Source organism: Humulus lupulus, chromosome 9 (assembly GCF_963169125.1).
Source record: "Humulus lupulus chromosome 9, drHumLupu1.1, whole genome shotgun sequence".
NCBI lineage: Eukaryota > Viridiplantae > Streptophyta > Magnoliopsida > Rosales > Cannabaceae > Humulus > Humulus lupulus.
The window spans coordinates 103008251-103080339 of NC_084801.1; the positions used below are offsets into that span (position 1 = coordinate 103008251).

General features: G+C 42.4%; 1 protein-coding gene and 1 long non-coding RNA gene across 2 annotated transcripts; both read left to right on the forward strand.

Moving 5' to 3' along the window:
* Nucleotides 1–12993: 12993 nt before the first annotated feature.
* Nucleotides 12994–40451, forward strand: LOC133799905 (3-hydroxy-3-methylglutaryl-coenzyme A reductase 1-like). Its single transcript, XM_062237895.1, has 5 exons — nt 12994–13111; nt 37833–38412; nt 38745–38926; nt 39558–39904; nt 39988–40451. Exons 1-5 carry the CDS (start codon nt 12994–12996, stop codon nt 40228–40230), a joined length of 1470 nt encoding a protein of 489 aa, XP_062093879.1. The 3' UTR covers nt 40231–40451.
* Nucleotides 40452–41628: 1177 nt separating this feature from the next.
* On the forward strand, nt 41629–43783 carry LOC133800980 (uncharacterized). Its single transcript, XR_009876681.1, has 5 exons — nt 41629–42041; nt 42145–42262; nt 42485–42545; nt 43036–43096; nt 43279–43783. It is a non-coding gene; the product is annotated as an uncharacterized LOC133800980 (long non-coding RNA).
* Nucleotides 43784–72089: the final 28306 nt, after the last annotated feature.

The window sequence follows — 72089 nt, forward strand, 5'->3', positions numbered from 1 at the left end:
GCCATCAACGAAGATCTTCCACGATGAACCTGAGGAGGCGAGCTGATGTGAGTCTTCTGATGGGATCTCATGGAATCCCGCGCATTCTGCCACGAAGTCGGCCAAGGCTTGACTTTTTATGGTAGTTCGGGGAGTATAGAAAATCTCGAACTGACTGAGTTCGACCGCCCACTTTAGCAAGCGTCCTGAGGCTTCAGGCTTTTGGAAAACCTGCCTTAGAGGCTGATCGGTCATGACGTGTACAGAGTGGGAATGGAAGTATGGCCTGAGTTTTCGCGAGGCCGTGATTAGGCAGAACGCCAGTTTTTCCATCAATGAGTACCTTGACTCAGCTCCGAGGAGTCTCTTGCTGATCTAATAAACCGATTTCTGAGTCTGGTCCTCTTCTCGCACCAGAACGGCACTAGCTGCGTCCTCAGTTACGGCCATGTAGAGGAAAAGAGGTTCTCCTACCTTGGGCTTTGATAGCACAGGCGGTTCAGCCAGGTGCGCTTTTAGGTCGAGGAATGCGCCTTCGCATTCTACTATCCATTCGAACTTCTTGTTTCCCCGGAGCAGGTTGTAGAAGGGTAAGCACTTATCGGTCGATTTAGAAATGAACCGGTTCAGTGGGGCCACTCTTCCTGTGAGGCCTTGGACATCTTTCCGCGACTGGGGGGAAGGAAGCTCGAGCAGTGACTTGATCTTGTCGTGGTTTGCCTTGATTCCTCGGGTATTGACTATGAAACCCAAGAATTTCCCCGATGCGACACTGAAAGTGAACTTCTGAGGATTGAGCCTCATGCCATATTCTCGCAGTATGTTAAAGCATTCTTCCAGATCGGTGACGTGGTTGCTGGCAATCTTAGACTTGACAAGCATATCATCAATGTACACTTCCATGTTTTTCCCGATCTGGTCCGCGAACATTCTATTTACCAGCCTTTGGTAGGTAGCCCCGACATTCTTAAGACCGAACAGCATGACCTTATAGCAATAGACATTAGTCAGGGTCATGAAGCTGGTATGTTCCTGATCTGCTGGATTCATCGCGATCTGATTGTAGCCTGAGTACGCGTCCATGAAGGACATAAGCTCGTGCCCCGCCGTGGCATCCACCAGCTGATCGATCCTTGGTAATGGAAAGCAATCCTTGGGGCAGGCTTTATTCAGGTCAGAAAAGTCGATACAGGTCCGCCACTTCCCATTGGGCTTTGGAACTAACACGGGATTGGCAACCCAAATGGGAAATTTGGCTTCGCGGATAAAGCCACATTTTTTGAGCCGGGCCATTTCTTCTTCAAGGGCTTCGGCTCGGGTTGTCCCTAAACGCCTCTGCTTTTGAGACTTGGCAGGGACGCTTTTGTCTAAGTGGAGCGTGTGCATGATTACGCTTGGACTGATCCCTATCATGTCCTCGTGCGACCATGCGAATATGTCCAGGTTCTTCTTCAGAAACGTAGTTAGCTCCGCCTTTCTTCCGTCGCAGAGGTTCTTTCCGAGCTTAACCGTCCGTGACGGGTTTTGTTCATCGATGCTTACCTCCTCGAGTTCTTCAATAGCTTGGAGCTCGGACCTGTCCTCGCCTACTCGGGGGTCAATGTCCTCGCTTAGGGCGAGCTTTTCGCCTCCGGAAATCTGAGGTTTTTCAATCTCAGGAGCCACCTTGGGTCCCCGAGATTCCTCTTCGTCCTGAACGGCCATCGTCACCTGCCCGGGTTTAGATTTTCCCTTCATGGAAATGCTATAGCATTCCCTGGCAGCGAGCTGATCGCCCTTGATAGTGCAGATCCCTGTCGAAGTAGGAAATTTCATGGCGAGGTGCCTGACGGAAGTGATAGCCTCGAAAGCAATGAGCGTAGGTCGGCCCAAAATGGCGTTGTAAGCAGCGGAGCAGTCAATGACTACGAATTCGAGTAGTTTGTACACTGTTCGGAACTCGTCTCCTAGGGTGATCACCAGTTCAATCGTCCCTATCGCTGCTGATCCTTCTCCTGAAAAACCATACAGCATCATCGAGGTTGCCTTGAGCTTGGAGACGGTCAGACCCATTTTTTCTAAGGTGGACCGGAATAGGAGGTTCACCGAGCTCCCATTGTCCACTAACACTCTCCTTACTCTCCGGTTGGTGAGCTGGACTGCTACGACCAAGGGATCGTTATGAGGGAATTGGACATGGCTTGCGTCTTCCTCCGCGAAGATAATCGGTTGTTTCTCTAATCTTTGTTGTTTTGATTGACGCTGTTCCGGGACGAACTCCGCTCCATTGTGGGCCTTCAACTCATTCACATACCTCCTCTGGGCGCCTCTACTCGTGCCAGCCATGTGTGGTCCTCCAGAGATGGTGGAGATCTCCCCCTCGACCGCGGGGGGAAGGACGTCCTGATCTACCCGAGGTCCGGGCCGATTGACTGGGACATCCGGAGCGGGTCGACTTGCCGGGACCCTATTTCGCGAGTATTGCGCCAATGGACCTGCTCAGATTAGGGTCTCGATTTCATCTTTGAGGTGCCTGCAGTCGTCGGTATTGTGCCCGACGTCGTTATGAAAACGGCAGAATTTGGAAGCGTCTCTCTTTCCCTTGGGGTGTTTTAATGGCTCTAGCCTCTTCCAGGGGACTCGCGTAGCATTGGCCAGGAAAATATTCTCTCTGGTCTGGGTGAGCTCGGTATATGTTGTGAACACGGGCTTGAATTTATCCACGAACTTATTCTTCTTTTGACCGTGCTGGCTGTTTTCACCATTTCCTTTTCTTTTGCCGCCACCGGGCTGGTTACTCTGCGTGACGTCGGGAGTCGCCACTACGATCTCTGTTCCCATCCCAGCGGGCTTCTGGAGGACCTGGCTGGTCCCTGCGGCTGAAGCTTCAGCTTCTTCCAAGTTTATCCACTCTTGGGCTCTGTTAAGGAATTCACTAACCGAGCTGACCCCCCTCCTTTGAATATCCTTCCACAGGTCTCCGCCGACTAGGATCCCGGTCCTCATGGCCATGAGCTTGGAGCTATCGTCAGCATCCCTGGCTCGAGCAGCGACATTTGCAAATCTGCTCAAGTAGGCTTTTAGCGTCTCACCAGGTTGCTGTCTCACGTTAGCTAGGGAGTCGGCCTGGACCCTGGCGGCATGAGATGCGCGGAAGGCCCTCTTGAAGTCAGCCAAAAATGTCTTCCAGGAGCTGATTGACTGCCTTTTACTTTGCTTGAACCACTGCCTGGCAGGTCCAGTTAGGGTGGAAGGAAAGATCAAGCTACGAAGCTCCGGTCCGATGTTATGAGCCATCATTAGGGTGTTGAACATCCCTAAGTGGTCAGACGGGTCTCCATCCCCGTTGAACTTTGACAAATGGGGCATACGAAAGCCAGAAGGGTATGCCGTTGCTGCTATATTGGGGGCGAAGAGTTCCATCTCATCCCCTGAATCATATTCGTCTTTTTCCTTTTCCGATAGGAGCTTCTTCATCAGCTCCTCCATCTGAGTTAAGCGCTCTAGGGTTTTGTCCTGAGATCCTGGGTTATTCCGGGGCTGTTCAACAGCTCCGGACCCGTTGTACATATTAGGCGGGTTGTTGCCCCTCCTATCTTGAGATAGGTTATTTGGGGCATTCCCGCCGTTGCGTACTTCGGATCGGACCCCAACTGAGCGGGCCTGGCTACCATCCCTAACTCGATCCTCTCTGTGAGAGTTGAGGCGATCTTGAAGGTCACCTCCCTGGGTAGTATGGTGACTTTGTGCTGAACTTAGCCGCTGGCGCAGGTCTCCTCCCGAAATATCACTCCGTGCACTGCCGATCCAGTGACTCCTGCTGGACAGACTCGGAGTGCGTCTTTGGCGGCCATGACCTGATCCTTCCTCCGGCAACCTGCCGCGCCAGGAGGGTCCAGCTGACGGCGGGCCCCTCCTGCTATTCCCGTAGGTCGGGATGTCTCGGACGGGCTGAGGAGACAGATATCTGATGGGAGAAGGAGGATGCCTGACCGGAGAGGCTATCCTAGTGCCGTCAGGATGGACTAAATTTGGTGGGGGCCTCTCGGCCCTGCCAGCTTGCTGGTTTCGCGCTGAGCGAGCTGCACGAGGAGCTGGACGTTCTTCGGGGACGGGCTGACGTCTCCGGATCTCCTCGGCCCTTCTTTGGGAATTTCCTCGATCTCTTCTGGGCGTCCTCGAGGAAGGCTGAGAGCTAGGGGTTGACGTCCTAACCGAACGGCTGTACTGCTGCTGTTCGGTCCGAGGCATTTCCCTGAAGTTCGCCTCTTGATGGTGTGATGAAGGGGTGGAGTTGGCTGCAGGAAGTCTACCCGAACGGCTATGCCTGGATCGATTACTCCGGCGAGACTTAGGAGCCTCGCCTTGCCTCTCTCCAACGTTACCGTTGGTTGTGAGAGGGGGTAGTCGGCTCAAAATATCCTGGATTTGCTGACCAGCTGCTGCTAATTGGCTCCTCAGCTGAGCGTTCTCCATCTCCACCGCAGTGTAATAACATGGATTCGGATTAGGCGGCCGGGGCGCTGAACTACCAGTGTCGTCTTGGCCCGCCGGCTGCTTCCCTGGCCTCTGCTGGACTTCAGGAATTTTCTCATCAGGGAGGGCAACATGGCGGGCCTCCTGCCCATCATGCTGTTCTGTCTCGTTGCCATGTTTGGATCGAGTGGTCACCATAGTTGTATGTTTGTGGTAGTACTAATCGGACTTTCTCTCAATGAAAGCACCAAACTGTTGACGCGGTTCTTCGGCAACAGATAATTAAGAAAAGAAGAGAAAGAGATTAGTACAAAAAGTAGAACCGTCACAGATAGGAAATCTTTGGGGAAAGAACTAGGTGACTCAAGACACGTTTTTAAGTGGTTCGAAGGTTAAAATCCTTCTACTCCACTAGTCAATATTATTGATATTCTCTGGGTATTTGGTTTACAAAGTATATAGTTCTTCAAAGACTACTTTTTTCCAACCCCTATCAACTCCCAGGGTCTCCATATTTATAGGAGAAGGCACCTGGAAGTGGGTAGGGAGGTCATCCCGTGACCTTACCATTTGTCATATCAAATCTGTGATATTTAATTCCTAAACCTGACACACAAGTGTGGTCTAATCAGTATGGAAGGAGATAATGGGCCGCACGGCCCAACCCGTTCGTGGGTGTCTGAATACGCACGTTCCTGCTGCGTGTCCGAGAAGTCAGGGGGATATCGGACACGTGATGTCAGGAATATGCACGTTTATCTTGCGTGTTGACTTCCCACAGGGTTGGAGCTTCCTGAGAAGCTCGCGACCGGAGCAGTTCATAACCCGAGCTTCTCCGTCCGTGGCCTTCGGATGTCGTTCTCAGCTCCTGGGGCAACAAATGTGAGCTGGAAACAGGACCCCCTCGAGCTGACAAGGGCCCGTCCTGGAAATAGAGCCTCCGGCCTGTGGGAGCCTCGGACTAAACCATGTTTAGTCCGAGGCTCGTCCTGCTAAACAGCCCGTGGGAAAACCAGGGCGTACAAGAAGTATTCAAGTCTTCATGGATCGACTTCTTATGCTTCTGCTCGATTTAGAAAGGTAAAAAAAATATATAGATAATTTGAAATATTTTAAGTTGTCTTAATAATAATTCCAATATTTAACTAAGATTTTGTTAATTGTTTTTTTCTAAAGATGAATCTTCAGACTAAGGAATTACCCAGTATTATCGATAGGTTCCATGATATGCACAATCATCGGACACGTGGATGGGTGAACATGAATGCTAAGGATGCATATGTAAGTAACTTTCAAAGTTTTGTATATATGTATATTATTCAATTATATTATGTATTAATTTTCTTGTTTCTAAACTGCAAGATGCCTTGCAGCAAGAAGTCCAAACAGAATCCCAATCTCAATCTCAGTTTGAATCTGAAGCAGGAAGTGTCATCATCAATGAGACACAAGTTGTCTCAAAGATACTTGGTCAACTTCATGGCCACAACCGAGGTATTGGACGGAAGTTGAACGACACTAGTACCTTTGCCTCAAGCGCCACCAGATCCTCTTCACAATCAGAGGCATCGCCGTTTAGGTCCACCACAGTTGGCCCTCCAACGATACAACCTGAGGCTTTCCAGTCCATGATTTAACACTTCAGTCAAGCCTTTATGACCCAGAACAACAACTTCCAGCAAATGCAACAATTTTTGCAAGCAACAAATCTGAACATCCAAGCTCCACAATTTCAGCCTGTCAACATGGACATGAGTATGATACAGTCCATGATGGCAAGCTTTCAACCACAACAACCACATCAGCCACAACCACCACAGCCACCACAACAGCCCGACGATAATGACTTTCAAATTGATTATGATGACATTTAGTATTATTATATTACTATTTTTAAATTATTAATATTTTGTGTTTTATTTATTTATGTTGGAGACACTACTACATATGTTTTGTTATCTTACATTTTGGAGACTATGGATATCGTTAAATTGGTTTTGTTATTTAATTAAATAAGTTGGTTTTATTTGTTTATTTAATTAATATTTAATAGTTTATTAAATAAGTTGGATTAGTATGGTGTTCAGAGAAAGAAGGGAGAGTTCTGACTCTTGATTCAACATAAATTCTGAAGTTGTACCAAGGGTTAGGCCAGTGGGGCCTACCAATTGATCCCACCTAGTAGAGGTGATGACTTTTGGGTATCTCTGGAATTAGGAATTAGACAATGAATTGGTCATTGTAATCTAGGCAGACCCTGATGCTTCAGCAGGGTTGCGATGTAAACGAGAGACTAACGAGAGTATGGCTATTAGACAAGATCTTGTGGGGCAAGATTGTTACTCTTGTAAGAGTGTTGTGGAGAAGCAAAGTAAAGGCGGTGGACCTTGGAAATCATGGTCAGGGTTGTGGGTTTACTGACTGATGTGTTTGGGTAAATTTCGAGGACGAAATTTTTATGAGGAAGGGATAGTTGTAACGACCCAAATTCACTAATGAGGCTTAAGGGCCTTGATTAGTGTGCCTGGAGGGAATATTGGGATTTATGTGTGACTTTATTGAGTAAAATGCATGGTTATGATTTAAAGCATGTTATATGACTATTTGACTATTTGAGATGCATGACTATGTGTATTAGTATGCATGTAGGCCCTGATTGTGTTAGAAGGGCATAATTGTAATTTTGGGCATACCTGTATTGATATGTGCTGATTTTCGAGACCACATTGTGATGTGGATGTATATGTGATTTGTGACTCGAGACGATCCTAGAGAGCAGACTAGCGGAAAAGTCAAGGCGGGGATTTATACCCGGCTCGGGCGAGCCTGGGGGTATAAATAGGAACTTTATGAGTATATTGGGGTCTATTTTGATATCGAGGAATATTATTGGTGACTAATCAGGTATTGGAGAGCAACGGGAAAATATTAGAGACACTTGAGGAATTAGCGGGAATTGGGTAAAATGACTAAAATGGCCTTACATGGACAAAAGGGTTTAGAATTAATAGGGAGGGCATTTTGGTCAATTGGCTTCTTAGAGATAAGTTTATTGAGGCTTTATATACTTAGTGGGATTGTTAGAGAGAGTGAGAAGGCTGTGGAAAAGAAAGAAAAAGGAAGAAAAAGAAAAGAGAGAAAAACATAGGGGTTTTGTTTCAAAAGGAACGCTTTGTGGTTCTCCCACCATTTCTCTTCAAATTTCTTGGAGCAAAGCTCAGAGGAGAGCTAGGATAGGCTGAGCATCAAGGATCCTAAGCTAGACTTGAAGATTTGGCAAGGAATTAGCAAGAACACATCAACTTTTGAGGTAAGTTTTTAGGGTTTTCAGTTTTTGGGTTTGGCTGGTTTAAGTTGTGTAATTAAGCTGAATGATGGGAACTTTAGGGGAATTTCTTGGCAAGCTTTGAGGAGGAGCAAGCTAAGGAGGTCTAGGAATTGAATCAAGGTCGAAATCGCATCAACGGTATGAATTCTAAGCCTTTAACTTGGATGTTTGACTGGATTTCTGGGTTTAGGGTTAATCATGGTAAATTTTGTGATTTGGGATGAATGTGCTTGGGTTTTGAGGATTTGGGATGCTTGGGATGAGTGGAGAGTGTTTATAAGATTGATTTTGAGTTTGGTAAAGATTTGGGGAAGTTTGGGTTGAGATTGGCTCAAAGAAATCGCAGAAAAAGAAATTGAGGGTTGCCTGCCTGCAACTAGCGCTACAGCGCTAGGCCCTGTTTCTGGGTGGTGCGGTTCTGCTTGTAGCGCTATAGCTCCCTCTTTTGAGCGCTGTAGCGCTACCTTGTTCCCAGAAAGGGGTTTTTGCGTTAGTTTTGAGGGATTTTGACCTAGGGTTCGGGGTTCGATTCCCCCACCTCGTTTTGTGGAACTAGGACTTCCCGGGGGGCTCGGGATTGGTCCCAAGGCTAGGTTTTGGACTTGAGGTTTGGTGATGACTTTGACCTATGGTTGTGTTTAGGTGTGCGCAAGGGCTCATGTGGGATCGTGCTCAAGGAGTCAAGTGATGAAAGCTATCAAATTGATAGGTAAGAAAACTATAGCACCCGTAGGACAGGACATGGGCCCATAGTGTGATTGCAGGGCACAACCCTATATTGCATTACATGTTAGGGTGCAGACTTAATTGAATTGATATCAGGGCACAGCCCTATATTACATTACATGTTAGGGTGCAGACTTAATTGAATTGATATATGTTTGAATGTTATTTGAGTTATGCTATTTGTGATTATAGTAAGAATGAACGGCAACGGAGCCGGGAATGGCAAAAGAGCCGAAACGGCAAGGAGCCGAGAACGGCAAGGGAGCCGAGAAAGGCGAAAGACCGAGAACGGCAGTGGGGCCGGAGGTAACACTTAGCACGTGAAGTGCTTGTAGACAGGGTGGGACCCCAATGGATACAGGGGATATCCTTACGGTGAGGACCGAGACCCCAGGCTTAGGTAATGCCTCTGGGACGGCATGGCCGTGTTTGTTTAGTTTGATGGAATACTCATTTATCTGTGGATAATCTGATATGTTAACTATATAATCCGCATATGTTATATACTGTATGAGTTTTCTTGCTGGGATTCGGCTCACGGGTGCTCTGTGTTGCAGGTAAGGGCAAAGATTGAGTCAACCAGCCATGAGTACGGAGAGTGTGAAGCGACGCGTACATGTTTGGCCTGCCCGACTGCTTGGGTTGGGGGTTTATTCGAGAAATGGCTGTAATAATCTGTGATTTTAATCATTAATCGACTGTAAACTTATTTTAAGTTGTAAATAGTTTTCAAACCTTATTTTGGGATCCCAAATGTTAAATACTAGAAGTTTTCAATGAAACAACGAAATTTTAAAGATTACAGCCTTAACTTTTGCTTAGTCACACTTTTGTTTTAAAAACCTCGGTTAGCGAGTTCATTGCACATTTTTCGTTTTAAAACTCACTTAGTAACGGCTCTAAGGAAGTAGGGCGTTACAGCCTGGCAAGGGAGAAACCGTGGGCTGGTGGCTGCTCTGCCATTTTTTCCTTTCTTTCCTTGAAAATGCCATTTTTTTCCTTTATTTTTCTTTCTTTTCAAGAGCAAAAGTGCCATAAATTTCCCTACAAAATAAATATAAAATAAATCATAATAAAATATTTTCAACTATAAAATAAATCAATTTAATTCTTTGAAAATATTAATTATAACTTAATTTATATTTAACATTTAATTTCAATAATAAAACATTTTTTCCCTCAAACTAAACAACAATAATTCAAATAATTAACTATAACATTTTACAACAAAATAACTATAAAAACACACAAAAATATATAAAATCAAAATAAACCTAGTAAATTCAAAATTACTTAAAAACTTAATAAATCAATTAAAAACTCAAGAATTAAGCAAAAATTAGCACATAAAAAGTGGTAAAATAACTCTATTTTGTAGAGTTATCAACCTTCAACGAGGATTTCTTGATCTACAGTGACAACAAAAGTCGTCGCTGTAGACTCTTTTTCTTGTAGTGACTTTTATTGATTAAGAAAGTCTCAGACTCAAGATCAAGAAGAACAACGTTCAACTGAGTTTCCTAAGTCTGAGAGAGAATACAATTCGATAAAGAGTTTATATGTAAAGTGCGAACCTAGAACTTAAAAATAATGATTGTGAAGATCTTTATTTATAGAGTCTCTTAGTGGGTTATGGGCCCTACAATATGATCTAGGTCCTACACGTGTAGTGTGTGATTGTTACAACTGATTACAAATTCAAATATCAATTACATAAATATCTTGGGATATTTCATAATATCTCATGAAATCCGGATCATTTAGTTTAGTGACTTGTTCTTCGAGCAGGCCTCCACTCGAGCAGTTCCATGAGATGTTACCGGCTTCCTTCTCTCCGAGCAACAACCCTATCTCAACCATCTCTCAGAATTTGTTGTCTCGTCTCTTACTGTCATATGTCCTCTTCAAATGCCATGCATCATGTCCAATTTTGGGTTAAACATTTGCTCCCCAAGTTATCTAGGTGCGACCAACACTAGATAAGCTTGCATGCTTCGACCAGGCTGGTGCCTCTTAAAATTCGGACACACTAAAATTCATAACATCACCTTTATAGGCAATGATCACGCCTTCTCGATAAGTTAACTGATGGCCTGTGGGTTCCCTAAGCTTTCCGACACCACGTTTTGAGGCAGAAATGATGATACTTTTTCGAGAAAATGTGGCAACGTCGCAGTTTCTCATGCAGCTGACGTCATATCAACTCAAAAACTCATGATGACTTTTTTTTCATGAGGCCAACTGCTTGCATGTGAGCCATGGGCCTATAAATAGCCCATCATCCTCTTCTTATTCTTTACGTTTTCAAAAAATTTCAAGTTTTCTCCCTCAAAACCTCTCTCAAACCCGAAGCTTTGTTCTTCATTTTCTTGGTTCTTAGATCCCTCCATCTTCAGATTCCTCTTCAAAATCTCACATACAGTAAGTTTCTTGAACTCATACTCGCATTCGCTTTTTTTGTTTTGTAATTTCGTACTTTAATTTCACTGTATTCTTGATGATTTTGATATTTTTTACCTCTGTGTTCTTGATGTTCTTGAGAGATCCGTAGAAAGTTTTCATTTTTTCTTGAAAAACCACTGATTTTCTAGGAAAATGACTTTTAGGCTTCTGGTATACTTGGTCGTGTGTTAATGCTAAGAAAATCTGAAAAATCAAGGAGAATATAACTTGTTAATTTCTGCAAAAAATGGTAAGAATTTTCCCCTAAAAGGTAAGTGAAGTTTTGTGAAAAGACTTTTTAAGTAGCACACACTTTTTAGGCACACATATGATGGTCGAATCACTCACTATTCCTCTTCTTGTTATTATATGTATGCAAGCGATCACGGGGGAAGTGATTATTCCGTAGACCCCGATTTACTCCAAACACTGGTCAATGAAGTGGAACGGACTCGACCAGACATTGATCTCAATTGTGATATTCCAGAACTTTCTGATCAATGTGATGAGAATTCTCAATATGATTTTCAATTTGTTCCCGACCAGGAATATCGTCATACAGTTGAGGAATTACATCTAGGAGTAAGGAAATTCCTTTTAAATGATTGAACCTATGTTGTACACCCTGACTCGGTTGATTCATTCTCGGTCGGAATTCTGACCAGTTGGTGGGCAATGAGTAGGTCTTCATTTGTTGAAGAGGCTATAACTGTTGCTTTCTATTCCCCAGATACGGCTAGAGTAAAGAAAATGACATGGCAACGAACAACTGCAGATCCTCAAGTCGCAAGACATGCCACTAAGAGGAATGATGAGCAGCCACAACAAAAACAACAACAACAACAACAACATCAAGAACAATAGCAACACCAACCACAGAGGCCTTACGAGCAGCCTAAGACGGCTGCTCCGGCTATGGATGTGACTAATACCATAAGGCATTATGTAAAACCAAAAACTCATAAGAGGAAGAATGTGCCATGGCATCTTGTCCCAGCCAGCACCCTCTCGAGCAGCCTTCTCAAGGAATACCCTAAAAAATACAGAATTAAGGGAATAGATATGGTTACTCCTTAGGCCGACCAGTGCGCTAACCTTCTAGTGGAACCTTCAACACCTGGTCGCGCTTTTACATCCAAGTCAGCGCTACTCCCCCCCTCCACTACTATTTCAGGGGCATTGCCAGATCTTTTGGCATTGCTCCATTTCAAATAACACCTAATTGATATCTAATGCTTTATCATTTTCAAAAATGGGAGCCCCCCACTCCCCACGAGGTCCATTATCTCTTCGACCTCAAGTTGAATCCAGGCCTTTAGGGTATTGGAATCTTTTACTTTTTCCACCGGGACACGAGCAAAGACACAGGAGCAACACTATGGCTTATTTTAAAGAATACTTCTGACGACCGACCTGGTCGCAAATAATCTTGCCTTCCAGCAAGGAGGTAACAAGCCATTACTCATGTTTATTTTCTCCTTTTTTAAACTAGTACTTAGTTTATTTTGTTTTGCTATTTTCTAGGCCCATGGGAAAGGCCTCCTCCTACATATGGCATGCTCACCCGAGCATCTGCCTTGAACATCCTTCCTTCCAATGAGAAGAACTGTAGGGTGCTGCTCTTTCCTTTTTTAAACTAGTACTTAGTTTATTTAGTGCCAACCTTAGATTGGTTGGCCAGCTCGAAACCCTCCAGACCAATGAAAGTGCAATTGGTGAAAGAGCTACCGAGCAGGTAGTGGGTGAGGAGATGGGTCAATCCGAATGGCCCCAAGCGACCCCTGCTCCTACGAGGAGGAGGGCAACAGGGATTAGCATAAGAGAGCAGGAAGATGCTCTCGACCCCAAAGCTCCAGCACATTCAACTAATAAATGGAAGGAAAAACAGGTGCTGGAGGAGGATGAAGACCTCCTCAATATGTCTTTCTCTTCCTCTGACAATGATGAGGACCTCCCACGTAATACAAATGCCTTAACATAGACATAAATTTTTTGATTCATATTTCTCCTTTCTCTTTATATTATTTAAAGTATTCTAATCATGTTTTCTCATGACCACAACGATGTCGGAAGAAGATATTCTTGATCTATACGCCTCAACACCTACTTCAACGAAAAAGGCAGTTAAAAGGAAAGCTGATCCTGGTGCCAACTCGAGCAAAGAACCCGCAACCAAGCAGGGTAGGTGTAACGCCCTGGGTAGCCAAGACCGTTACACTGTGTATTTATAAAGGTGTAGGACTTGCTAATCAAGTCATTCAGTTAAAAACGTGTCACTGAAACAATTTATGAACTAGGGTTAAAAGGTTTTGGTCATAAAAGATACATTTCATATAATTAAATGTTTTGTACAAGGGATCCCAAAAGAAACAACATTTGAAAGTCAGTTAACAAAATTTCAAGGTATAAACAACCGCTAGCCACTCTAAGGGAAAAATAGACTTTATGGTCCTCCTGTTCCTATCTTATCGTCAACCGTGGCGGCCGAGCAGCTGATGATTTACATTCAGCCTTCAGAGCTCTCCGAATCAGGGCTGATCAAGCTTACCCTTGCCTTTACCTGCACCACGTAGCACCCGTGAGCCAAGGCGCAGCAAGAAAACACGACATCATATCACAAACAATGATAACGATTAAATAAATCTTTAAGCATGTTCATACACTTAGCAATCCACATTAATCACATGGTCCATAAACTTAACCAGAGAATCTACAAACCAATACTCAGCTATTTATCAGGAAAAGTTCATTAATCAATAATGTTAACCAAATCACATGATAATCAAGGTCAACGCCCTTAGGTCGCACCCTCTGTTTACCCCACTGATTCTGGTCCGCTTAAACCGAGCTCAGTGAATATTAAGATGTCCTCAGCTATAAGTGGCTGAGCCACGCCTTGTGCACCAATGTAAACTCCGACACTCTTAGGTCATTTTTTTATTATTCACATGGCATAATACCATCCTTCCTAATGCATACAAAACAGGGAACTCTTAGTCCCATTATAAATTCACAACCGGGTGCAGTTTTCTTAAATTTAATTTCCAAGTGTACTAATTACGAAAGATGCCCCTTGAGCACGATCCATTTCCCGAGCCCTAGCTTATACCTAGTCACAACCAAGATAAGGGATTCCATTAATAATCATATAAAGGTTTCCGGTTAAAGTTCTAGCCTCTGAGACATCGAATTCCACCAAACATGGTAGTGGAATCGATCCCGAGCACTCTAGGTTAGGTTCCCGCGCTTAAAAACTCCAAAAGGCCAAAAATATCTTTAAGGGTCATGACCCTTTGGACCCATGCCACGACCTGCCTCAAAATCAGAGGCTCGGCCTCCCTGGAAAACCAAACACGCGCCGTGACGCTCCCTTGAGGCGCCGCGGCCTGCCTCTGTCTCCGAGCCCTCCTGGCTCCTCTTTGCTCCATAGGGCCGCGACACACGAAGAACAAGGCTGCAGCCCAACCCTTCGAACCCAAAAAACAACCATTTTTAACACTTAAACCTCACTCAAATCCACCCTAAACCATCCCATTAATACAATTCAATTATCCCAAACTTTCTAACCTGCTTCCAGCAGCAAAACCCAGTAGAAACCTAACTTAAAAGCTCACTAAAATTATACTTTAATTTCTAAAACCCATAAGCTCAAGAACACCAATACCTACCCAAAAAACACAGAATTCAAACACTAAACTATCATTGCCAGCTTACCTTTACTGAAGAACCAATCCTCAAAGAAATTTCTGAGCTAATCCCGCAAGTCTTCTGCCTTATTTCAACCTTAAATTTAAAACCCAGGAACTCTTAGAATCTAGCCACAACTACAGAATTAAATAGCCAAAGATGTAACTCAGAACTTACCTCAATCATTGATTAGATCCTCTTGCTAACCTTGATCTAATCTCCAAAGTCCCTACTCAAATTTCCTGAGTTCCAACCAAGCTTTTCCTTTGGTTCCACTAGCTTCTTGAGAGAATAATAGAAATGATGGGAATAAGCTGAGGGAAAGAAAAAGGGTTGGTTTGGGCCTTATTCTACTGTTTTCTTAATTTTACTTAGTCTATCCTTAGTTGACTAAATCAATCCCGAGGCTCGGGGTACCAAAAACGTCCCCGAGGGCAAAATGGTAAATTCCCCATTATTCCCACCTGGGCTTCCTAACCTTAAATATATCTCTAATTATTCATTTCCATAACCCGATAACCCAGAAAATCATCAAATACCCAAAATACCCCTTGACTCGCCCTGAGCCAAGTATTGGGTCCCGCTGTGACTTTCCCGCTAACTAGCTCCCTAGGATCGCCTCAAGTCGCATGCTACAGATATATCCACATAATAATGTGGTCCTCACAATTATAAAATATAATCACATTTATGCCCTCAACGGGCTAAAATTACAAATATATCCCTTTAAGCTAAACATGGCCTACATTCATACTAATACTTGTAGACATGCATTTCATATATTCATATAACCATACAAGCATGCTTATCACAAAATCACGCATTAGACTACTTAATTCACACATAAACCAATCGTGATCTCCCGACACACTAATCAAGGCCCTTAAGCCTTATTAGTGATTTTGGGTCGTTACAGTAGGAGAGATCCTCCTACCTCAACTTCTCCAGCTTCACCAACCCAGACTCGTTCCGAGAAAACTTCTCCATCTGATCGAACATCACCAACCAATAAGACTTCACAAACCAACTAGCCTCCTCCAACTAGCACATCTCCCGCAACCTTGGCGGTTGACCACTCCACTCCTTCAAAAATATTAGAAAGTCTTAAGTCCTCGGCTGAGGCCATCTGCTCCTAGGCTTAGAAGCTCGCCCATCACTGCCTTAAGTCCTCGAGCATATATCTATTGATCAGGCCCTTGGTTGGGCTATGTTCAAAATCTTGTCAGTTTGTATTTGTTTCATTATTCAAGAGCTATGCATTTAATACATGTCTTTTGATTGATTCTAAACTCATCATTGTTTGCAGGGTATGATAACACTGGCTCATACCCGTCCTCGAGAACTAAAGGTTGCTGAATCGTTAACAAGGTCAAGGACATTTATGAACCAGTTTAAGGATGCCAACACACTCAACTTTTAGCAGGCCAAGGAGCTTGAGGAGGATCTTAAGGAAAAGATTCTCGATATCAAGGGAAAGAGCAAGGTGATCCAGGCTCTCCATGAGAAGGTGGCAAAGCAGGCACGTCTCATCGGGGAGCATGAGCAAAAATAAAAGAGCCTCGAGGATCATTTCCACCAGCTCGAGGCGGAGTAAAAGAAGCTTGAGGAGGAACTAGCCCAACGAAAGGAAAAGCAATCCTCTAACGTGACCAGGTTTAAAAGCATCCTCTTCAATTTCTTTTTTTCATGTTTTGGAAAAACAACAAAGAGGCAAACTTTGACTATCTGCCTGCCAACCTCTGAGACAAAGAAATCGCCCAGTGTATTGCTCGTGAGGAGGAGGAGTCTACTGCTATTGATTCTCCAGTTAGCCCTGGTCCAGTGATCTCCCTCAACCTTGATGGCATCCTAGATCAGGATCAGGTAGATGAGGTGAAAGTTCCTTTATCATTTTTCTCATTTATTTACATATATTCCAGACCCCTGGGCCATAAAGTTCATGGTGCAAAGACAATAATTTTCCGAGCAGTGTTTAATCTTGGGTATTATTGTAATATTTTTCTTGCATTACATAAAATATGATGCACGTTATTTTAACTAGATATAACAATTAATTGCTATATGAGTTTTCAAACTTTCCTGCTCGTGTGAACAATCAAAGATTTTAGTTTCTATGTTCTTTTTGAACAAAGCACAACACTTTATAAATTTTGAAAATTTTTAAGCGCTACTCAGTTGTGCTTTTTACTCTTTTGCCTAAGTGAGATTGTGTATACCCTATTGCCCCCCAAGTGATTGAGGAGGTAAGTCCTTAGTCACTTTCCAAATGACCAGTCTTGTTCAAGATAACACTAATTCTCAAAATTATATCATAAAGTAGTATACTTGTTTTTAGGAATAAAATCACACATGTTAAGCAATACCTATTAAATAACGAAATTCGGCAATATAAGTGTGTCAAGCACACTCCCTTGTAAATATCTTGTAATAAAATGGACAAATTTGTGTCTCTTAAATTAAAAAATTCAACGAGCAACGAATGTTTTGAATGAAAATATTTGGAACTGAATTTTTTTAGATAATTGGCCGTCTTGAAGGGAAAAATTGCCTTACGACCAAATAATAGCAAATAGTCTAGGAAGTAATTGGTCATTACAAAAAATGGGTAAAACGTGCCTCTCAACACAAAATAACAAAAATACATTGATCGTGAAAAAAATGGGAAAAGCGTGGCTTACAACCAAAAGTAAATTGTAACAACCCAAATTCGCTAATAAGGCTTAAGGGCCTTGATTAGTGTGCGGGGAGGGCATAAATGGGATTTGAGTGAATAGTACTTATTTGAATGTGATATTACATGATTAATAGTGCTTAATGACATTATATGATAATTGGTGATATTATGTGATAATATGAAATAGACATGTTGTATATGTGAGAACCACATTATTATGTGGATAACTCTGCAGCTGGCGACTCGAGGCGATCCTAGGGCTAGATAGCGGGAAAAGTCACAACGGGGCTTTATAATTGACTTTGGACAAGTCAAGGAGTATTTTAGGTATCGGGTAGTGATTCAGACTATCGGGTGATGAAAATAAATAATGGGAGATATATTTGAGGTTAGGATGTCTGTAACGCTCTACTTGCTTAGAGCCGTTACTAAGTGATTTTTAAGACAAAACAGTGTGCAATGAACTCGCTAACCGAGGTTTTGAAACAAAAGTGTGACTAATTAAAAAGTGAAGGCTGTAATCCTTGAAAAATGCGTTGTTTCATTAAAACTTCTAGTATTAAATATTTGGGATCCCAAAATAAGGTTTGAAAACTATTTACATCTTGAAATAAGTTTACAGTTGATCAGTTCTAAAAATCATAGATTATTATAGCCATTTTCAAATAAACCCCCAACCAAAGCAGTCGGGCAGGCCAAACATGTACGCGTCGCTTCACGCTCTCCGTACTCATGGTTGGTTGACTCAGTCATTGCCCTTACCTGCAACACGGAGCACCCGTGAGCCGAAGCCCAGCAAGAAAACTCATGCAGAACATAACATATGCAATTTATACAGTTTATCATAACAGATAATCCATATATAAACAAGTCAACCATTAGACTAAGCAAACACGGCCATGCCGCCCCCGAAACCTTACCGAAGCCTGGGGTCTCGGTCCTCACCGTAGGGATATCACCCGTATCCCCTGGGTCCTACCCTGACCATAAGCATCCCATGTGCTAGGTGTTACTTCCGGCCCCGCTGCCGTTCTCGGCCTTGCCGCCCTCGGCCATAGCCGTTCATTCACTATAATCATATATAGCATAAATCAAACAACATTCAAACAAATATCAATTCATTTAAATCTGCACCCGTCCATGTAATGCAATATAGGGACGTGCCCTGCAATCATCTCATCATGCAACATGCAATATAGGGTCGTGCCCCGCAATCACACTATGGGCCCATGCCCCATCCTACGGGTGTTATAGTTTTCTTACTTGTATTCCGAGCCTCCTGATGCACTCAAGCCGCGAGCACGGTCCTCTAGCACGAGCCTCTCCAATATCCTAGTCACAACACACATGAAACATCCTTTAATACTAATCAATTCATAACCACTTCCTGGGACCAATCCTACACTCTCGGGACTCCCAAATTCCTAAAACAATCCATCGGAAACATCCCCCGAGCCCCTGGAACAAATGCCCAAAAATGCAAAATTTCCCATCCTGAAAAAGGCGTAGCGCCGCGGCGCTACCCGCAAGGGCCGCGGCACCCAGCGAAGTCAGAAAACTCCCCTGACTGAAAACAGCCTCGCGCCGCGGCGCCCAAGAACAGGGCCGCGGCGCTCCTTCGCGAACCCAGAAAAACTGGGTTTTTCCTCTGCATTTCATCATCCAAAACACTCCCAAACTCACACCTAAGCCCCAAAATCAATTTCAAACTTCAAATAGACCATACATCAACCCATAAACATCATAACCCAACTCAATAACACAATCATACTCAAAATCCACCCATTTGATCTCAACTTAAGAAATCTAAACCCAAAACATTGAAAAGCTTAACTCAAGCATTAAATTCCTCAAATCAACACAGAAAACAAACTTAAGTGTGTATAAAATCCATACCTCAAGTGAAGAATCCTCCCAACAAGCTTCCTTGATCTCCTCCTAAGCTCCCAATTCAGCCCTTCTACCCTTCTTCTTCTTTTCTTTTTTTACTTGCCCTAGCTCTTCTTTCTCCTCCTCTTTCTTCTCTTCAATTTATCAAAGCTTCAAATGACCAAGCCCCAAACCGTGTACCCCTTAATACCCAGCTGCCATATATCAAATTCCCAGCCAAATGACCATTTTACCCCTCCTTGCCTATCCTTTCCTAACTAAACCTCAAGGGCACTTAAGTCCTTTTACTTCTATTTCATTTCTACCATTTTCTATCTAGAACTAGTTACTCTCAGCGGTAACTAATGGTTACCCAGGTTACTCAATCACCAATAACCATTACCCGCTAAATCTCAACTTAGCCATAAAATTCCCGAGGTACCCCTAGGCTCCTCCCGAGCCGGCTATAGAAATCCCGTTGTGACTCTTAAGTTAAATTGCTCTCTAGGACCGTCTCGGCACGCGCATCACAATAATAACTCCACACTCACGTGGTACAATTCACAGAATACAATTATCACATATCAATACAGTTATGCCCAACATGGCCAAAATTACAATTACGCCCTTCTAACACGATCCGGGCCTACATGCATACTAATATACATAGTCATGCATCTTAGACAAACAAATAGCCAAATAACATGCTTTAAATCATAACCATGTATTTAACTCATAAAATCACACATAAATCCCATCGTGCCCTCCTGGCATGCTAATCAAGGCCCTTAAGCCTTATTAGTGAATTCAGGTCGTTACAATGTCTAGGCGGGATTACTGGGGGATTTTACCGTTTTGCCCTCAAGGACGTTTCCGGCACCCCGAGCTTTGGGATTAGTTTAATCATCTAAGGATATACTTGGAAGACTTAGAAAATACTAGACAGAAAGTGTAAACCGACCCTATCTCTCCTTTTCTCTCTTAGCAAAGGAAGAACTCTGAATTTTCAAGAGAATCAAGTTGAATACTTGGGAATTGAAGGGAATAATCTGGAGGATTAGCTCAATAACTGATCAAGGTATGAGATAGAGCCAAGGTAAGCTTTGAATTTTCGTTTCTGAGGTTAGGAATTTAGAGAAATGGCTGAGTTTTAAATATATGTGGTTTTGGCATTTAAGGTGGAAATTAAGGCTTGAAACTTTGAAGATAGGTCAGGGGACTCTTGGAGAAACGATTCTACAGCTGAGGTAAGGTTTAATTTAAAGTTTGATGGTTGAATTTGAGAGTTTTCATGGCTGGGTTTGAGTTCTGTGGGTTTGAAATCTCAGAAATTGGAATTGGGATTTTGGTGAGTGTTAGGCTGGATTTTTGGTGGAGTTGTGTTGTTTAAATCATCCTAATGTTGCAATTATTAATTGGTTTTGAGTTGGGGGCTTTGGGATGACTTAAGGTGAGTTTTAGAGATTGAAAATGGTGGATTATTTTGGGTTCGCAGGGTCGGGCCGCGGCATGGTCCAAGCAATGCCGTGGCCCTTACCTGTTTTTGTGCCTTAGATGGTTCTGTTTGGGGGCCATGCCGCGGCATGGGTGGCCTATGCCGGGGCGCTTAAGGGATTTTGGGATTTTGAGATTTTAGGCTTGGGAATTTAACCTAGTGTGCTCTGGATTAAATCTTTTACCATATTTGGTGAAGTTCAATGATCCGGGGACTAGAACTTGGTTTGGAAACTCATTTAAGATTGTTAATGGTATCTTTCATCATGGTTGTGAGTAGGTGTTAAGCTAGGGCTCAGGGATCGGATCGCGCTCAAGGAGTATCGCCCGTAGCTAATTCATCTTGAAGCAAAAGGTACGAAAACTACACCCGGTTGAATATTTGAACGGGACTAAGGGCTCCCTGATATATATGATTGAAAGAATGGTATTATGCCATGTAAATTGTAAACCAACGGCCTAAGCGTCCCACGGTTAACTTGTGCAATTGGCACGGCTCGGACACTGGTATCCGAGGACAGCTTATTATGCACTGAACTCGGTTTAAGCGGGCCGGAGTCGGTGGGTTAAACAGAGGGTGCGACCTAAGGTGTCGACCCTAGTATTTGTGTTAATTGATTATTATATTTGGCTATGAATGAGATTAATGAGATTGTTGAATAATCTGAGTATAGATGAGGTTACTTGTACCTTGAAGTGTGCTTATATGCTGTGGATTGAATATCTGAACATGCTTAACTGAATGTCTGTTTGAAATATGGTTTATGCTGTGTATGTTGTTTTCTTGCTGGGCCTTGGCTCACGGGTGCTGCGTGGTGCAAGTAAAGGCAAGGGCAAGATCGATCAACCTTGATTGGAGAGCTCTGCATGGTGAATGTACATGTCAGGCCGCTCAACCGCCACGGTTGAGGAGATTACAGGGACGAGAGGACCAAAACCTTGTATTTTGCCTTAGTATGGCTAATGTTTACTTTTAATTGTTGAACTATGTAAAATCAACTTTTAAACATTGTTAAGTTTTGGGGATCCCTTCTGTAAAATGTTTATAACTTATAAAATGTATCTTTTGAGGCCAAAATGTCTTTTAGCCCTAGAACACTTTAGCTAATGACACGTTTTGATCAAACGACTTGATTAGAAGGTCTCACACCTTTACAAATACACAATGTAGCGGTCTTGGCTATCCAGGGCGTTACAACTTGGTATCAGAGCGTCCTAGGTATAAGGGTTCCTGAAGACAGGCTAGACATGTACATTCCCTGCTAGAGACAAGCTCAAATCAGGGTTCGGTACCGTGTATATGTGCCTATGTGCTGATGTGTTTGTGATGAGCTATGAATGTTGTTATTTACTGGATTATTAAGAAGCATGAGATACTGATAGGGCCTGGCCCTTGACTGTTGTGTGAGAATATTAAGGCATGTTTATTAATATCGCCGTGCATGTAGATGAATATTTGAATGATTAATTATTTATTGTGCATGTATGAATGCCTGTTTCATAGCTTTTGTGCGATTGGATTGGAGGCGTGCTTATTAGCAGCCAGTGCATGGGAATGGATGCTTATATATGGATTGTTTGTGGTTGGTGATATTCTATTTGTGGATCTTGGAGAAATTTTACCCTGTCATCATGGTCTGATAGCCGAGTCGTTATTTGCAGATTGACTTGGATAGCTATGCGTCCAAGAAAATCTTCCCGACTAGCTGGTACTAGGTCCGGGACCAGCGGTGATGATCAGGGCCAGACTCCTCTGCCAGTGCCTGAGAACTGGCAGCAGTTAATGGCTGAGATGCAGGCTCGATTACAGAGTCAAGACGAGCAGATCCGTATTCTGCAATAGCAGGCTCCATCAGGGAGTGTTTCCCCTGCTTTTCCACCTGCGGTGGTACCAGTTGTGCAGTCCGGGGAGATTGGTAACAAATGGGAGCCGTTATATGAACAGTTCAGGAAGCAACAACCCCCAATCTTTGAGGGTAGACCAGATCCATTGAAAGTCGAGCAGTGGCTAACTATGATTACAGTAATTCTGGATTTTATGAGGATTGAGGGGCATGTTAGAGTGGCCTGCGCCACTTATATGTTGAGGGAGGATGCCCGTATCTGGTGGGAGGTGGCATCGCAGACTAGGGATGTGACTACATTGAGTTGGGAAGGTTTCAAAGATTTATTCAGTTAGAAGTATTATAATGTTGCTGTCAGAACAGCAAAGGTTAATGAGTTTGTGAGTTTGGTTAAGGGCAGTATGACCGTTACTGAGTATGCCCTGAAATTTGATAGGCTTGCGAAGTTTGCTCCAGATCTTGTGCCTACCGATGTAGCTAGGCAGGATAGATTTATTAGAGGGCTGAATGCTATGATAGTCCGAGATGTTAGAATTACGACGGTACCTGGAGGAACAACTTATGCCCAGGCCGTTGAGAAGGCTCTTACCGCTGAGGAAGTGGAGAATAAGATATGGAAGGATAGTGCAGCAAGAAGGGAGGGCCACAGGGCGGTGCCTCCATATTCTGGGGCTGGTAGGGGCGGAGGCCCCAGTGATTTCAAGAGGAAGACTCCTAACACTTCGACCGCTGCTGGTCCTAATAGGAGGGGTTGGGGTGGTCAGGGTGGCCGTCAGGGTGGCGGCGAGGCATGGCGGACCTATCCAGGGTGCCCGAGATGTAGAAGACGCCATCTGGATTAGTGTCGGGCCAAGCCTTGCTTTGTGTGCGGAGTTGTACGGCATCTCAGGAAAGACTGCCCAACGATGAAGAAAGGTGAAGCGGGAAAGGTGGATAGCTTGACTCCAGCTCGAGTATTCACCTTGACTCAGGCAGAGGTTGAGGCTAGTCCCTCAGTAGTGACAGGTCAGCTTTCTAGCGCTGGCACTCCTTTTACTGTTTTGATAGATTCTGGTGCTACACATTCTTTTGTTTCTAGTAGAGTGATTGATAGATTGTGTAGACCTAGTGAGTATCGGACTGCAGGGTTTGGGACTTTGTTGCCTATAGGGGAACTGGTAGTCTCTAGGAAATGGATTAGGGCACTGCCAGTGATAGTTGATAGTAGGGAACTCTCGGTAGATCTGGTTGAGTTAGATTTGGAGGATTTCAATATGATTCTGGGGATGGACTGGTTGGCCAGATATGGAGCTACGATTGATTGCAGGAAGAAGATGGTTACTTTTGAGCCTGAGGGCGAGGACCCTTTTGTCTTTGTGGGTGCGGTGTCTGGACCCCGCGTACCCATGATTTCAGCATTGAGAGCCAGGGACTTGTTGCAGGGAGGATGCATGGGTTTTCTGGCTAGTGTAGTGGATACCGCTAGAGTTATGCCTGCAGGGCCGGGAGAGACCAGATTGGTATGTGAGTTTCTAGATGTCTTCCCTGAGGATCTGCCAGGGTTTCCGCCGCGTAGGGAGATTCAGTTTGAGATTGAGTTAGCACCGGGGACAGAACAAGTATCTAAGGCACCGTACAGAATGGCACCAGCGGAACAGAAAGAGTTGAAGATATAGTTGCAAGAACTTCTGGATTTGGGATTCATCAGGCCTAGTTATTCTCCATGGGGCGCTCCAGTGTTGTTCGTTAAGAAGAAGGATGGGACTTTGAGGATGTGCATTGATTACAGAGAATTGAACAAGTTAACCATTAAGAATAAGTACCCTCTACCAAGGATTGATGACTTGTTCGACCAGCTGCAAGGTAAGACGGTGTTCTCAAAGATTGATCTTCGATCTGGTTATCACCAGCTGAGGATCAAAGATGAGGATATACCAAAGATGGCCTTCCGAACACGATATGGGCATTATGAGTTCCTGGTCATGTCCTTGGGTCTGACCAATGCCCCAGCAACTTTTATGGATCTGATGAATAGGGTGTTCAAGGACTTCTTTGATCAGTTCTTCATTGTCTTCATCGATGACATCTTGGTTTACTCCAGCTCAAAGGTAGTGCATGAGCAACATCTCTGACAGGTTCTACAGAGATTAAGGGAGCATCAGTTGTACGCCAAGTTTAAGAAGTGTGAGTTCTGGCTACCAGAGGTGACCTTCCTTGGACATATAGTTGGGGCAGAAGGGATTAAGGTGGATCCGTCCAAGGTGGAAGGAGTTAGGGATTGGCCGAGGCCGAGGAATGCCTCGGAGGTGCGGAGTTTCCTTGGGTTGGCTGGTTACTACAGGCGGTTTGTAGAGGGGTTCTCGAAGATTTCTTCACTGATGACAGAGTTGACAAGGAAGAATCAGAAGTTCGTCTGGTCAGAGAAGTGTGAGAACAGCTTTTAGGAGTTGAAGCGACGACTTATCTCTGCGCCCGTGTTGAGTCTTCCCTCGGAGGAAGGGAAGTTTGTGGTCTACTGTGACGCATCGAGGATGGGTTTAGGCTGTGTGTTGATGTAGAATGAGAAAGTTATAGCTTATGCGTCTCGACAGCTGAAGGAGTATGAGCAGAGGTACCCGACTCATGATTTGGAGTTAGCGGCAATGGTATTCGCACTGAAGGTATGGCGTCATTATCTGTATGGAGAGAAGTGCGAGATATACACTGACCATAAGAGTCTGAAGTATTTCTTTACCCAGAAGGATCTGAATATGAGGCAGAGACGTTGGTTGGAGTTGGTTAAGGATTATGACTGTGATATCCTTTACCATCCTGGGAAAGCCAACGTGGTGGCATATACATTGAGCTGGAGGGGCCCAGAGCAGTTGTACAGTTCCACCCAGATCTTGAGAGAATTGGCTGATGAGATGGTCAGGGCAAGAATAGAACTGGTAGGGGGCCAGTTAGCCAATATCACTTTGCAATCGACCCTATTAGAGAGAATCAAGGAGGGTCAGTTAGTAGATGTACAGTTGCAGGAAAATAGGCAGCATGCCTTAGCAGTGACAGCTAATGATTATTCTGTTTCTGAGACAGGTTTGCTTCGGTATCAGGGGCCGATTTGTGTTCCGGATGATGAGGGAATCAGGCGAGAGATACTGGATGAGTCACACACTACACCATACTCACTTCATCCAGGTACCACGAAGATGTATCAGGATCTACGGACATTATATTGGTGGCCTGAGATGAAGAAGGATGTAGTTGAGTATGTGTCTAGATGTTTGACATGTCAGCAGGTTAAGGCTGAGCATCAGCGACCAGCAGGATTGCTTCAGCCTTGGGGTATCCCAGAGTGGAAATGGGAAGATATTACGATGGATTTCATGGGAGGATTACCCAGGACAGTTGGACTTCATGACTCGGTGTGGGTGATAGTGGACAGATACACCAAGTCAGCTCATTTTCTACCAGTGAGGTCGACCTATACAGTGGAATAGTATGCAGAGTTGTATGTGAAGGAGGTGGTTCATCTCCATGGGGTTCAAAAGTCTATTGTATCTGACCGAAACCCTATCTTTACCTCCAAGTTTTGGGGAGCTTTGCAGAGAGCTATGGGGACTCAGCTGAAGTTTAGCATAGCTTTCCATCCTAAGGCTGATGGATAGTCTGAGAGGACGATTCAGGTATTGGAAGACATGCTTATGGCATGTGTGATTGACTTTGAGGATTCATGGAGTAAGTACCTCCCATTGATCGAGTTTTCATATAACAACAGCTATCAGTCCACAATTGGAGTGGCTCCTTACGAGATGTTATATGGAAGGAAGTGTAGATCGGCCGTTCACTGGGATGAGATGGGTGAGAGAAAGTATTTGGGGCCATACATGGTTCAGAAGACTAATGAGGCCATAGAGAAGATTCAAACTAGAATGCTTGCCTCGCATAGTAGACAGAAAAGCTACGCTAATCCTAAGCGTAGGAACGTGGAGTTCCAGGTTGGGGACAACGTGTTTCTGCGAGTTTCACCATTGAGGGGTGTGAGGAGGTTTGGAGTGAAGGGTAAGCTGAGCCCTCCTTTTGTTGGACCTTTTGAGATCCTGGAGAGGATTGGACAGGTGGCTTATAGGCTGGCCTTCCCACAGTCGCTATCAGGAGTTCATAATGTGTTCCATGTCTCCATGTTGCTGAAGTATGTTTCTAATACGACACATGTACTGAGGTACGAAGACTTGGAGTTATAGACAGACTTGTCCTATAAGGAGCGACCAGTTCGGATTTTGGATCGGAAGGACAAAGTCTTACGGAATAAGACGATTCCGTTAGTGAAAGTACTATGGAGGAATAGCAAGGTCGAGGAAGCGACCAGAGAGTTAGAGACAGCGATGCGAGATCAGTATCCTGAGCTATTCAGGTAAATTTCGGGGACAAAATTCTCATTAGGAGGGGATAGTTGTATCGACCCAAATTCGCTAATAAGGCTTAAGGGCCTTGATTAGTGTGCCGGGAGGGCATAAATGGAATTTGAGTGAATAGTACTTATTTGAATGTGATATTATGTGATTAATAGTGCTTAATGACATTATATGATAATTGGTGATATTATATGATAATATGAAATAGACATGTTGTATATGTGAGAACCACATTATTATGTGGATAACTCTGCAGTCGGCGACTCGAGGCGATCCTAGGGCTAGATAGCAGGAAAAGTCACAACGGGGCATTATAATTGACTTTGGACAAGTCAAGGAGTATTTTAGGTATCGGGTAGTGATTCAGACTATCGGGTGATGAAAATAAATAATTGGAGATATATTTGGGGTTAGGATGTCTAGGCGGGATTACTGGGGGATTTTACCGTTTTGCCCTCGGGAATGTTTCCAGAACCCCGAGCTTTGGGATTAGTTTAATCATCTAAGGATATACTTGGAAGACTTAGAAAATACTAGACAGAAAGTGTAAACCGACCTATCTCTCCTTTTCTCTCTTAGCAAAGGAAGAACTCTGAATTTTCAAGAGAATCAAGTTGAATACTTGGGAATTGAAGGGAATAATCTGGAGGATTAGCTCAAGAAGTGATCAAGGTCTGAGATAGAACCAAGGTAAGCTTTGAATTTTCGTTTCTGAGGTTAGGAATTTAGAGAAATGGCTCATTTTTAAATATCTGTGGTTTTGGCATTTAAGGTGGAAATTGAGGCTTGAAACTTTGAAGATAGGTCAGGGGACTCTTGGAGAAACGATTCTACAGTTGAGGTAAGGTTTAATTTAAAGTTTGATGGTTGAATTTGAGAGTTTTCATGGCTGGTTTTGAGTTCTGTGGGTTTGAAATCTCAGAAATTGGAATTGGGATTTTGGTGAGTGTTAGGCTGGATTTTTGGTGGAGTTGTGTTGTTTAAATCATCCTAATGTTGCTATTATTAATTGGTTTTGAGTTGGGGGCTATGGGATGACTTAAGGTGAGGTTTAGAGATTGAAAATGGTGGATTTTTCTGGTTTCGAAGGGTCGGGCCGCGACATGGTTCTTGGTGAGTCGCGGCCCTTCGAGGCTGTTGCATGCTGAGGAAGGAGGGCGGGCCGCGGCATGGTCCAAGAAATGCCGCGGCCCTTACCTATTTTTGTGCCTTAGATGGTTCTGTTTGGGGGCCATGTCGCGGCATGGGTGGCCTATGCCGGGGCGCTTAAGGGATTTTGGGATTTTGAGATTTTCGGCTTGGGAATTTAACCTAGGGTGCTCGGGATTGAATCTTTTACCATATTTGGTGAAGTTCAATGATCCGGGGACTAGAACTTGGTTTGGAAACTCATTTAAGATTGTTAATGGTATCTTTCATCATGGTTGTGACTAGGTGTTAAGCTAGGGCTCAGGGATCGGATCGCGCTCAAGGAGTATCGCTCGTAGCTAAATCATCTAGAAGCTAAAGGTACGAAAACTACACCCGGTTGAATATTTGAACGGGACTAAGGGCTCCCTGATATATATGATTGAAAGAATGGTATTATGCCATGTAAATTGTAAACCAATGGCCTAAGCGTGCCGCAGTTAACTTGTGCAATTGGCACGGCTCGGACACTAGTATCCGAGGACAGCTTATTATGCATTGAACTCGGTTTAAGGGGGCCAGAGTCAGTGGGTTAAACAGAGGGTGCGACCTAAGGTGTCGACCCTAGTATTTGTGTTAATTGATTATGATATTTGGCTATGAATGCGATTAATGAGATTGTTGAATAATCTGAGTATAGATGAGGTTACTTGTACCTTGAAGTGTGCTTATATGCTGTGGATTGAATATCTGAACATGCTTATTGGAATGTCTGTTTGAAAATATGGTTTATGTTGTGTATGTTGTTTTCTTGTTGGGCCTTGGCTCACAGGTGCTGCGTGGTGCAAGTAAAGGCAAGGGCAAGATCGATCAACCTTGATTGGAGAGCTCTGCAGGGTGAATGTACATGTCAGGCCGCTCAACCGCCACGGTTGAGGAGATTACAGGGACGAGAGGACCAGAACCTTGTGTTTTGCCTTAGTATGGCTAATGTTTACTTTTAATTGTTGAACTTTGTAAAATCAATTTTTAAACATTGTTAAATTTTGGGGATCCCTTCTGTAAACTGTTTATAACTTATAAAATGTATCTTTTGAGGCCAAAATGTCTTTTGGCCCTAGAACACTTTAGCTAATGACACGTTTTAATCAAACGACTTGATTAGCAAGTCTCACACCTTTACAAATACACAGTGTAGCGGTCTTGGCTATCCAGGGCGTTACATAAATAAATGTATAACTACACTGATCGTAAAAAATGGGAGAAACGTGCCTTGCTACCAGTGTCATTGATAATATTTTCTTAGATGTTTGCTGTTTTAGTATCGTGTGACCAGTTCACTGTTTAATCGAGAAATTTTATATGTTCCTGGTTGTAAAATATCTACGATCTAGTATGGTCCTTCCCAATTAGGCCCCAAAACTCTTGTTGCGGAATCCTTTGTGTTTTGGAACACCAGTCTGAAGACTAGATCTCTCGTGGCAAACTTTCTATCCGTAACATGAGAGTTAAAATATCGAGCAACATTTTATTGGTAAGCAGCTACTTGCAACCGTGATTGCTTCCGTTGTTTGTCAATCAAATCAAGGGTTTCTGCTAACAATTATTGATTACGAGCTTGGTAATACATACTCTTTCAATGTGATGGTGGGGCTAATTCAACTGGTATCATAGCTTCATATCCATAAGCCAAGGAAAATTGAGTATGACCAGTTGATGTACGAGCAGTAGTGCAATATGACCATAGTACTTCTAGCAATATATCCAACTTATTGCCTTTAGCTTGCTCGCGTCATATTTTCATTGTATCTTATAAAGTTTTGTTAACAACTTTTACCTATCCATTTTCCTATGGCTGAGCAACTTTTTGTGATACCATGTCGTGCACAAATGTTTGTAAATAAATCACTGTCATACTGAGTACTGTTGTCTGAAACGATCTTTTATGGTAGTCCATATCTGCAGATGATATTTTTTACCACGAAGTCAAGTACTTTCTTCGAAGTAATTGTTGTCAGTGGTTCTGCCTCAATCCACTTAGTAAAGTAATCCACTGCAATGACCGAAAAATTGACTCCTCATTCTCATGTAGGTAGTTGTCCAATTAGATCTATCCCCCATACAACAAAGGGCCATGGACTTTGCTTTTGTTTGAGCTCATTAGGAGCCACTTATGGTATCTTAGAGAATCTTTGGCACTTGTCACATTTCCGCACATACTCCATTGCATCTTCATTCGTAGTTGGCCAAAAATACCCTTGTCTTAATATTTTCTTTGCTAGACTTTGCCCCTCTGAGTGATTGCCACAAAATCCATCGTGCACTACTATTATTAACAACTCTGCTTCTCTTCTAGTGACACGACCGAGTAGAGGCATTGAGGACCCCTGTCTGTACATCACTCCATTGAGGATTACATATCTAGTAGATTTCATTGACATCTTTTGTGCTCCGTTTCTATTTTGGGAAAAGTCTCGTGCTCCAAATAGGCAGTAATTAGAGTCATCCAGGACGGGGTATTGTCGAGCAGCAGAGTTGTCTCTGATTCATTAATATTCGGTTGGGAAAGGTGCTCAACTGGTATTATATTCAGAGTGTCTACATCTTTGGTGCTTGCTAGCTTGGCTAAGGCATCAACATTTGAATTCTGGTCATGTTGTACTTGTTGTATAATGTACTTCTTGAAGTGCACAAGGTCTTTAGCTTTGCTCAGATAGGAGGCCATTTTTATGCCTCAAGTGTGGTATTCCCTTAGTATTGGGTGCATGACTAATTGTGAATCACTGTAAACGTATACTGATAGAGCTTTAACATCTCTAGCATGTCGAAGTCCAGCAAGCAAGGCCTCCTATTCTGCTTCATTGTTTTAGGCATTGACTCTGAACCGCAATTAACAATGAATGCAATGCCCCTCAGGTGTAACTAAAATTATTCCAACTGAAGAGTTGTGCTTATTTGAGGACCCATCCACATAGAGCTTCCATGCTAACCAGCTCTCTTTATTCTCTTCTGGTGTTACCCCTTGCTCGTTTTTATATGATACTCATGTGCATTCAACAATGAAGTCTGCTAGAGTTTGCCCTTTGATAGTAGTACAGGGCTAGTAAGAGATTTCGTATTGTACAAGCTCTATTGCCCATTTGAGCAGTCGACCTGATGCCTTAGTTTTTTATAACACCTTCCTAAGAGGTTGGTCATTTAGGACTGTGATTTGATGAGCTTGAAAGTATGGCCTCAATTTTCTTGCTGCAAGTAGCAGACAATACATCAATTTTTTCGATCAAGGGGTATATTTGTTCTACCCATATTAGAATCTTGCTATTGTAATACACTGAAGCTAGACTTTTTTTGCTTCCTTGATAAGTGTTGCACTAACAACATGTTCAGTGACTGCCAGATACAAATGAAGAGTCTCCCCATCAATTGGCTTCAACAAAACCGGTGGCCACCAAGTGCTCTTTAAGTGCTTGGAAATCCCTCTCACATTCTTTCGTCCATTCGAAATTACAATTTTCTTTTTAGCAGGTTGAAGAATAGAACACATTTATCTATTGACTTTGAGACGAATCTGCTAAGAGCTGCAACTCGTCCGGTGAGGCTTTGCACATCCTTTATCTTGGTTGGAGACTTCAAGTGAATTAAAGCTTTGATCCTTTCTGGATTAGCATCTATACCACTTGAATTGATGATGAAACCAAGAAATTTTCCCGAGTCTACCCCAAATGAACACTTTAAGGGTTTAAGCTTCATATTGTAATGCTTCAAAATAGTGAAGCATTCTGTTAGATCTTGAACGTGCCCCTCAACCTTTTTTGACTTGACCAGCATATCATCAACATAGACCTCCATGTTATTGCCTATCTGGTTCTTGAACATCATGTTAACTAGTCGCTGGTATGTAGCACCAGTGTTTTTGAGTCCAAAAGGCATTACTTTGTAACAATATATGCCTATGTTGGTCCGAAAGCTAGTATGCTCCTTATCGGGAGGGTGCATGCAGATTTGATTGTACCCTAGATAGGCATCCATAAATGTAAGGACCTCATGCCCTGCAATAGCATCAACTAGTTGGTCAATTCTTGGTAAAGGAAATTAGTCGTTGTGGCATGCCTTGTTAAGATCTGTGAAGTCAATACAGGCCCACCATTTTCCATTGGGCTTTGACACTAGAACCGGGTTTGCAACCCACTCAGGGTCGAAGGCTTGTCTTATAAACTTGTTATCTTTTAGCCGTTCAATTTCTTCTTTTAAGGCCTTAGACCTTTCTTTGTTGAGCAACCTCATTTTTTATTGTACATGCTTGAAGTTATCTTTCACAATGTTTAAGGCATGGCTGATCACAGTAGGGTTGATGCCCACCATGTCCCTATGTGACCAGGAAAACACGTCATGGTTAATCCTTAAAAAACTTATAAGATCGTATTTGACTTCTTCCACTAAGTTTTTCCCAATTTTTTACTGTTTTGGTTGGCTAGTCTTGGTTGAGTGGAACCTTTTCAAGGTTCTCAATTGCTCCCACTCTAGTATCATAATCCTCAACGTGAGGATCAAAGTCCCCTTCCTCGATTTGGGAAGCGCCCTATTTGGAGTTGCTCTGCTCGTTCAGGAAAGCTTGGTTTTGTTCTCATGACGTGCTCATCTCCATTACTATTGTTAGCTTGCTTTCTGTTGGTCAAACAAACATCATGCTAGTCGTTGCCAAGCCTTTTTTAACAGTTGTAATGGAGGAATTGTAACACTCCCAAGCTTTCTCTTGATTCATGCATTGGCCTCCTCTTTTTTAACATTCGCCTGAAGCCTTTCTACTTCTATAGCCGTTTCTAGAACATCGACATAAGTAGAATTTCTCGGGTTTTCTAGCTTAACCCCTAACTCAATCTTTTGTCTAAGTCCTCTAACGAACTTGGTAACCCTCAGAAAGTCAGTTGGAACCATCTCTGGTGCGAATTTGGCTAGTCGATCGAACTGCTAAGCATACACTGCTACTGATAAGTTCCCTTGCTTCAGACCAGCGAACTCCTCAATTTTTGTAGCGATGACGGCTGAGTTGTAGTACTTTTTGTGAAATAACTCCAAAAATCTGGTCCAAGTCATGGTGGCGACGTCGTGAGTCTGTTGAACTAAGTCCCACGATATTCTAACATCCTTCTTGAGTAGAGATGAAACGCAGGAAATGTGGTCCGCATTGCCGAGATTCATGTGCGCTACGATTGTCTCTACATTTCTGAGCCATTCTTCTGCCTCGAAGGGGTCAGTTTTCCCTTCAAAGTTTGGAGTGTGTTGCTTACAAAACCGCTCGTAGATTGGCTCCATGTGCTGAGCTGGGTATGGCGCATAGTTTTCCATTGGCCATCCCCCATAAGATCTTACTTGATGGGGTGCTTGAGCCATTTGCTGCGGTTGTGGCTGAGGCGAAGGCTGAGTCTGAGTCTGAGCCTGTAGTCGTTGCTGCTACAGTAATTCCTCAACTTGCTATCGCAGCCTGGAAATTTCTGCGGTGTTGTCAACCGGTGGCAGTGACGCACTTCGGTTAGTAGCAGTAGTGGTAGCACGTTCTCCTTTTCTGCGAACTGGAGGGGCTTCATTGCTCTCAGGAGCGGCGTTGAAGGCATTGGCATTGGTGCGAGCAGACCTTCTGAATGACATCTTTAACAGAGTTCTAACAGTCGAGAAAAACATGTTAAAACTTACCCTAATAGGCTCGAAGGCAAAAACTTAATCTAAGGAAACATAACTCAGACCTATTAATAATGATTTCTTATGAAAAAGTTATATAAGTCTTCTTTATAATTAGAGTGTGTTTCTATACTTAGAAAAATAAGCCATCTTTATTATTTTCTAAGTGTGTTTCTAATCATCCTATATGACTTAATTCTCAGGCTCGAAACTCGTTGTTGTTCCAAAGTTAACCATATTGAGGGAGGACTGGGATCAGTAAAATTGTTCCCACTACTATGGCCCCCTAACTCTCAATATAGAACCCAGTCCATTGATTTGTATCCACCCTCACCGAAGTTGGTCATTATTTATTATGATTGTAAAAAAAAATCAAACTCATACATGTCATCACAATAACAATGATATTTATTTGGAAAAACAGTTTTCACTAAGTACAATCATCAATGCAAATAAATAAAATAAAGAAAGAAACTAATCTATTCTAAAAATCAGGATCTTCTACATCTGATCCTTCATCTAACATGTCATCATCTATCTCTTCATAATCATCATTTTCGTGAGCCTCAAAATTTCCTCTAGGAAGATTTGTAAAGATTCTATTTTTTTTTGCTCTTTTGTGAATTGGAATTCCATCTTAGAGGTAATCCTAAGTATGAGAAAATAATATCTCATAGCTACTGGTAATTCATCTTCATCATCTATAGTCTCCCATATTTCTTCTAAAGTTGCAATTACAATAGGAAAATCTTTAAAAAGTCTAATCACTAAAACATATTGCTCTGTTGCTCTCATCTTGATTTGTTTAGTTGTTTGGAGGTGTCCTATCACGCTGTGGAATAAAATTCATCTCCGAGTGATTCTTTCTAATACTCGTACTGTATTCCTTGGTTCTCTAATTCTTTTCAAGGCCTTAATGGCTTGGATATCATCATAGGTCAAGGCTCCATCCATTCTTAACTGAAAACATAAGGCTAAAACGTTAGCTAAACACATAAACATAATAACTAAAACATAAACACTTACATTAGCGGTTAGAATTAGAGCTTGAGCATGTGTATCAAGGAGAATTTCATGCAAATGGACCGTTCTCTGATACCAACTGTAACGACCCAACTATTTCTAAGACCTTAGACCATTAAAACTACTAGACATAGCTACTACTTTGAAGAAAACATACATAAGAAATAATCATAACTTTATTAAAACTTCAAAATAAATGTCGAGCAAATTACAATATAAAATAAAATGTGGTATGGGTACCCATTGTTTAATAAAACATAAAACATAACTTTAAATCATTTGTTCAAAACTAAATGCGGATTTACAAAAGAAAACATAATTCAAAAACTAAAATAAATGTCATCCTCGATCGACTCGCAGCCCATCCATTCCATTCATCCTCAATACACAAGTCAAGCCACCAAGAATCCTTCTGCCTCCATTTCTAGTTCGTTGCATCACACTAAAATAAAATAAAGGAGCGAGCCTAATGCCCAGCAAGGAAAATCTACTACCAACATATAACATAAATCATATACATAAGACTATATCATGAACATATACTATAAAACATATATCATATAAGACTACAATGGCCATCCTACTTCTTGGGGCTTGTTAACTAAGCAAGTCATATGCCCATATATTTGTGGGGCTTGCTAGCCAAGCAAGTCATAAGCCCATAAATTATTGGGGCTTGCTTGCTAGACAAGTCATGCGCCCAAGGACTATAAACATACTATGCATAACGTAGATGTAACATAACATAACATAACATAAGCATAACATATCATATAAACATATAAAATCTATCCTATATTCCTTACCAAAACTGGGATATTTGAGAACAAGAGCGGGATTAGAACACTCCTAAAACCAAAAGTAAGAATGGTGAGTTTCTAAAGAAAAGAGATGAAAAGGAATCATAAAGAATAGAACTTATGAATAATATTACCTTGGAGGAACTAGAACCGATCTACACTTCAATATCGAAAACATGCTTTATCTCACTAGCCAAGTGTTTATAAAGCTTAAGATGATAAATATTTTATCCCCAAAACCCAAGTGTATCACTCTATAGGAATCCTAGCAGCTTGAAGGCTCTGAACACAACTTGAAGAATGAGAGAAATGGCTGGGTACTAGGTCCTCTTTATAGAGTTCAAGGAATGAAAATATCTCATTTTTGGCTTGAATAAAATAATGAATATTAAATGAAAAATAATTGAATATTCGGTCAACAGATGCTTAAGACTCAGTCAAAAACGTTAAGAGGCAAGTCAAGAGGTTAAGAGATGAGTCAAGCTCAGATTTCTCAGAGTTCGAAAAACCACTCCTAGGGCCGATATATCGCCTGACCCTATATCCCGAGTGTTCGTGATTTCGTTCATGCGAAGTCAATGTGTTTTTCATATCTCTCGTGCTGCGATATATCGCCTCTAAGGCTGCGATATGTCGACATACGTAGATAATTTAAATGCGTTTTTGCACAAATTTAGGATAATTAAAGTTAATTAATTAGGTTTGGCCGAGTAATACATGATTCCAGCAAGGTGTGGAAGGGTCTAGAGCTTCTAAAATCTTCTATTTTTGAATTATCCATTTAAAATGCTTAAATCCTCAAATAAACAAGATTGTGACAAGTGTCTTAATCTTAATGGTTCTAGAAGATTCTAGAGTTTCTAGAACGTTCTTTTATTTAAGCTATAAATAAAGATGATTATGACAAGTGTCATGCTCTTAATGGTTCTATCTAAACCTTAGGTTATAATTAAAATATTTCTATGACCAAAAATATTAATCAAACCTTATGTTATAATTAATATTTCTAAACTATAGGTTAAACTTATAGAATCCATAACTATTGCTACGAGTGTCCTACTAAGTCCCGGTTTGAACCAAAATCCACGAAATCTAAAATACTACTAACTATCTAGCTAGCTAAGTAAACATTCTGGGACTCTACAAGGCTGCCCCCTAGCATTTTGGCTTTCTGCTCAAGGAGCACCAGTGTAACACCCTACTAATCCACGATCGTTACACTGTGTGTTTAAAATAGTGCTAAACTCGATAAACAAGTCATTTGAGCTTAAAAGTGTAATTAAAATTAATCGATTGTTTATGCACTAAACATTTTGGTCAATAAAATTAGACTTTTCATGAAAAGGTTGGAATATATATATACACACACACACGGGATCCCATAAGTTTATAATCAAAGATAGTTATATTAAACATTACAAAAATAGCTGACCTAAGCGGCAAAATTGAACTACTGTTCTAAGTTCCTCAAAATAACTTGATTGTGATAGCCAAGCAGGTCGAATATGTACGCGCTACTCCAAAGCTCTCCAACTCATGGCAGGTTACCCAAAGCTTGCCCTTACCTGCACCATAGAGCACCCGTGAGCCGAGGCCCAGCAAGAAAACCCCCACAAGGCATAATAATAATCCAATTATGCATAAGCAATAAACATATGCTTCACAGACGATAAATGCATTCATTCCAATCATATATATCATAACACATTCCACAATTACAATTATATTTCCCTCAATCATTTGAATCATTTACACGACCCATGAAAAATAGCCTTGCCGAGTGATTTGGGTCCGCACCCTCGAGATAATCTTGCTTTCACAGCCTATGTTGCGCACGCTTGTCGATGACCTGCGTTACACACTCTTGCCGACTGTCCCCATGTTCAATCACAATGGTCGAATATCAATCGCACCCAACATTCACAAATAAGTGCACTACAACAAATGCATCATCCACATCTACATATAATTCCATTCTAGTATGCATGACAACCAATATGCTCTATGTGCACATGCCAATTTTCTTACCTCAAGTCATGTGCAATTCAGCGAGATGACCTTGAGTATGATCCCTTTCTCTCGATCTTGGCGGAAAAACCCTAGCCACAACATATTGAGGGATATCCATTAAGGACTAAAACCGATTAAGAGCTTCATGACCAAGCCCTAACCCTCGGGACCACCACTACACCAAATACCCATTTCTATAACACATGAATATAATACTAATAAGAAAGTGTTATGCTAGAGTAATATATTGGGAAAATTTATCAAAAAAGGGCAGTAATAATTCCACCATCCCGCCACACTTAGCTTTTTTTTTTCATTTGTGAGACCTGACCCGTCATTCTCCTTTTTCCTCATCATTCTCTCTCCTCTCTCTCGGATCTCTTTCTCCCACCAGACCCGTCGAAGCTTCGACCACGCGGGCCCAAGCCCTCACACGACACCAGAGGCAAACGACGACACCGGAGGCCAGCTCTTCTTCTCCTCTTCCCTGTGTGCGGCCAAGCTTTCTTCTTCCCTGCGTGAGACTAGCTAGCTCCGACCGGTTCAGCAACGATGGTTTCGGTCTAAGAACATTGGCAGGGTTCGATTACGAATCTATTTTGGGGCAGTGCTGCGAAATGCCTGTTGGGTACATCCAGATTCCGGTGGGGATCGCGGGTCCGTTGTTGCTCGATGGGTTCGAGTATTCAGTGCCGATGGTGACTACGGAGGGTTGTTTGATTGCGAGTACAAACAGAGCTTCCAAGGCTATCCATTTGTCTAGTGGGGCTACCAGCGTGTTGTTGAGGGACGGCATGACCAGAGCACTGGTTGTGAGGTTTAATTCCGCCAAGAGAGATTCTGAGTTGAAGTTCTTCTGGGAGGACCCTGAAAATTTCGAGACTCTTTCCATCGTCTTTAACAGGTTAGTCCATGCTTCATAAAAATTATATGTAGATATGTAAAGTTTTATCTATTGCTTGTGGTTATGGTAATTGAAATATTAACACGGAGATTGATATCATTTTTTTTTCCTCTAATTTAATATAAATTTGAGTAATAAAGCATTAAGTTATATCTGAGGATCTGAAAGTATTAAAAATAAATAAAGAAAGAAAGAATAGAAAAATCACGTAAAGGCTGAATCTTTAGTCAATATACATCCATGAAGTTTCTTTCAAATGTCAGATTCATCAAACAGTAATGAATATTTGATTTGAACCATTTGTCTTATTGGGTTTTGGTCATCGTCTCCAGGTCTAGTAGATTTGCCAGGCTCCAAGGTATTCAGTGCGCGATTGCTGGAAAGAATGTGTATATCAGATTTACCTGCAGCACGGGAGACGCCATGGGGATGAACATGGTTTCAAAAGGAGTTCAGAATGTTCTTTATTTCCTTCAAAACGACTTTCATGACATGGATGTTATTGGCATATCTGGTTAGTTTTTTTTTTTTTTTTTGGATTATTATATTTATATTTTTAGACCATTTAGTCACTTTTCTTTCTTGTGAACTTGTCAAATTTTTCTTCAACCTGAGTTGTTGCTGCTGTTCCTTTTCTCAGTTGTGTACAGTTATAATTTTTTTTGTATGGTCAAGAAGACAATATCGACTAAATTTTTTGTTTCCCTCTTGTTCCTATTGGAAGCTTAAGTGATAAAATTTGTTTTCTACCTCAATTTCGGACCTGGTTTGTTCCTAGGACAAGCTGGGTATAATTCTTTTGTACATCATTTTCATTCCTAATAGTTTTAATGAATATGTATAGTCTAATAATTCGTACACGCATACCTGTCAAGAAGTCATCGCTGATAATGCTATCCCCACCCCAATATTTAAATGTTTGGAATTTGAATATTTAATGTCATTGTCGCTGCCATTTGTTTTTCATTGAATGTTAATACCTGTATGGATTAATCCTTTATCCAGGTCATTTTTCTATTCCCATCTTATTAGCAATTATTGCCCTTTTGTTTTGTTTTTTTTTTGGTTGTGGTGTGGAGGTGTTAGTTCACAGCTTCCTATGTCATTCTCTAGTACCAGTTTCATGTTTTTCTACTATATGACAGGCAACTTTTGTTCGGACAAGAAACCTGCTGCTGTAAACTGGATCGAAGGGCGTGGCAAATCAGTTGTTTGCGAGGCAGTAATCAACAAAGAGGTGGTGAAGAAGGTTTTGAAAACAAACATCCATGCTCTTGTAGAGTTTTTCATGCTTAAGAACCTTGCTGGCTCTGCCATTGCTGGTGCTCTCGGTGGATACAACGCTCACGCCAGCAACATAGTATCTGCAGTATTTATAGCCACAGGCCAAGATCTAGCACAAAACATAGAGAGCTCTCACTGCATTACCATGATGGTAGCTATCAACAACGGCAAGGATCTTCATGTCTCTATGACTATGCCTTCAATTGAGGTAAAACCAGTAGTTCCATTCCAACACACAATCAATCATTAAAGATATGCATTAACATTATTTCCTATATATTTTATCTTCAGGTGGGTACAGTAGGAGGTGGGACACAACTCGCTTCTCAATCTGCATGCCTGAACTTGCTTGGCGTGAAAGGTGCAAGCAAAGAGTCCCCTGGAGCTAACTCTAGACTACTGGCCACCATTGTCGCCGGTTCGGTGTTAGCAGGTGAGCTCTCTTTGATGTCTGCTATAGCAGCTGGGCAGCCTGTCAAGAGTCACATGAAATACAATAGATCCAGCAAAGACATGTCAAAAGTTGCATGCTAAACAGGTACAAAATAAAAGAAAAAAAAGGGAAGGGGGGGTCCGGGTGTGATTATCGAGCTACAATTAAAGAGAGAAGAGAGTCCACTAGTCCAGGTTGTGTTGTTTTGGGTGGTGCACATGGGAAAATGTTGGGGGGGTTCAATTTTCCATAGCTGTAATAAGGGTTTTCAGTATCTTGTGGTGGAGGAGGAGAGAGAGACAGAGGGAAAAGTAATATAACATGGGGGTGAGTTGGGTTGGGTTGGGCTGTACAGGTTTTCTCTTGTTCTTTCCAACTTCTCTAATTTGCAATATACGCCTTGTCTCTCTCTCTCTCTCTCTCTCTCTCTCTCTCTCTCTCTATACATACATACATACATATATATTGCTTTCTCTCTCTCTCTCTCTACTTTTTCACCAGAAAAAGTCTATTTTACAGAATCTATTGTGAGTGCTCTTAAGGCTTATAATGAAAATTCTCATGTACACTGTTAATGGCCATATTAGCTTATGAGATCTGAGGGCTTTTGAATATCTAAGTTTGTTATTCTCTGTTTTATAATGCTTTATTTACTTTATCACCTATTAATAGATTAAAGGAAGAATTATTTAAAGATTATCTTTATTATTAATCTGTTTTATAATGCATGTTTTTGAACACTACTTGACAATGCCTTTGATGCTTTTGTATCAAGTAACTTGAACCTGTTTGTAGTGCATTTTCGTTTACATTGGATTTGATTTTTTCGATATCTATTTTGGCCCATCTTTGCTTCTTAGATTATGAACTTTTTTTTTTTTGCCTGATGATGATAGTTTTACACACGAGTCTTCGGTTTGGTTTTATCTTTCTGCTCCCACCATTATCAACATTCATTATAAGCCTCCAACGACCATTTGCTGCATATTTTGTGTCAACGTATCGTTACTCTTATTATTATTGTTGTTCTCTAAAGGATATAATAAATTATCTGTTGGAAGTGCATTTATGGTGATTTTGGTGAATGTCAATGGCAATGGTTGTAGTGGTAATGGTTTAACCTTCTGAATGATGTGATTGAATTTTTAGCAAGTTTTGCTACAAGGTGGCTTCAACATTGTTGTTTAACGTCTACTCTCATTGATACTTTTCTGGGAATGGATTTCATTCTTTTTAGTACTTTTTTTTATTCAAACCTTTGTTGTAAATATTGTATTTTGTTTCTCTTTGTAAAATTGTATTATATCTTTCTTCTTTTGATGTGTTCTCTGGAATTTCTATCTTAGATTGGACACTTTTAATCTACAATTTATTTCTGATACTTTACAATACTATTAAAATAGATTTAGTTATGATTTCTTGTTAAAATTCTTTTATTTGTAATTTACTTTTCTAAAATGTTCTTATAGTGGCAAAATCTATTTTTATATGCTAGAGTAAATTGATTTTTTCTTCCCCAAGTTATCATTCTCTTGCATCTGATAATGGTGAAGTTGGAGGTTGACTGTCCCTGTGTCACCCCAGAGGTTGTTCTCAAAGCATTTGGTCATGTTGATAAATTTACTGACCTTATGGTTAAAGATGAGAAAACTAGGACTTGCTATCGTGCCGATCACTTGCTCAAGGACTTCTGCAGTGAAAAGCTTCAAAAAGACCTTTCCATAACTGCCAAGGAGGCTGCAGAACTGAAGCGCATACTTGCTATTTTGGATGATCTTTCAGCTGAAGAGCTGGGTGCCAAACTTAAGGAGTATGGCATTACAGCTCCAGACACTAAGAATCCACTTTCTGATCCATATCCATTCAATCTTATGTTCCAAACATCAATAGGCCCATCTGGCTTGAGCCCTGGGTGAGCACGTTACATTTTGGTACTAATTATTCTTAGTGATTCTTTTTTATTAAGACTCCTGTTTGGTCAGTAATGATATGTAATTAAATCTACTCTGCTGTAGGTTCATGCGGCCAGAAATTGCACAGGGCATATTTGTTAACTACAAAGACTTGTACTATTACAATGGGAACAAGCTTCCTTTTGCTGCTGCTCAAATTGGCTAGGCTTTCAGAAATGAGGTTCTTAATTTTCTTATCTTTGGACTTTAGCACTTATGTTTGCATAGGATGCTCATATTATTTCTAATTGGTAACGGGACTTTAGCACTTTGTAACTTCTTAGATTGCAAAACCTTGTTATGTGCATAGAGGGAATCATATATTTTGAGAATGGTTTATTTATGGTTTTGCATTTTGAGAATGGGATTAGTCAATGAGTAATGATCTTGAAATTATTACCAGGTCGTTGAGCATGGTCTGGGACATCTGTCATTTACAGAAAAACAGGTGGTCACTCCAACTGGTAAGCTGATAGTCAAATGGAATTTTTTAGTTCTTTGTCCCTTTCAGTTTTCAGTTTTCATTTTTAATGGGTTCCTTTAGCTTATATGTGAAAAATTACTTATCATATTGTAACTTTTCCTTTTTTATTTTTTTAAACAGGAAATTTTTTAGCATATGAGTAACATTATCTTCTTGTCTGAATGTGAGGGCATTAACTGTTTAGCCTCAACAATTAAGTGCCACTACTCATATTAGAAAAGCAAAGCATTATGTTGTCAGTACTGCAAATCTCTAAAAAGGAAAATCTAATATTAATTGTCCTAATATGACAGTTTAGGACCCATGCTTCATATGCATGTTTGTTGTTCAAAGACTAAAGTTAGTTTATGATGTATAGATGATACCTTCATTATTTTGTTTTCTTTTTCTAATTTTGATTTCGCTAAGAGAGTCCAATTTCTTGAAACTGTAATTGCTGATAGCTAATTTACATCTCCTGCCTTTCGCAGAGTCCGTGTATACTGGTGTAGATTTCTGTAAGAGATTATGTGGTGTGTCTATAATCAGGAGGTAATTTCGCAAAGCAATTGTGGCATGTGTTTTTTTGTCAGTTTTTCATATAAACTTTATATTTGGAAGCAAACTCTAGAGGATTTCTATTCTTGGGCCAAAAAATAAGATTCAAAGCTGTAATTTTTCACAATGTACTAATTCGATTTATTCTCATTGCACACTTATTATTGTCATTACAGCGGTGAGAGTATGGAGAATTCTCTGAGAGCATGTTGTAAGGGAATCAAGATTGGGAAAATTCTAATCCACAGAGAAGGAGACAATGGCCAACAGGTTTCTGTTTTGTTTCTTTATTTTTTTTGGTGGTGTGTGCTTTGTAGCATTGCATTTAGTTAGCTTAATATTTAGCTCATATTTTCTTGAGTTGTTGCACCAGAATTCCCTAAATCAAGAGCCATATTCTGTCAGAAGTGAATCATGTCTTGTTAACAGAATGATTTTTCAACTGGTTACAGGTCTTTCCCAGAGCTTGGACAACAATTTTGATTTCTCTAGACAATGGTGGCATGTGGAACCTTCGAATAGACAATCTAAACTCGTGGTATCTAGGCTAGGAAACGTACATTAGTGTTGTAAACTCTGAGTTTGTGAGAAGAATTGTAGAAGCAGCAGAAAGTAAATTCAATTCAATTTCGTTTTCTGGTTTTAGATATGCAACACGCATTTTATTGATTTTTCCTCTTTTTTATTTCTATTTAATGTGATAAACATTTCCAAGTTTATACTTTACATTTATTAAATAAGACCAAATAAGAAAAGAAGAAGAAAGAAAAAAGTCTACTGTTCTTAAAGATTATAAAAAGTTGAAATCATCAATTACTAAAGTCTACATATTTTATATTTATTACACTCTTTGTTTCAAGGATGGAATCATGAAACTATACAATTAATTTCAGTCACATGAAAATGATGATTTTTTTGGACATTTGAGTTGGAATATGTTTCTTTATGTTAAGTTTGAACCATTAATGAATATAGTTTTATTTTGTCTCTCCATCTTTTTACTGTCAATTCTAAGTGCATTTTGTTTGCTTTGTTTTTTTCTTGAATTGAACCTCAGTTTCTCATGCTAGTGCGTCAACTAAATGTCTAAACATAAAAGCTAATAAGCTATATGTATTTTCATTCATATGATATTTATACACTCCAATTTTGCTATGATTATTTCTCACATGTTAGATGTAACTTTCTGGTTCATAAGGAGTAACGACTGTGTACTCTTTCTGATCCTATCTTTCTTTCTTTACAGGATTGCTCTCTTGATTTCCATGCTTTTTATGTGCTCTATATGCTATCACAGGTACAATTTTTTGTTCTTTTTAATCTACTCTCAGATTATTTTTACTCCGCAATGATGCATTCCAATTTTCTTACTTAATTTATTTTTGCGCATACCTTTTTTCTCTTGATTTCCTTATTGTAAACTTACCTGCCCCCCCTCTTTCCCTACTTCCTTTGGGGTTTGAAAAAGCTATCTTAAAAGTCATCTTTTATATCATATTATCTATCTGTTTCTTTGGATATAAAAAATATCTCTGAATATTGTTGCTAAGAAACTCTGAGAATGAAAGACAGAGTGTTGAGGTACATGACAGGGAGATATTTGATATATTTGTTATTAGTTTTAGAAAGATCCCATACTTGTATTTGTGAAGTTATAGATGGACTATAATTTCCTAATTATGATGCAATTAAAGGCTATTTGCGCGCTAATAATCGATTGCTCATACTGGTATGATTTTATATGAAGCTTCATTGTAGTGGAATTGTTACTCTCTGATACATTCACTCTCTATATTTATAGCATATGTACGTTACTGGTTAGTGGTTACAAATTGTTTTGGAGATAAAATAATTAACTTTTGTCTACCCTTGAAGAACAATACCTTGATCAATTGTGTATTTGTCCATTACTGTACAATTCTGTCTACAAAGACAGCAGTTATTCTTTGGGAAAAGCTATCCTGGCTACTAAAACAGACATGCTGCATAATAGCTTTTTGTTTGGTTGTTTATTCTAGGTGTCAATATCTATATTTGTGTTTGGGTTTGGATTGTGTTAAAGGGATTGTCAATATCTCTCTTGATGTTGCAAAATAATATTTGATTCATAACTAGAAGGTATCCTTCTCTAACAATGATTTTGGTCTAGAATTGTTGGTTAATAAAACTTCCAAGTTTAGTCTTTTGTGTTTTCTCTCTCTATGTTTTTTTTTTGGCAGTGGCTTCGATCATAAAGCACACTCTGCTGCTGATTTTTGTAGCTTAGTTTATTGTGGTGTTCTATTTGTGTTTCTCTTTTATGAGTTTCTTATGGCTTGTTGGACTTAGTCTAAATACATGGTCATGCTCTTTATTTAATCTCTCAAACTATTTCAGACTAATGAATTGACACAACCATTTATGCTCTTTATTGCTTCTTTTTTAGTAAGCCTAATCACATGTTTGCCTTGCACACATATAATATGAGTGTCATCTAGATTATGGGCCATTGGATCTTATATATATCTTACATCATGCAGTTATGTTTATATGCACACAAGCATATATAGTGCTCTTTATTACTGTTATGGTTGGAATAGTATGGTACATATATAAATTTTGTTTAACTTCTCTATCGTTTCCTTCCTCTCTTTCTCTTTCACACATATACATGAACACATGGTGGGGCTGTATCATTGGGACACCCATTAGGATGCAGTGGAGCTCGTATCTTGGTCACATTGTTAGGGGTAATCTATAAGCTTCCCTTCTCTTGCAATGCATTCCTAGTTTGACATTCTAATATCATTTATATAGTTATCTGGTTTGTTTACATGTTTTCTTAATGATCTAAAGTCATAGTTCGTGGTCATATCTAAGCTTATGCTTTCTACATACACTCATGTGAAGTGATCTCGTGTTTGTCATTTATTCTTTTAAATTTCTGTTGAGAGTTTAGCTGTGGAATAAAAGAGACGTTGGTAACTATGCTCACTCTGATATATTTTACCTGGAATTTCTGAAATAAGAATAATGTTGTTGCAGGTATTGAGACATAAAAAGGGAAAGTACGAGGTTGGTGTCATATGCAACGGTGGCAGGGGAGCTTCTTCACTTGTTCTTGAGCTCATGTAAGACCTGTAATTGTTTTTGAGCTTATCTTGATTGAATTCTCCTGATCGGCTAGCCAGCTTATAAATAAAGCTAATTGGCTAACCCAATTGTACTCATCACTTCGTTCATTTTCAATAATAAGAATCAATTTCTCATCATGATTAATATCAATAGAATAGCAAAACTTGTTGCTTATTCTTGCATTGTTGAGAGGAAATGATATTATATTATCATGGGTTTGGCTTAGACTACATATATTCAATAGGACTCAACTTTACCAAACTAGCAAATGCTATTTTATTTTGTGCGACTTCAGTTAATTGTTTCTTTTGCTCACCTGTCATAACCTGATGAAACCAAAAAAGAAAAAACTACTAGTATTTCCTTTATATCTTATGTGGAGACTTGGAAATTATGGTTTTTGACACTCTTAAGTAAAAGGCTCATTTTCGAGTAGTTTCGAAGTAGAATGGTTTTTGTTTGCTTTGGTGTAGTTGTGAATCCATTATTTTGTATGTGGTGTCCTTTCTTAGATATAATTTCCATAGCATTTTTCTTGAAGTAATTTGTGATGCTAGATAATAACAATAAAATATTTCTTTGTTTATTTTGCAGATGTGACAAGAGAAGTATAAAAGGATACTTAAGACTCCTTGAAAGTAGTAACTTTGTTTATTTATTTGTGTTGAAAGTAGTAACTTTTAGACTCCATGAATACTTAAAGAATATTTTGTTGTTGATAACAGTGTTGAATGTTTTAAACTAAATTGTGGATTGTTAATTCAATGTTGAATGTTCTTACTTTTTGTTATTTGAAAATCAAGTTCATTTGATGATGCTAGTATATATTAGAAAGCTAATTTTAATTATATAAAAAAAATTAAAATATAATAGAATAAATTAGTGTTATATAAATAAAATATATAATGAGAATTTAAACATATCTAAATATAACAATAATATGAAAATTGAGTTATAATATCTATTACAATAACACTTTCTATGCAAAGAATTATGTTATGCAAACTTCATTATATAACATAAATAATGTGTTATGCTAAAGTGTAGTATAACACAAAACATGTGTTATACTAAAGTGTAGTATAACACAAAATAAGTGTTATACTAAAGTGTAGTATAACACAAAAAAAATGTTATATAATCGACTATAAATAAAATAATTAAACACTTATCTATATATTAAAATAACACAGAAATTGTGTTATCGTTGACAGTACAATAACAAATCAGTATAACGCTGATAAAGTGTTATGTAAAGTACCATGACCTACGATAACATAGTCGGTCTTAACACATCAGAAAGTGTTATCATATGTTTTGATAACACATTTTCGGTGTTATTAAAAGCATGTTTTCTTGTAGTGCACAGACTCCACTCAACCGGGTAGCAGAATCTTTCCTGAGCCCTTTGATTTGTTTTCCCAAAACCCAAAACCAATAGCGTCGCTGTGCCCCCTGGCAGTGTCACGACACAACAATGGACCGAAAAGTCCCCTGGGAAAAACTTGCTTTTTGAGTTGCGGCGTCCCATCAAAGGGCCTCAACGGCCCAACTAATCAAGAGTTTTTCTTCCCATTTTGAGGCGCGGAGCCCCCTAAGAAGAGTCGCGCCACCACGACGATCCGAGGGCAAACCCACCCTCGAAAAAACTCAAGCGGGACGCGACGCTCTTCCCAAGTGTCGCAACTCTACTTCGAAAATCCTAGAAATGTAATTTTTTCAAAAATCGTATCCAACCCAAATCAATCTCAAAACAACATTTAAACCAATTTGAAGCCTAATCCCGACTGCAAATTGACTACACAATCTACAAACACCACAATTAGTACCAACACATGCCCCAAACTCCCCAAAATATCCACTTTATCAAGAACATTCCAAAACCAAACTATCCAAAAAGAAAACAACAAACTAACCTTAAATTCCACTGCAAATTTGAATCCTCTAGCTTGCTGATGATCTAGGAAACCTGTACTCCTCAACATCAATCTTTAATCGCCTCCTGAACCACTTTTATGCTTGGTGTTCTAGGAGAAATCCTTAAAAAGCCTAAAGAGAGAGAGAGAGAGAGAGAGAGAGAGAGAGAGAGAGAGAGAGAGAGAGAATGTGAAAGTTCTATTCTCCCAAGCTGGGACCTTAGTCATTTTAAATGGAAAAAGACCATTTCACCCCTGCCTTATCTAAACCTCAAAGAAAACCCCACTGGCATTTTGGTCATTTAGCTTAAATTCCTGCCAAATCTCAAATTACGCTTAAAATTCCCAATTGATCCACTAATCCTTCAAACACTCATATTTTTCCCAGTATGTCCCATATTCCGATAATTCCCAGTAATTCTCCAAATTATGAAAATACCCCTAGGCTCACCCTGAGCCGGGTATTATTCTTAATTGTGACTTTTCCGCTAACTAGCTCAAAAGGACCGACTTGTGCTGAATTATCTCAAATATATCCAAATAATAATGTGGTCTCAAACACCTAACATATAAAATTACAAATATACCCTCAATGGGATAAAATTACGAGAATGCCCCATTTTAACAAAAGTGGGCCTTTAAGCATATTTAATACACATAAACATGCATAAACAGTCATATCATAATATAACTTATATAATTCACATTATCACATATATATTGAATTAATTAACACATACTTACCCCACGTGCCCTACCGGCACACTAGCCAAGGCACTAAACTAAGCCTCAATAGGAATTTTGTGACGTTACAACTATCTTCTCTATATAGAAATTTCGTCTTCAAAATTTATTCAAACATATCGGGACACCGATCTCGCATATCTGACTCTAACTTATGAGTCGTGTTCTTTGTCTTATTACTCCTTTATAATTCTTGCACTAAAGTGACATTCTTATTTCCTTAAGACTTTATTCTTTCTTTCTAGAATTCTCACTATCTTCTCTTCCCATAGTAGGTCTTTCTGTAATTTCAGGGTCTCTTAACCCAAATAGATGTAGTACTCGACACATCTTTCCTTAGCATCGATACTTGAGACACCTTATAAACTTCTGCCAATGCCAGAGTAAAGCTAATATGTAGGCCATCTGTCAAATTTCTTTCCAGCATCTCAAAGGTTTAACAAACCAAGGATCCAATTTCCTTTCCAATTATTCTATCTCTTTAATCTATGATATTCAGAGAAACAAAGAACCTCCAATTCTAGAACTCCATGTTCCTATACCTTAATTCACGTAACTCATTAGCCTTCTCAATAAAGCGAGTAATCCCGCTCTAACACTTATCAATAATTGCATTGGTTCTCAGAACCGTCTCATAATCTAAACACTTCCTTTCTCCCATTTCATCTCTTGAAATGGGTGGTTGTCACCTCTTATCTCATAATATCACATACGAAGTCGCTCCAATTGTTATCTTATAACCATCACTATAGGAACCCAATCAAGGGGCTAATTCATATGCCCAAAGCACATTTCTTAATGTCTAAGTCGTCCTCTCAGATTGTCTATCTGTCTGAGGATGATAAGTGATACCAAATCTCAGTTTTATACCCATCGCCATCTGCGAGCCTCTCCACAACTTAAAAACAAATATGGGACCTTGATTTGGCACTATAAACATTGGTGCCCCATGGAGATACACCCTCTCCCTTCACATATAACTTACACATACTGTTCCACATTATAATTTATTCACACAGGTAGAAAGTGCGCTAACCTGGTATACCAAGTCACAACCTCTCATATCAAAATCGTCGTACCGAAATACCTTGACAATCCATCCATCAGTTCCATAATATTATACACTCATGTTTATATTAAAGTGCCCAAAGGTCATAATAACCCTGCTGGCCATTAGTATTCAGCTCTCACTTGCTGAAAGGATAGACGCTTAACTACCAATATACAAATTTCAAATCTTGATACACTTTCATGATTCCTAAGTGTAGCGGGATGGAGTGGTACAAGATTCATCTAGAATCGCTCTCTTGATGCCAACATCCATCAGAACATGTATCTGATCCTCATATCTTAACCTGTCTATGTTAAAATAGTAATGTTCTTAGCCACTACGATTAAGATTCTCTTTCTATATTTCATTTTTTGTAGAGGTGTATCTGCCAATTATAAATCGCAGATTCTAGGCCAATCTTAGTCATTTCCTCAACTGACTTTGTTGTAATCCATTTCGAATCATATACCTGGCATGGACCTTCCCAACCCAAGGCATCGGCCTCCACAATATTTTTTCCTGGGTAGTAAAGAATTGCACCGTCAATTCTTCACCAGCTCTCACCAATTTCCTTATCTCATATTTGAACCCCCATGAGTAGTAACAGACTCTAAACTTGTACACCGGTGTATCTCTCACACTTCTCCTTGAAGTGTATCGTCGCCATACTTTACATACAATTATCATTGTTGTTAATTCAAAGTCCCATGTAGAATATCTCACTTTTACTCCTTAACTATCGTGAAGCACACACCATCACCATTCCAACCTGCATACGGACACATCCTAGTCCCTGACATGTCGCACCTCCAAATACTGTGAACTTCTCATTTTCAAACAACAAAACTCGTATCCACTATATTGTCTTTGCATATCAGTCCACCACATACTTATACGGACGCCATGGCACGATGATCATCCTCTTCTTCAACTCTTGGAAGCTGCATTCACATTAATCAATTCAAATAACTGTTAGGTTCTCACGTTACTTCAGTTAAGGGTATTATAATCATCAAGGATTCTTCAATCAAATGTCGAAGGTATAATGCCAATCCCGAGAAACCTCTGGACTTTGAAGTGTTCCTTTGGCATATTCCTTACTGCTTCTATCTTAACTAAATCAAGCATGATCCCATCGTTTCCCATAATGTGACTCCAAACATCACCAAGAGAAATCAGAACTCATCCTTTCAGAACCTTACTTGTAATCTATTCTTCTTTGCCTCTGTAGTATCAGACGAAGATGTTGCGCATATTATTTCTCTGATTGGAAGCAACTCGTAACATTGCCTAAAAGTTCAAATACAAATTGTCCCAATAATCCTCGAACTCTTTATTTGTCAGATCCACACAGTTCGCTGAAGCGTTAGTCCTTCATTGAAAATCCATAACACACATACTTAGTGTGAGAGGTAATTCTTGAAATGTCTCATTCCTTGGATCCTCAATTGGTAATAACCAGATTGAAGATCGATCCTTCGACGCACTATCTTACCTTGCAATTGGTCAAATGATTCGTCAATCCTTGGCAGTGGATATTATTCTTGATAATCACCTTATCCAACTATCTGTATTCGATCCATAATCTCACTAACTTAACCTTCTTCTTAAAAAATGATGTCGACGCACGCCATGGAGAGAAGCTCAGTTTAATCAACCCCAAGTCGAGTAAACCCATCAACTGAACCTTTAATCCTTTCCACTATGCTGGTGCCATTCTAAACAGTGCCATGAATACAGGTTCTATTCCTGATGTCAGTTCAATAACAAACTCATTCTCCCGATGCAATGGAAACTTTGGTAGATCATTTGGTCCAACCTATGAAACACTCGTGGTATCCACCACACTAGCTAAAATTCCATGAATCTTACTTGGGATAGGTCTTTAAACTTCAATATCAAAGTCATTGGGTTGCGAGGCCCATTAAAAGCACCTATGAACTGTAACACCCCACGTCACTATGGCTGCTTTCTGGAATGACTACTGGCCCTACAAACCAACACGAGTCTTTCCAGCATGCTTTGTCCTTACTCACACGCTTCCAGGGAAAACTTCCCAGGAGGTCACCCATCTTGAGAATACTCCAGGTCAAGCACGCTTAACTTTGGAGTTCTCAAGTGATGGGCTACCGAAAAGAAGACGTAACTTATTGATATAGGTAGTACCCATCAGTCAATTTAAGCCCTCTTCAACTGTGTAGTTCCACACCTACACAGTTAGAATCATCACACTTGACCTTCCCCAGGCGGTGTGGGATTGCACAGCTTTTTACCCGGCCTTTCCCCCTGCGAAGCATGGGATTCTGACTGTCACATGAACTTGAATGGTTGCTCTCTCTTGGCCAACCCATCACACCCAATACCCAGCCAAACTCTTTCATTACTAATTCTATCAGATTCGCAAACTACTCCTTACTATCAACCTCTACCGGTAATGGTCTAATCCCAACTATAGAGGCTATCGATTCTCGATAGGCGACAACGTCCCATTTTCCACAACATACATAATCCAAAATCAACTCCATTCATTCATAACCTTACAAAATAAACCATTGGTAGCCTAAGACCAAAGTAAATTCATACTGTCTAAGAAGAGTCAATGCTAGAAACCTGACCTATCGCTATGGAGGAACTAGCCTCAACCTCCGTCTGTGTCAAAGCCACAACTCAAACTAGAACTGAATTGTCATCCTCTCTCAGTTCCTCCTTCTCCAATTGCGAGCACTCCATCTTGAAATGACCCATCACGCCACACAGAAAACATTCCTTTGCACGACATTCTCCCAAATGGCATCTCCTACACTGAACGCATTTTGGGTAAGTCCTCCAGTTGTCACTCCTACCCTAACGACTACTCTGACTACCCCGAAACCCCCTCTCTGGTTTGAGAGTGCCAAATATGTCCATAGCCTTTCTCTTATAAACATTGGGGCCTCCGCCCCTACCCAATCAATTACATGGAGGTACCAATCTCTGAATGTCGTGCCCTATGATGCTCTCCCTGCAACTCTTATCCTCCTTGCCCTCAACAAAAAGGGTCTTCTCGACTGCCTGAGCATAGGTAGAAACCTCAGGCACTGGGGCAATTATGACGCTCTGGGACATATTGAAATTCAGCCCTCACACAAATTGCTCATTCTGAGCCACATCAGTTGGCACCAAGTCCAAAGCAAAATTGGCCAACTCATTAAATTTAATGGCATACTCTGTCATTATTATCTTCACAGCTCAAATTGTGTCCTTGTTATATCTTTTGTTGAACAACTATCTGAATTCCTCCCAACCCATCGTAACAATGTTCCGCTTTAGGGATACCAATTCCCACCAAGTCAAGCCGTGTAACGACCCAAAATTGCTAATAGGGACTAGGCTTTGATTAGCGTGTCAGGAAGGCATAATTGGTATATGTATGTTTAATTGGTTAAATGTGTGATTACGTGGCATGCATGATTGATATGATTATATGAATATGTGATATGCATGTTTACGAGTATTAGATATGCATGTAGGCCCTTTATAGCTTATAAAGGCATATTTGTAATTTTGGCCCATTGAGGACATAAATGTGATAAATGATTGAGACCACATTATTCTGTGGATATATTTATAGTATATCACTTGAGACGGTCCTATTGAGCGGACTAGCGAAATAGTCACAGTGTGGTTTAATACTCGGCTCGGGGGAGCCTAGGGGTATTTTTGGGAATTTAGAGGATATTTAGGGGATTTATACATATTGAATAAGTATTTGGTAATTAATTGGACATGATGGGGTTAATTGATTAATAGTAAGAGCACTTGAGGAATTAGTGGGAACTGTGAGAAAAATGACCATTTTACCCCTAGGGACAATCAGAGGACTAATAAGCTTTGAGGGGCAAAATAGTCTTTTAGGGATTAAAGGATATACTTTATGGGATTCTAGACTTATCCAGAAATCTCTTCAGTACTCTCAATTCCTACTCAATCTCCATCTCACGTTTTCTTCTTTCAAAAAAGCCTAAGGAGGGTTTCTGAATTTTTAAAAGAAAAGCTAAGAAACAAGTTGGGATATGAAGTTGATTTTGGCTCGGTTAAATTGAGGAATTATGCTGAAAAAGGGTAGAGGATAGCTGGAGAAATTCAAGCTGTAACTAAGGTAAGAATTATAGTTTCTCATCTCTGAATTTTTGGTTGGGTTTAGATAAAGTTATAAGTGCTTGGTTAGCTTCTGAATTTTGGAGTTAGTGAGAGTATGAATTTCTACTAAATTGGGATAGTGGCTTAAGCATAACTATTGTGGTTTTGTATTTAAAATGGGTGGTTAAAAGGCCTGAACTTGTAGTTGAGTTTCATTCTGGTTGGGAGGCTTATTAGGATTGAATTTTGAGGAATTTGGCTGGGAAATATGTTGAGCAAACCCAGAAATTCTGGGCATGAGGGGGCATGTCGCGACCCAGCTCATGGGCACCATGGCCCGCATGCCCAGAATGCCTTGGTGTGCTCTCTGTCCTAAAGTCTCACAGTGGCCCTAGGAGGGCAAGTCGTTGCTCACCTAGGGGAATTTGCCTTAGGATGGTTTCTATGATTGGTATGGCTCGGGGGTTCGAACCTAGGTGCTTGGGACAATTTAAACTACCCAGTTTAGTAGAAATCGAGGTCCTGGAGGCTAGTTTTTGTCTCCTAAGTATTTATTTGGATTAGAAATTGATGATTACCCATTGGCCACTGTGACTAGGTTTATCGCCAAGGCTCAGGACTGAGGATCGTGCTCGGGACTCTCCTGTATCCTCCGCTCGGAATTCAAGGTAAGAAAACTGCACCCTTGTGTGGCTGTATTGGGACCGATATTCCCTGTATTTGGATTTATGTGTTGTGTAACTGTGATATTGTTATGCAAAACATGAAATGAACGACCTAAGAGAGCCGAGGTTGATGACTTGCGCACAGGACGCGACTCGGTCACTGTGAACCGGGTTCAGCTAAGTAAATAATGGACTCGGCCTAAGCGAGCCAGAGTCAATTGAGTAAACAGAGGGCTTGGCCTAAGGGCGCTGCCTAAGCATTCATAAATTGATTAAGATATATTTATGAACGTACGTGTTTACTATTGTCTGTTTGATGCTTACAATTTGTTGAGCTTTTGAATGACTTCCTTATGATTGATTGGATGCTATTACTGATTATGTATTTGCTGTTATGCTTTTCTTGCTGGGCCTTGGATCACGGGTGCTACGTGGTGCAGGTGAAGGAAAGGGTAAGCTTGACCAACCATGAGTTAGAGGGCTTTGGGGGTGAGGTGTACATCATCAGCTGCTCGTCCGCCATGGCTGAGGGAAAGTACAGGGACAGAGCCTAAAATTTGTATTTTTCCATTAGAGTGGCCCCTGCTGTATATAACTTTTGAGAATTGTAAATTTGTCTCTTAAACCCTGTTTTTGGGCTCCCATGTACCAAATGTCTATTTTAATGAAAATTAACCGTTTATGTTAAAAATATTTTAAACCTAACCTGGTAATTGACCTTAGGATCACATTACTATTCAACACAACTTGATTAGCAAGTCTTGCAATATTTTAAAACACACAGTGTAACAGTCTTGGTTATCCAGGGCATTACAACTTGGTATCAGTGCGGTCTAGGTTTAAGGGTTCCTAAAGACTGGTTGGACATGTACACTCGCCGCTAAAGATAAGCTCGACTCTGTATTTGGTAATTGTATATGTGATTATATGCTTATGTGTCTTAATGAAATATAAATTCTTTACTGCATGATTAATAGGGGGCATGAGATACTGATAGGGCCTGGCCCTTAACTGCTGTTGACTATTATGGGGCCTGCATATTAGCAATATTGCTGCATGTGAATGAATATTTAAATCATTGTTTACATCTTGATTGCTTGTGGTTGGTTATGTTTCAATGGTGGACTATGGAAAGGCTGTTAACCTGTCATCATTGCATGACTGTCGAGTCATTGATTGCAGATAAACTTGGATAGCTATGAGTTCAACACGATCTATATGACTAACCGACACAGTATATGAGGCTAGAGATGGTGATCAGGTCAAGAACCCTCCGCCAGTCCCTAAGAACTAGCAGCAGATACTTGTATACATGCAAGCCCGGTTACAGAGTCAAGAAGAGCAGATCCGCCTCTTGAGACAGCAGTCTCCGTCAGGGAGTATTGCACCTATTTTGCCACTTGTTGTGGCATCAGTTGTACAATCACATTAGGTTGGAAACAGGTAGGAGCCACTGTATGAGCGATTCAGGAGACAACATCCTCCAACCATTGAGGGAGGACCAGATCCACTAAAGGCCGATCAATGGATGAGTATGATCACTTCGATCCTGGATTTTATGAGGGTGGAAGGCAATGACAGGGTGGCCTATGCCACCTATATGCTTAGAGAGGATGCTCGTATTTGGTGGGAGGTGGCATCACAGACCAAGAACATTTCTACCTTGAGTTGGGAAGGGTTCAGAGATCTGTTTAGCCAAAAATACTGTAACGTTGCCATTAGGGGAGCGAAGATGAATGAGTTCGTGGGGTTGGTGCAGGGCAACATGTTAGTTACTGAGTATGCCCTGAATTTTGATAGGCTTGCGAAGTTTGCACAAGATTTAATGCCTACAGATGCAGCTAGACAGGACAGATTCATTCGAGGTTTAATGCTATGATAGCCCAAGATGTGATAATTACAACATTACTTGGGGGAACAACTTATGCCCAGGCTGTTGAGAAGGCTCTTACCACTAAAGAGGCGGAGAATAAGATTTGGAGGGAGAACGTTGCGAGATGAGAGGTTCGCAGGGCGGTGCCTCCATACACACAGTCTGGAAGAGGCGGAGGCCCCACTGATCTAAAGAGGAAGACCCCTAACACTTTGACCGGTTCGGGTCTTGATAGGAGAGGTCGGGGTGCTCAGGGTGGCGGTGAGACATGGAGAAGTTACGAAGAGTGAACAAGGTGCAGAAGATGCCATCCGGGTGAGTTTCGGGCAAAGGCTTGTTATGTGTGCAGGGTGGTAGGATACCTCAAGAAATACAACCCAACAACGAAGAAGGAGGAATCAGGGAAGGTGGACAGCTTGACTCCAGCTCGAGTGTTCACCTTGATGCAGGCGGAGGCCAAGGCTAGTCCCTCAGTTGTGACAGGTCAGCTTTCTATCGCTGGCTCCTCTTATGCTGTATTGATTGACTCTGGTGCTACAAACTTGTTTGTTTCTAGTAAGGTAATTGATAGATTGTGTAGGCCTACTGAGTATTATATTGCGGGGTTTGGGACTATACTGCCTACAGGGGAACTGGTAGTTTCTATGAGATGGATTAGAGCACTACCAGTGATGGTAGAAAGTAGGGAACTATCAATAGATTTGATTGAGTTGGGTATGTATGATTTTGATATGATTCTAGTGATGGATTGGCTGGGCAGATATGGGGATACTATAGACTGCAGGAAGAAGATGGTAACTTTTGAACCTGAGGGAAAGGATCCCTTTATTTTCGTCGGTGCTATGCCTGGACCTTGCATACCCATGATATCAGCATTGAGGGCTAGGGACCTATTGTAGGGAGGTTGTATAGGTTTTCTAGCTAGTGTGGTGGATACCACCAAGGTTATGCCAGCAAAGTCGGGAGAAACCAGATTGGTACTCGAGTTCTTGGATGTGTTTCCTAAGAATTAACCAAGATTGCCACTGCATAGGGAGATTCAGTTTTTCATCGAGTTAGCGCTAGGGACAGAGCCAGTGTTGAGGGCACCATATAGGATGGCTCCGACGAAATTGAAAGAGTTGAAGATACAGCTGCAAGAGCTTCTTGATTTGGGGTTTATCAAGCCTAGTTTTTTCTATGGGGAGCTCCGATTTTGTTTGTGAAGAAAAAGAACGGGACTTTGAGAATGTGCATAGACTACACAGAGTTAAACAAGTTGACCATCAAGAATACATACACCTTACCAACGATTGTTGAACTGTTTGATCAGCTGCAGGGAAAGACGGTGTTCTCGAAGATTGATCTTCGATCTGGTTATCATTAGCTGAGGATCAAGGAAGAGGATATACCGAAGACGACCTTCCGTATGTGGTATGGGCATTATGAGTTCATGTTCATGTTGTTCAGTTTGACCAATGCCCTAGGACCATTCATGGACTTGATGAATAGGGTGTTCAAGGACTTTTTGGATCATTTTTTGATTGTCTTCATCGACGACATCTTAGTTTACTCCAGTTCAGAGGCAGAGCATGAACAACATCTCTGATAGGTTGTGTAGAGATTGAGGGAGCATCAGTTGTATGCCATGTATAAGAAGTGTGAGTTCTGGTTACCAGAAGTGACATTCCTTGGACACATTGTTGGTGAAGTTGGGATCAAGGTGGATCCAGCTAAGGTGGAGGCAGTGAGAGATTGGTCGAGGCCAAGGAATGACTTAGAGTTTAGGAGCTTCCTTGGATTAGTGGGTTATTACAGATGGTTTGTGGAAGGGTTCTCAAAGATTGCTGCACTGATGATAGAATGGACACGGAAGAATTTGAAATTCATTTGGTCAGAAAAGTGTGAGGATAGCTTCAGGGAATTGAAGCGACGGCTGATTACTACTCTGGTGTTGAGTCTTCCTTCGGAGAGAGGGAAGTTTGTAGTATACTATGATGCATCGAGGTTGGGGTTGGGATGTGTGTTGATGTAGAATGAGAAGGTTAATGCTTATGCATCATGATAGTTGAAGGAGTATGAGCAGCGGTACCCTGCCCATGTTCTAGAATTGGCAGCTGTGGTATTTGAACTAAAAGTTTGGCGACATTAATTGTTGGGGAGAAGTGTGAGATATACACCGATCATAAAAGTTTGAAATATTTCTTCACCTAGAAGGATTTGAATATGAGGCAGAGGCATTGGCTGGAGTTGGTGAAGGACTCTGATTGTGACATCGTTTACCACCCAGGGAAATCCAACATAGTGGCAGATGCGTTGAGCCGGAGGGGTAGTGGACAGCTGTTTAGCTCTGCATAGATATCGAGAGAGTTGGCAGAAGAGATGTCCAGAGCGAAGATAGAGCTATTTATGGGCCGGTTGGCCAATATCACTTTATAGTCAACCCTTCTGGAGAGGGTAAGAGAGGGCCAGATAGTTTATTCATGATTGTAGGTGGTTAGAGGTAATGTCTTAGCTAGAGTAGCTAATGATTATTCTATTTCAGAGACAGGGTTACTACGGTATAAGGGTTGGATTTGTGTCTCGACATATATGGTATTAGACGAAAGATATTAGATGAATCCCATACTACACCGTACTCACTCCGTCCAGGTACCATGAAGATGTATCAGGATCTATGGATGTTTTATTGGTGGCCTGGGAGGAGGAAAGATGTAGTGGAGTACATGGCTAAGTGTTTAACCTGTCAGCAGGTGAAGGCTGAGCATCAGCGACCATCGGGGTTGCTACAACCTTAGGGTAATTCTCGAGTGGAAATGGGAAGACATTAATATGGATTTTGTGGGAGGTTTGCCAAGAACAGTGGGGCTACATGACTTGGTGTGGGTGATAGTAGACAGATACACCAAGTCAGCTCACATTCTGCCAGTGAAGACGACTTATATTTTGGAACAGTATGCGGAGCTATAAGTGAGGGAGATTGTACTCCTCAATGGGGTTCCCAAGTCTATTGTATCAGATCGGGTTCCCATATTCACCTCCATATTTTGGGGTGGTTTGCAGAAGGCTATGGGGAGTCATCTGAAGTTCAATACGACCTTTCATCCTCAGACTGATGGACAGTCTGAGAGGACGATTCAGATAATGAAAGACATGCTTAGGGTGTGTGTGATAGACTTTGACGGAGTAAGTATCCCATTGACTGAGTTGTATGGAAGGAGGTGTAGATCGCCCATTCATTGGGATGAGATTGGTTAGAGCAAGTATTTGCGACTGGAGATGGTTCATAAGACTAATGAGGCTATCAAGAACATCCGAGCTTGAATGCTCGCTTCGCAGAGTAGACAGAAAATCAACATTGATCCTAAGCATAACAACATGGAGTTCCAGGTATAGGACCACGTATTTCTCTGAACCTCACCACTACGAGGGGTGAGAAGGTTTGGAAAAAAGGGCAAGCTGAGCCCTAGGTTCATAGGACCATTTGAGATCCAGTAGAGGATCGGGCTAGTGGCCTACAGGTTGGCACTGCCACCGTCGTTATCGGAAGTTCATGATGTATTCCACATTTCTATGCTTCAGAAGTACGTCTCAGATACGACTCACGTGTTGAAGTACAAGGATTTGGAGTTGAAGACAGATTTTTCATATTAGCAGCGATCGGTTCAGGTCCTAGACGGGAAAGACAAGGTTCTATGGAAGAAGACGATTCCTCTAGTCAAAGTGTTTTGGAGGAATAGCAAGGTCGAGGAAGCAATCTGGGAGCTTGAGTCATCGATGCAGGATTAGTATCCTGAGTTTTCAGGTAAATTTTGAGAACAAAATTCTCAGTAGGATGGGATAGTTGTAACGACCCAAAATTGCTAATAGGGCGTAGGGCCTTGATTAGCGTGCCAGGAGGGCATAATTGGTATATGTATCTTTAATTGGTTAAATGCGTGATTACGTGTCATGCATGATTGATATGACTATATGAATATGTGATATGCATGTTTACGAGTATTAGATATGCATGTACGCCCTTTATAGCTTATAAGGGCATATTTGTAATTATGGCCCATTGAGGACATAAATGTGATTAAATGTGTTAAATGATTGAGACCACATTATTCAGTGGATATATTTGCAGTATATGACTTGAGACAGTCCTATTGAGCAGACTAGCAAAATAGTCACAGTGGGGTTTGTTATCCCAAAAATCAGAAGTGAATGAGATGGCAGGAATTAATTGCACGTGGCTGACACCTGGCGAAACCAGTCTGGTCGTAGGCACGTAACACGTGGAGGAAATCTTAGGCAGTTATGATGGAATCCGAAATTCTCTCCCATAATTTCTTGAGTATCCGATTATTTAGGAAACAATATCTGTAACAAATCAATGTAAACCTTCCTTGAGCTTATAAATGGAAGAAGAGGGCTCAGGGAAGCGGATCAGATCTTTTTTCTCTTTTTCTGACTTCTAAATCGTTGGAGTCTAGAGTTATCATATCAATCATATTCTATTGTTCTTGAGAGGTTAGTGAAACTCATTGAACCCTAGTTCTTTGATCACTCCTTTAAATCCCACATCAATAGCAATCTAAGTGGGCATAGGTTATTACCAGATCCTGGGGCCGAACCACTATAAAATATCGTGTTCTTATTATTTTCTCTATTACGTTCTTTTCAACGCATTCATCCACGTCAAGCGTATTTTGACTCCGTGTCAGTAGCCCAAAATCAGGGTCAACATTCTGGTGCTTTCATTGAGAGCTTGATTTGTCACCATTGAGAAAACCAATGGCGAAAACTGCAAGGAAAACTAGACAGGCAGCCGCCATTGCACCATCAAACCCGTCTCCTCCTCCTCCTCCTGCAAGCGTGGCTGAGGATGAGCCACATTTGGACTTTGAGGAAGAAGAAATGGATGATGCGACGCTAAAGAGTACTCTGGGGGCGTTGCATGAAGAGTTGGCCAGTCTGAGGGCCGGCCAAGAAAGTGCTGCCGAAATCATGGCGCGGTAGCAGCAAGAAATTGAACGGCAGCGCCTGGAGTTAAGCGAGAGACAGGCAGAGATGGACCGCCGCCAGAGCGAAGCCATGGCAGCCCTCGAGGCAGCCTTACAACTGGCTAGGAATCAGGCTGCACCTGCCTCGCAGCCTGATCAACCAGCAAATGGGCCACCCCAAAGGGGTCCTAATCCTAGCCCACCTATCCAACCCTAGAGTTCGCAAAGGCCCGAACAGCCTCAGGTGCCCCATGACGATGTCCCACTAGACCCTGAGGCACAGCCTCCATCCCAAGCTGGTCGCGGCAATCCCCCGCATCAGAGGCAGAATAGGACCGAGCATCAGCCTCATAGTCCTAGACGCCATAGGGGCGACGAGCTGAATCTTCCAAACAGAGGTCAGAATCCTCCTGGTAACAGGAGGAACTCAGAGTTAGGCTCTGCGGTCCGGGGTCCCCCACGGCATGATAATGCCCGGGGACACAACGACCAGCGTAGGCCACCCTCTAATGCTCGGGACGCTTCAGCACGGGATGGAAATCGAGGGAACAGTCGATCCCACCATAGCCAATCAAGATTCCGAGATGGCCAGGGGTATAATGAAGCCAACTTAGGCAAGGGAAATGCCAGTCGGAGGAATGACAAAAGAGGTGGAAACAGGAATCAGCCACCTCAGGATGACCAACCCGGCAGATGGGACGCTGGGGGGCAATCCAGACAGAATAACGTCTTCAGCCGGTTCGGAGCTAGCGAGCAGCGGAGAAGAGACGAGGACTTGAGAGATGTGCTCAACGATCGCCGCGAGCGACATGGAGAGAACATCCCCCCAACAACAGAGGCCACAACGATTCCTATCGCTGTACAAGCCCAGATAGATGCCCTCAACCAGGCGGTGCAACAGTTGGTCGGGGGAAGAACATCTCACATCGACCACGACAGGAGGAAAGGCACTCCTTTCGTCCAGAGGATAGCTATGGCAGAGACTCCTAGCAAGTTTAAAATGCCTACGCTTCCGAACTTTGATGGGTACAGTGACCCGGTATCTCACGTTAATAAGTTTGAGATACAAATGGACATTCAGAAAGTGTCCGAAGATGCTCGGTGCAGGATCTTCCCTGCAACACTTTCTGACGCTGCGTAGGAGTGGTTTTTCAAGCTCCCTCCTGCGAGCATAGTTTCTTGGGAAATGTTCGTAAGGGAGTTTTACGGACAGTTCTACGCAGGTCGTGTGCACCCGACCGAGGCAAACCAGCTGGTTGAAATTCACCAGCAGGATGGAGAATCGCTGAAGGACTACACCCAGCGCTTTATACTAGTAGCAGCTGGAGCTAAAACAGTGGGGGATGAAGGCAAAATGATGGCCATAACCGCAGGGGTTAGGCGTCGCTCCCCCCTTTGGAAGTGCCTCCGCAAAGATGGAGTTAGAACTACCCAGGAATTCTTGGACCGGGCTGATTGGTACATCAAGCTCGAAGATGCCATTGCTGATGATGGAAAGCCTTCGGGCAAGGATAAGAAAGCAACCGAGCCCGCCAAAGCCGCCAATGGGTCCAAACCTAACGGCAAAGGCAAAGGCAACGGGAACGGTAACGGCAACGGCAATGGTAAGAATGGTGGAAAATGGCCACACAATGAGCCTTCCACCTCCGACAATAAACGAGCCAAGGGTAATCGTTATGAACCTCGGTTCACTAACTACACTGCCCTTGTTGAGTCTTGGGGAGAGGTTTATCAGGCCACAAGTTCCAGTGTGCCTTATAAGAAGCCTACCCCCATTCGAAAGGAAATTTCAAAAAGAGACACTACCAAGTTCTGTCGTTATCATAACGACTACGGACATGACGCCAACAAATGCAACCAGTTGAAAGACAAAATCGAGTTCCTTATTAGACAAGGACACTTGAGAAGATACGTACGGGCCTCGGGAAATTCCCAACGAGAAGCTCCAGGTGGCAACGAGCAAGCGCCCGCACGCCAACTTTGCAGCCTGCCCCCGTGACTGGCACACTGTTAACCATTTTTGGAGGCCCGCACCTCGCGGGAAATAGCGGAAAGGCTAGGGAATGATACGCTCAGACTCTGCGCCACGACCAGGACATCGAGATGATGACTGTGGAGGACCGTGCGCCAAAAGAGGCTCGATCAGAAGAAGGTGAGATAACCTTCTCTGATAGCGATGCCCAACATGTCCGGTTCCCACATTTCGATCCGCTGGTCGTGGATATCCAAATGGCCAACATGATGGTGAAAAGGGTGCTGGTCGATACAAGAAGTTCAGTGAATATCCTGTATAAGTCTTCGCTGGAACGCATGAAACTGTCCGTTAAGGACCTGGAGCCTTGTAACCAAACAATATACAGCTTCTCTGGTGAGGGACTTGCCCCTACCGGATCAATCAGACTGCCAGTGACGACAGGTATGGCGCCTGCTACCAGGACATTACTCGCTACTTTTGTAGTAGTCGATTGTCCTTCGGCGTATAATTCCGTCATTGGGAGGCCTATACTGGTTGATCTACGGGCCGTCATCTCTATGTGGCACTTAGCCATGATGTTCCCGACAGACGCAGGGGCAGGACGCGTGTTGGGGAACCAGAGGGAAGCCAGAGAGTGCTAGAACGCCTCAGTCATGAAGGCGAAAAAGGGAACATCAAAGAGCACTACCTCAGATAGGTTGCAAATGGAAATTGATACACAAGCCCAATCCGGTGATGAGGTCAACAAATAGGGTGTTGCCCAAAGTCAGGATAGAGATCTAGATCCTCGCTTTGGGGATTTTGAAGAGAACGTTGGACCCGTCGAGGACCTGGAAGAGGTCCAACTCGACGAAAAAGACCCGACCAGAGTTGTGAAGGTCGGGAAAAACCTAGAACCAACCACGAAGCATACACTGGTGGAGTTTTTGTGAAGGAACCAAGAAGTCTTTGCCTGGTTGCACAAAGACATGGCTGGAATAGACCCTGCAGTTATCAGCTGTTGACGGTAAGAACTCGTCAACGATTGATGGTTAGAAAACTTCGATCTCTATACTATAGGAAGCTATGAATCAGATAGAGAGAACTCTAAACAACAGGAGAAAACTTAGGCAACCATGAATACCAGAAACATATATTTCTTAAGTCTCGTTTTTACATTCAGTTTTCCAACCCCTTATCCTGAGGGGTCGGAGTCTATTTATAGGAGGGGGGCTCTATTGGCCCTGGATATAAACAAGTCTCGGACCACAGGGACATACATAGGTACTCTGATAATGTAGTGGCTCAGGGCGTAGTGGGGTCTACCCTGATGGTGTCAGAGTCGTGGCCTAGGACATAATACTGTGGGCTCTGGTGCATGGTCGGGGGTGTCCAAGTGGTACCACCACTCTTCGTACAGGTCCGTACCACCACTACTCCTCAGACGCAAATCATAGGGTCGTGCCTCTATTCTTTCCATAACCGTACACCCCGTGTCAGTGCACGTGTTCCGTACTCGGTTGTCCTCATCAATTCTCGTTCAATGCTCCATGTTCGTTTGGCATATCAACAAGGTTCCCCCAAGTGATCTCGTGCCTATGCCAAGGAGGCTTCAACCTATGCATGTCCTGAGAAGTCAAGGTGCCAAGGGTCAGGGCCGGCCTATGCGGATCGCATAGACACGAGGCTAGCAGCAAGAGCGCTGTGGCAAGGCCACACCCTCGCATAGCGAGGGTACCTCGCATAGCGAGGCTGGCCCTTTTCCCTCAGGTATGGACATGGCACGGGCGTCGCAACAAGGTAGCACCCTCGCATAGCGAGGCTGCCTCTCCTCCTTCCAGGTGCAGCGTCGCGAGGCTAGGAGCATGGATGCCACAACAAAGCCCCCATCCTCGCATAGCGAGGCTGACATTCTTCCTCCGAGTGTAGGCGAGGCTTGATGCCTGATGGAACGGGGCGCGTGCGGACGACCAGTTGGGGACCCTCGCATAGCGAGGGTGAAGTTCGGATGGGCAAGTGGCTGAGGGCCCTCGCCTAGTGAAGGTGTCTCGTAGTATAGAGCTTCATCCGTGAATAGAATTCTCAAGGAGAAATTTCCACATTTACACTTCCCCCCGAGTCTATAAGTACACTTTTAAGTGTGTTTGTAGACTCTCTCCACTTCTCTTGCTTGACATGCACGGCCAATCTTGGGGGATTTTGCCTTAGCAATTTTTCCAACGCCTTTTGAAGAAGCATGAGGTGAGGCTTGGGGTTGTGTTTCTTTTTAGTGTCCAAAGAAACACAAAAGTCACCCAACACTTGGGGGATCCATGAAAGATCCTAAGATTGCATAAGGACCAATCATCCTCCATCGCGGATCCCAAGGTTACCTATACTCTTGATCTCCACCATTTATGGGGAAATAGATCCAAGGGCTAGGGAGCATTGACTTTCCCTATAAATACTCCATGACTTGAAACCACTTCTCTACACAAAGACTTGCTTAGCCTAGTGGTATTCCCTCTAAGCATCTTCCAAGAGCTCCAAGGTTCTATTCTCAATAGAAGCATTTTTGAGGTACCCCTTCTTTTATTTCCATTCTCCTTTCTTTTCTCTTTTTTTTTTCTTTGTTTTGTTTTAATAAATTATTTTTTTCTTTAGCTTCGTGGTGACGCTGGGCATTACCTCGCTCCTACGGTCTTGCTCCTGCTCCTTCGTAAGTCTGTCCTTGCGTCCCCTCAACTTCGTATTCCCACATGTATGTCTCCTTCATCTCTTCTCCCTTTTGTTTTGCATTGATTATACGAGGGTAGAATTGATGGTTGCATGACACTCAACCTTCAGAGTTTAGCATTTTCTTCGCATAGCCTCTCCGGTACCCATACACAGACCCTTTTCTTATACCCTCACACTCGTGTTGTAGATATTGAGTCGCCCTTATGCGTACACGCCCTCGAGTCTTAGCTTGTCCATGGCGTCTAGGCGATGTCCCAAAGGTCCGTCTAATGTTGAATTTATTGAGTTGTCCTCCTCCGACTCGGGGGGCGACGCACGCAAACCCTCTAACCGCGGAGGTGTGCGGGCGCTATACCTCAGGAGACTATCTTACCTTAGACATAAGGCGTACTGTCTGGTGACGGAGCTAGAATCCTGTCCCAGGGATGCGGGTTCTGATCTCTTCTCCCATCAAGCGACATACATTTCCCTACTACAAACAATCCTCCAGGATTGCCTTTCCGAAATTGCTTGCCTAGAGGAAAACTTGCCCCCTGAGCCTTTTTCCTTTTGTCGTGACGAGTCTCCCGATTATGTGGATGCCTCCTTTGAAGGCGGTAGACATGAGTTGGTTGAACCGGAGTTTCTTTCCATGGTGCCACCCGTGTTCCCTCTCCTACCCCATGTCTTGCGCCCTAGGGTCAAGCAAAGAGCCGGTAGACATAGGACATGTGGGGAAACTTCTAGGACCCTAAGGAAGTCTGTCGCTCATAAATTGCCTTACTCTGTCCAGGTACTCGAGATGCCGTAGAGAACCTTGGACACTTCTGATGAAGCCGGAAGGTCTACCGTTACTCTGAAGAAATTGGGCAACATGCTGAAAGCCCATAAGTTACCCTTGAACCTCAAGTTTGTCATACCAGAACGCAAGGAACGAGCGTCCGCACTGCAAAAGGGGTTCGTGGCATTTAGCGATGCCATAATCCGATCTGGTGGAGCTCTGCCACTCCACTCTTTCTTCATCAAAGTACTGGACTACTTTGAATTGGTGCCTCTACAATTGTCCCCCAACTCTTGGGTGATGCTCAGTTGTTTGTATGTGTTGTACCATCAAGTGTACTCTAGGGGGCCTTCAACAAGCGAGGTTCATTATTTCTTTACCTTGAGGGAGAATACGTCGGCCCCCGGGTTCTACCAACTCCAGAAAGCCGCGGCCCTTAAAGGGAGTTCCCTCTTGGAGGGATCTATTTCCAATAGGGGGCGTGGAAATCAGACTACTTCTATACTTACAGTGGGCAGACCCGATATTCTAGCTTCAACACCCCATGTAAGGCTACCTCACCTTGATCCCATATACCAGGAATTTCTCTTATTATTCGACCTCTCTTTTTATTTTTTTTATAGTCCTTGTAACTATGGTTATGTACTTTCATTTTATGGCAGGTCTCTTGGGGGTCGTTGGTCCCAACTTGAAACGGGCGGCTCATGACCGGGTAATACAAATCCTGGCTATGCCGAAGGCATGCAAACAAGCCAGCTCCCTTTTCACAGAGAGCAATCTCCACTTGTGCGGGCTACTGACCCCGGACCAGAAAGTTACCTTATGCTCCATCTCCCCTGAATCTGAGGATCCGCGCCCCGCGTCACCCGACTCTGTTGATTTACCCCCAGTGACACCCGTACTTGAGAGTCCGTGGGTATATGGTCATGATGAAAGGAATTATGATGAAGCGGCCGATAGGGACTATGTCTACTCCCCGGGTGACCATATGGACGTTGAGGAGACTGTGGTGTCTGAGAACTACTCCTGCTTGTACTCTGTTGCTGGCAGGGCTAAGGGTATAGCCGATGACGGTCACATTGGCGGTGCTACCTCTCAGATGTCGCCTTTAACGCCTGGCGGCGAGTTTGCCTTCGATGCCCCTGCCCCTTGCCCCTCTGTGCCTAGAAGGAATTTTGTCATTCCTTCTATTGATGGGGTTCCTTCACCCCCGAGGGGGCCTCCTAGGTGGGCCTCCACAGGCGTCTCTTTACCCCAGGAAGCGACTCCACACTCTTCTGCCCCCCGCACTACTGCAGATGGGTCGGGGCCTTCCCGGTCCCCCTCCTTGCCAAAGTGGGCCTCGGCAGGTACTCACGCCTCTCCCGGCCCAGCTCATGTTTCTATTCCTGGAGATCATCGTCTGGCGAGCCAATATGGGGAAGCCATGAGCCATCACTTAGGAAACTTTCCCAAAGGTGAATGGGGGATGCTACACGATGTCCCTGAGGCTCAGCTAGAGAGTGCCTACATGCGAGCCTCCCTGCAGGTAATTGTCGCGATACTTGGTTTATTCATTTGTGCTGGCCATATATATACTTTTTATATTATTTCTGGCATATCGTCTAACCCTTGAGGCTTTGCTTTATATTCTCGCCCTCACACAGGCTTCCATTTTGATCCATCGACTGCTTGCCTCCCACTCTTCATCAACCCAACGGTTGCAACACGAGCTTGAGGAGGCACTGGGGAACCTATCGGTGGCTCAGACTGCAAAGGATACCTTGTCAAGTCAATTGGCCGAGGCGGTATGCCAGAGGGATACCGCCTTGGCCCGGGCTGCATCAACCTCTCATGCCAACATTCAGCTGGAGGCTACTGTCCAAACTCTGAACGGGAGGATCGCTGTGCTCGAAGCTGAGCTTATGACCGTTGAGGATCGCATAATCGATAAAACGTTGCATGCTGTTTGGAGGACTAATCCCACTGTTGACTTATCTTCTTTTGGGGACTATGCCGTCGAGAGGATTTCTGAGTGGCAGGGTCGAGGTGGAGATTTGTAGGTCCCCTTGTACTCAGTCTATGTATGCCTTGGGTGTGTAATCCCTTGCACCACTTCTTCTCTTTTTGTTTTTATCAAATTTAAGGGGCTCTGGCAAGTCCCTCTGATTACTGTTATTCGTGGGCTATATGTTTTTCTTTGATTTGATGAAGATAATCTTTCTGGTGCACCTTGATTATACTTGTAAGGACACGTTAACCCATTGGGCTGTTGTGGTCCTTTTATGTTCTTTGCGCGCGCTTATTACTTTTTTGCGAGAAGCGTCCCTCTCGTCCTTATACATAGTACTATTTTTTTTTCCAAGGGTCCCTTGTAAGACCCTTCATGGGCTAGCCGGCTTAATGGCCGATCTAGACTTATCAGGTGATTCCCTCCTTACAGCCTCACCTCTTGGGGTGTCGGCCTTTCGTTGGAGGTTATTCTTTTTTAACTGCTCCCATGATATTCGTGAGGGTAGCTAATCCTTTTGAATATAAGAGATTTTTTTTTTTGTTTACTTTTGTCGTCCTACCCCCCAAGTACCTGGTGAGATTTATCTTGGCGGGGACTTTAGTTGATGCTTGCACAAAGAAGTAAGTAACATACGAAGCGGAAAACAGTTTCATTCATAGTAGTTAGATTACAATGATATATAAATAGATAAAAGGGTTACATCTACTTGGGAGGTTATCTAGGTAACCTCTTTGATTCTTGTCTACTAAAATAGCATAACCTGCAACAAACCAAACACAACTTCTACCTGCATCAGGCGTGGGAGCCTTACTGCTAGTCTCACCCGATTGGGCCCTTCACGATTCTGGGGTCTCGTCCCTGTGGGTCTGTACCTCCATGCACCACCATCGCCGTTGGTTCTGATGGCTTCGGAGATGTGTGAAGGGAGGTGTTATAACACTCCCTCGCCTCTCTTTGTTCTCCCTTCATACTCGCTACCCCACCAGGAGTTGGGAACTTGACGGTGAGGTGGTATATCGAAGTGATTGCTTTCAATTCTCTGAGGGATGGTCTCCCCAATACCACATTGAAAGCAGAGGCACAATCTACTACGACGAAGTTTGCTATAATCGTGGTTTGTCGGGGTTGTTCTCCCATAGTGAGGGCTAATTCGATCATCCCTAAAGGTTGTATCGAGTCCCCTGCGAACCCGTATAGGGAGGATTGACAAGGATTCAAGTGCCTGATGCCCAAACCCATCTTCTCCAAGGCGGGGCGATATAAGATATCTACGGAACTTCCATTGTCTACGAGGACTCGATGCACCCGCCGGTTGACCAACTGAACTGTCAACACCAGCGGATCATTGTGGGGGAAGTGTACCCCCCGCGCGTCCTTCTCATTGAAAGTGATCAAGTCATTTTCTCCCTTGAAGCTTTTCGGGGGTCGTTGTTCCAAACTCATAACAAAGGGTGGTGGACTTCGCCTAGCTTCTCTAGCATACCGATCTCGTCCTTTCCGGGAGTCTCGCCCAAGCCCTGGACCTCCGAAAATAGTTCTCACTTCTCCCTGGATCTCTGGAGCTTCTCTATGCGTCTTAGATAGCACTGGTTTGTCCTCCGATTTCAGCCTTTCCCTCCTGACATACCGGCCTAGGTGCCCCCTGTGGATGAGTTCCTCAATTTCTTCTTTCAAATGGATACATTCTGCTGTGGTGTGACCAATATCCTTGAGGTATTGGCAGTACCTATTGGGATCCCTCTGGGACCGATCCTTCCTCATTGGTGGGGGCTTCTTGAAGGGAGCCCGCTTCTCGTTGGTGATGTAGATATGCTCCCTTGTCTCTGTCAGGTCTGTATAGAAGGTATAAGCCGTTTGCCTAGGGTCGCTTCCCCACTTGGGCTTTCTATGTTGATCATCCCTCGGCCCTTCGTACGCCCTCTTCTTCTTTGCACCATTCGACCCTTCGTTAGTCGGGGGCTTTGCAGGGGACTCACACTTTCCCGCCTTTAAGTTCGCGTGGCCATCTTCTACACGAATATACTTCTGCGCTCTCTCGTAGAAGTCATCTAGGTCTGTGACTTCCCTTTTGAGCATATTATCCCACAATTTTCTCCCCGGAAGCTCCCCGGCAGTGATAGCCATTTTTAACTCTCAGCGGGTCAAGCTCCCCACTTTGGCTGCTTCCATGTTGAACCTGTGAATGTAGCTTTTTAGACTCTCATTTTTGCCCTGTTTCACATTGGCAAGGCTGGTGCCCGGCATAGTATAATCACGCACGGCATGATGTTGTTGGAGAAACTCATCTGAAAACTGTTGCCAAGACCTGACGGAATCCGGCCGAAGTCTCTTAAACCATTTGTATGCGAGTCCTTTCAGCGTGACTGCGAAACAGTGGCATCTAGCCCCGCTACTTATCCCTCTTAATTTCATCAAGTCATTGAATGCGTCTAGGTGGTACTTAGGGTCGGTGCTTCCTTCATACGGGGTCATATGAGGCTCCTTGAAGTTGGCTGGGAGTCGGATGGCTTGGATCTCTTTGGTGAAGGGTGATTCATAGTCAAACTCCTCCTCAAGGCTTTGCCCTCCAGACGCGGTAACAATCTTACTCCGCAGGCTCTTCATCTCTGTATCGAGGTCTTGCCTCTTCTTCCTCAGGGAGTCTCTCAACATGGACGGGTCGACACCTTCGTTTCCTTCGCCGTCCCGGGGGACAGTAAGAGGGGTAGTCCTCTTATCCGCCCTCTTCTTGTTGGGCTCCTCTCGTAGATCCGCGGGCGTCCTCTTTGAGGTGACCTCGATGTCGTTGTGAGAGCTGCCATTGTTCCCTTGCCTTGGCCCCTGGGGTGGCCTCGACGGTCCGGGACGCTCCTGCGGCTTCTCCCTGGGGGTGTTGCTGGTGGAGTGTCTGGTCCTCCCGTCGTCTACTGGGACAGTGGTTTCCCGACCCTTATCTTTCCTCTTGGGCAGGGTCATGTTCGACTTACTTTGCAACAGGCCATTCAGCACCTCCTGCATGTTCTCTAGGGTAGTCTCTAGTCTTTGGTTTTTACGGTGCAGTTCACGAATCTCCTCTTCATAGAAACGAGATTTGGAACTCAAGCTCACGGAATGGACCCGGGATTGCTTATCGC

Excerpts from the sequence above, each read along its gene's own strand:
- LOC133799905 (XM_062237895.1), top strand. The coding sequence starts at position 12,994 with ATGTCGGAAGAAGATATTCTTGATCTATACGCCTCAACACCTACTTCA. Across the intron at positions 38,413-38,744 it reads CTTTCCATCGTCTTTAACAG|GTCTAGTAGATTTGCCAGGC; the intron begins GTTAGTCCATGC and ends CATCGTCTCCAG. Across the intron at positions 39,905-39,987 it reads TGACTATGCCTTCAATTGAG|GTGGGTACAGTAGGAGGTGG; the intron begins GTAAAACCAGTA and ends TTTTATCTTCAG.